Source organism: Diabrotica virgifera, chromosome 6 (genome assembly GCF_917563875.1).
Source record: "Diabrotica virgifera virgifera chromosome 6, PGI_DIABVI_V3a".
Taxonomy (NCBI): domain Eukaryota; kingdom Metazoa; phylum Arthropoda; class Insecta; order Coleoptera; family Chrysomelidae; genus Diabrotica; species Diabrotica virgifera.
Window position 1 is genome coordinate 202,006,238 of NC_065448.1, and position 72,089 is coordinate 202,078,326.

Genomic DNA, 72,089 nt, shown 5'->3' on the forward strand with positions numbered 1-72,089 from the left:
CTAGGATCTTTTAAAGTTTCAGGAATTGCACTTTCAGTTTTATTATTATTTATGTATTCTTTACATATTTATCAATCAGTTTATACCGTTCTACACCGTCTTCTGATTTCCAGTCTCCATTATCTAATCTCAGTCGTTCCAAAGGGATTCTTCAACTCCCCTCTCCCTGTATTCTTTAAATAATACCTACATTATTATTATTGAATAAAATGATGCAACGTTAACGTATCATTGGATTTTTTTAGATCTTAAAGTCGACTTTACACTACATGATTTATCATGTGATTTGTCATATGATTTTTCCCATGACGAGCCGCATGACAATGCTGATGACAAAACGAGCCGTATTAACAATGCAAAATCATATGACAAATCACACAGTGTAAACATGTAAATTTCACTCCATGACCAAATCATATGACAAATCACATGATAAATCATGTAATGTAAAGTCGACGTTGTGATCTTTCTGTCAATTTAAATTAAATAAGTAGGTAAATTGGATTTTACATTTGCCAAAGAAACATTTTAAATTATTCTATCTTTTGTTGCTACGTGTCTTAATATGTAGAGACCATTTTATTTGACATGTGGTTAATTTTGAGGTTATGTTTATCAGTCCTTTCCAAAAAGAAAACAGACCATCATGTCACATATTTTTGGGGCTGAAGACTCCAGTTCTGATGAAAACGACAAATTTAAATTAGACAATGAATATGCAAAAAAGTACGATGTCTGGAGAAAGAAAGAAGAATTAAACAGACGTAAGTAATAATTATATCATTGCTTTAACTTCATAATATTTATGATTACATTAAACCAAATTATGTGAATTGTAAGTTTATAAAGAGGTAATGCAGAATCCATATAATATACAGTTTTCAGACTCGCGAGAGCTATGAGTCATCATCAATAATTATGGTGGTAAAAAATCTAGCTGCTACTCTACAACAGTGTCACTGGCACTGGACATAACATTTCTGTAAATAATAGGTGCACCTTCTTTATCAACTTTTCTCTTTTCAGTGGTCTCTGTTTCTTACTCTTTTTGCCATCTCATTCCTGTCCATCATGTTTTCTTCATTTTCACCTATCTCTCTCTCTCTCTCTAGTTCAATGCCAGACAGTCAGTCCATCTCCTCCTCAGTTTTCCTTTACCTCCACGGGGCCCATATAAAAATTTTTGGGGAGGGGGCAGACGTGAAGATGTTGCACATTAAGTTTTGTATACTTTGGATAGCCATATATAATTTAAAGCAGCACCCGAAAAGCCAGGGAGGCTTGTCTAGACTTCCCTTTCTTTTTACTTCCAATAGCTCTATCCTTCATCACACATAGCCCTCATTTCTAGGTCTGATGTGACCAAAATACTAGATGTACCAAAAAGATTACAAAAGTGGTTCTTAAGCTAGCACTCCACTTGCGATTTGTAGTCACGGCAACAAAAAAAGTCGCTGTTGCAAAAATCTAGAGGGTGCCCATCCACTGTGATTTTTAAGTCACTGAATTACATCAGTTTTGCCATAGATGACATCAAAACCATTTGTGTCATCGCTCTTCTCGCCAGATGTGTACATATATGTATCTTGTTCCGAAATTTGCAGAATTGCTGAATTTATCTGAACTCATATAACTGAAGTCATAGACATAATATGTATATTAATAATAGTATAAACCGTGCTAGTATATATTACATCTATGACTCAACTGTCACTTCCACTAATGAGAAGTTAATCAAACTTATTTAGTGTAAACCAATCTAAATCTTAAGTTTTAGTAATTATTAATACCAAATAATAAAATAAAGTGACGGCTGATAATGTGATTATACGAGATTAAGTCACCTTTTCTTGATAAAAAAATGAGAAGGGAATGAATTTACATCAAGTGCTTGCTAAGCCAAAAAAAAAACAAATAAGAACAAATTACATGTATGAAAATATAAGTAAATAAATTTAATTTTAACTTACCTTTCATTTTTGAAAGGTTAGTTAAATCTTTTGCCCAGAGTTCGGTCCAGTTTGGCATCACAAGAATACAAACTTCACCCCACATTTTTTCTCTAATATTTCTGGCGCAGTACTCTTTGAATTGTTTACTATAAAGTGCTGGTGTTTTCTCAACTTCTTTAATTAACTTCTCTGAATCAATAATACCTACCCAAATTGCCCCCAAACATTTGCATCTTCCTCGACTGACATTTTAAAAACATTGAAAATTAATTACTGTATACGACACACCAGGCTTCACATCTAAACAATCGCAAGTGGATGCATGTCTTTGCTTGTCCGTATGATTCATTTTATAGAGAGACTATCTCATTGCGGCAAAAATAGGACAGGTCGTGTTTTGTTTATCGCTAGTCACAAATGGATTGACTTGTATTTGAAACAATGTGTTTTATCTTTGTGACAAAACAATCGTGAGACTACAAATCACAAGTGGAGTGCTAGCCTTGGTGTTTCTGTATAAAAGGTCTCTATAACGGTATTTTCTTATTTATGTCGTTACTCAATTGATACACTGTTGTCTTCTTCTATTTATATACATTACACTATTTTATTTCCAGTTAAAACAAAATATGGTGAAGATGTTTTGGACGAAGAAGAAGAATCTTCTAGTTCATCTGATGATGAAGAAGGCATTGAAATAACAAAGAATGTTGAAAGGGATTTCTTCAAGACACTGGCTTGTCTGAAAAATAAGGATCCCAGTATATATAAAAAGGATGTAACGTTTTTTAGTAAGAAAGAGACTGATGTTAAAGTCAAGAAAAAGGAAAAAGATAAACCTATGTTTTTAAAGGACTATGAAAGAAATCTAATTCTAGAAAAGGGGGGAGTACTAAGTGACGAAGAAGATGAAAATGATAGACCCAGGTAATAATATTGATGATAATATTGATAATAATGCTAAATTATGTGGTCATCATGTGGTTATTATATTGACAATCAACGGATCACTGACCCCGATTGGAGTCATGAGTATCTAGCATAGGACCACTCTGTATCTGATCAGAGTCATGTGATGTGAATGTGTTAAACAGGTTTACACAATATTCTAGTATCCATACTTTTCTAATTTAAGTAGTACTGTTATAACATATCGTAGCTTCTTTTTATACTATTTTTCAAATCCCACAGCTTTATTAGTATTAAAAAAACGTAAACATTGTTGATCACTCTCCTACATTCACATTACTCAAAATATTTTTATTTTACCTGAGTTTTTACTTATAACATATCATTTTAATCTTTAACAACAATGACCAAGTTTATCACAAAAATAACTTTTTTAGAACCCCTACTTACAATGAAGAGCAAAACCACATTAAAGAGAGTTTTAAAAATGTAATGGAAGACAGTGACAACGAAAATGAGGAACATTGGGGAGGTTTGTTTAAACAAAGGGAAAAATCTAAAGCGGAGGTAACACAAGAGGAGGAAGATTATAAGCAATGGCTAGTTGGACAGAAAAAGAGTTTGGATGATGAAAAAATGGAGAAAGACTTGAAACCACTTAAAGAGTACTGGAATAAACCTGACCTAGAAGATGGAGAGAAGTTTTTAAGGGATTACATATTAAATAAAAAGTATTGTTTTCATCTAATTTTTTTTTGCTATAGATTTTCTAACCAGATATATTTTCAGGTATTTACAGACAGATGATGATAACTACGTACCCACCTATGATGAAATCATTCATGATTCAGATAAGGATTTGTCTAATGATGAAGAAAATATTGAAAAACAAGATGAATTTGAACATAAGTATAATTTTAGATATGAAGAACCTGATCAAGAATTTGTGAGTATCCAGTATTTAAAAACTAAATTTCAAAACTCAATTAAATATAATATTAACTGAAAATTAGTCTCCTAGAGGGAAGGAAAGTCTCCTGCTACCGATACTCAAAAAGGGAGACTCGAAAAATCCTGAAAATTATAGAGGCATTAGTCTGATGAACAGCACATTAAAATTGTTGACGGCAGTCATAAAAGATAAAATCGAGGAAAAAGCGAATATGGCAGATGAACAGCAAGGCTTCCAGAAGAACCGCAGCACAATAGATGCAATTTTTATTATCAGGCAAATAGTAGAAAAGTCTATTGAATATGGAAAACCAGCATACATGTGCTTTGTAGATTTAAAAAGTGCTTTTGACAGGGTGAGGCGAAATGATATCTTAAATTTATTACAAGCTGAACAAATAGATCACCAGATAATAAGGCTAATTAAGGAAATTAACAAGAACAACAACACCAGAGTTATAATGTCAACAGGAGAAACAGAACGCATAGAACTAAAGGGAGGAATCCGCCAAGTAGACTCGCTCAGCCCATTGTTATTCAATATGATGATGAATCAAATAATTCACGAAGTCAGAAAACGACATGGATACCACATGGGAGCGCATAAAATCACGATACTATGCTATGCCGATGATGCAGTACTAATTGCTGATAACGAGGATGACCTACAAAGGCAGCTTCACACTTTCAATCTCACAGCAAATAAATTTAATATGAGAATATCGGTAGAAAAAACTAAATGTATAGTGATAAGTAAAGAGCCGCGTAGATGCAAGTTAGAAATAGACGGCAAAATTGTAGAACAAGTAATGAAATTCAATTACCTAGGAGTAGAGATCACTAGTGACAGGAATATAAGAACAGAGACCACAACACAAGCGACAAAAGCGGCAAGAGTAAGTGGTTGCCTCCGAGAAACCATATGGAGAAACAAATATCTGACCATGGAAAGCAAAATAAAAGTATACAAGACAACAGTAAGACCTATCCTAACATATGCAGCGGAGACAAGGACCGATACAAGAAAGACGAAACAACAAATCAACAATATCGAAATGAAAGTATTAAGATCAATAGCGGGCATATCATTAAGAGACAGACAAAGCAACAGAAGTATACGAGAACGTTGCAAAATTCAAAATATTAACAGGTGGATAAAAACAAGAAAGAGAAACTGGAACGAACATGTAAATCGAATGGAACCAGATAGATTAGCGAACATCTGTAAAAACAACAAGCCATATAGCAGAAGACCCGTTGGAAGGCCGCCGAAAAGGTCGAAAGACAATGTACAGTCAACAACAACTGAAACAGAATAAGAGGCAGACAAACAGGAGTAATCCTAGTCGCGCGAAGAAGAAGAAAAAGAAGAACTGAAAATTAAATTTTAAATATATTTTTGTCCTATTGGCAACACTGCAATTTTTTGTTGTCAAAATTTATCTAAATCCATGAACCATCTGATGAGTAGTAGGTTGACAAGTACAGCAGGTGTTCTGATAGCGGTATACATATAGGCTACGAACCCAATTTACCAATGATACCTTGTGGGGATTAGATTTTTGTAAAGCTTCTTGAAGGCGATGATACCATTTTATGGGTACCAGCTTTTTACTGCAGATCTACCAACTTCAAGAACTACAATAACAGCAACCTTCGCAGATGACACTGCAATACTCGCCTCACATCATGATCCAGTAACTGCCTCAAGAAACTTACAAGCCAGCCTTAATAATATCCAAGCATGGTTAAAAAAATGGAAAATTCGAGTTAATGAGACCAAATCAACCCATGTTACCTTTACACTAAGAAGAGGTATATGTCCAGCAGTGTTATTAAATAATCAAATGATTACTCAGAAAAATGAAGTCAAATATTTAGGTTTACATCTTGACAGAAGATTAACATGGAGAACACATATATTTACAAAACGAAAACAATTGGGTCTCAAACTAAGACAACTTTACTGGCTTATTGGCAGAAAATCACAATTAAATCTCACAAATAAGCTCTTAATATATAAAGCCGTACTGAAGCCAATATGGACGTATGGAATTCAATTATGGGGTTCTGCTAGTAATTCAAACCTAGAAATCCAACAAAGTTCTTCAAATTATAGTCAGTGCTCCGTGGTATGTTTCGAACAACATAATAGAAAAAGACCTACAAGTTCAATCCGTAAAAACTGAAGTCACAAAATACAGTGAAAAATACAAAAACAAAACTAGGGCTCACTCTAATCACTTAGTGCGCGAACTGTTTAATGACAACGATGAAGTGCGTCGACTAAAGCGTTTTAAGCCTACAGACTTATTAAACAGATTTAAATAAAATTAATTAACATTTACCACTACATTATTAACTTTGTTTGTTAATTATATGTTAAAGGAAGCCTCTCACTGGAGAAAATTCCTACATGTCATTTGTTCTTCTGATAATTGTCATAAAATTTACTTATTGTTACGAGTGATAACAGATTGTAAATTAAATGGAGCTTAAAAAAAATACCATTTTATGGGTATATTGGCCATACTTACTTTATCTGAGTATGTAGCTCTCTCTGTATATCTAGGAAAGATATCTTGCTGCACCGTCATTGGATTTTTTTGAGAATATTTCGATCACCCACTTACACTATACATCATACAGTTTCATAAGAATAATAATAATAGTCTCATGTTTTATACCGCTAACGTGACTTTGCGATTATAGCAGGTTAGTCTACTATCTCAAGGTGCCTATGGTATACAAGGAAAGTAACAGGACCAGTGCTACTTTTCAACCACTTATTATTTCCCCTGGTTTTACCCAAGGTACTTATTTTATTCAGACTGAGTAGACCTGGGGCCTATAGACATTTTTAAAAATGTTTAGATGTCTAGGAAGTCAGACATCCTACCGCCTAAGCCATCCGGCCCGCAAGAAGAAAACACAAGAAACTGTTTCGTAAGAAACAGAAAATAATAACAGGAAAATAAAATAATCAACAGAAAATATTTTCGAAGGCACAGAAAATATTTTATTGGGTCTATTGAATAAAAATAGCTATTTGTATAACAAGGGAGGAAAGTGCTACTTTTCCTCCCGAGAATGAAGTTTACTGCCCGACGCGTAGCGGAGGGCAGTAATCATTCAAGGGAGGAAAAGGCACTTTACTCCCATGTTATACATATGGTTTTTCCACCTTCCTCAAATAACAAGTCATTTTTTCATTTTTACTTAATTTATTTATGTAACTAACCAACAAAATTTATTAGAACTAAAACTAACAAGTACGTACAATATAACTGTCAACTGTCAAATATAAGTCAAATTAATAATGTAAACATTGTTAAATCAAAATAACAATTTACTGTTTTTTACCATTCTGCAAAATACAGAGTGTTTTATAAATAAACGTTAAAATGTATAGAAACTTACGTAATAGAAAATAGATATTGTACAGGGCGTCAATAAGTTACATTTCATGAATGAAATACCATGACGTCACTTTTACTTTTCCTCCCTAGGGAGGAAAAATATTTTCCTCCCTAGGGAGGAAAAGTACAACTTTGCTCCCTACAATCAGGTCCGGAAAAGTATACTTTCGGTAGAGGTAGGTGGAAAAAAGTATTTGCGTTTACTTACAAGTATTTAAGTATTTACTTAATACTAATTGAATAAAGTCATGTCTTGAATGCTTTATTCAATTACTATTAAGTAAATACTTAACTATGAGGAAGTAAAAGCAAAGACTTCTTTTTATTCAATAGACCCATTGTCATATGCATAAGGCTTTATTGCACTTGATATGAAATTGGCGTTCACAAGAGTATGCTAGGAATAAAAGTGGACCCAAAACAGATCCTTTAGGTACCCCACCCAAAACTGTTATCTCAACAGTGCAAGAATAAGAATAAGTAATTAAACTCTTATGTAGTCAGAGTAAACCAACTTGGAAAGTATACTCAAGACTCTTTTTTCTTACAGTATGTCAGTACACGACAATTAGACTGAAATCATTAGACCGAAAGCAGTAGACCGAACTCATTGGACCGAAAAGCACTTTACCGAAACCTCACTAGACCGAACAGCATTAGACCGAAATGGTACATAAATTAAAAAAGATTGCAGTAAATTATGTTAAGATTTTGTATATCTGTCTTTTTGTTTATTGTGTTTTTTTTTGTTTTATTTTATATATAGACTGTGTACAGTAGTACAGTACTGTACTGTACAGTCTGATATGAAATAATTTTCATCCGTTAAACAAATTAGTGAAGGTAAAAATAAATTAAGGGTAGAGTGACGTTAACACCATTTTAACTACAGTCGAACCCGCTTATTAGAATACCGCTTAAAAGAATATCCCGGCTTAAGGAATAGAAATTGGAGGACCCGAAACAATTTTACCAGCCACCAATGATCGGTTATTAGAATATCCCGGTTATAGGAATACTTCTGCTTGGCACGAAGGCTATTCCAATAAGCGGGTTCGACTGTATTTCTAATAACCATCCAAATAACATTTAGTTGTAATTACATTTGTCTTATCTCTTTTACTGCGACAAATAAAAAGAAATTAAGGGTAAATTTTATTTGCCTCTAATTTGAATTTAATGATTATGACAACAAGCATTATGGATAAAGGGTGAAAGGAGGTTGGTGTTACCCTTGCTCAGAGTACAATTCTGTTTGAGCACCCTGTATTATGTATCTAATGCTTTTCGGTCTCCTACTGTTCGGTCTAGTGAGGTTTCTGTAAAGTGCTTTTCGGTCTAATGAGTTCAGTCTACTGCTTTCGGTCTAATGATTTCGGTCTCTTTACCTTAAACCCAGTATGTCATGTGTTCATAAATGATTGGTTCTATTAGTCATTCTATTAATAGGTTTATCGTACATTACTTTGTTCTTATTCTTTATTCGTTAGTTATTACAAATATTATGAAAGTATGCAACAAGCAAAGATAGATTCATCTTTTCTACTGTACTCTCAGAGTCTGGTTCAAAAGTATTATATTTATATTCAAGTTCTTACAACAATTAATCAATGTTTCTTTTCAGATAAAGAGATATCCAAGAACAATGGAAAATTCACTGAGAAAAACTGATGATAGAAGAAAATTAAAGAGACAAGAGGTAAAGGAAAGAAAGAAAATAGAAAAGGAAGAAAAGATGCAAGAAGTGAAGAAGATGCAAGAATTAAAGTTGAAAGAAATTGAAGAAAAATTAGAAAAGCTTAAAGAAATTACTGGAAATGAAAGTTTAGGTTTTGCAGTAAGTATCATTGTAAGAATCTATAGTATAATATTTACAATGTTTTATCCCCTCGTGTTTATAACATCTTTTTAATAATATTATGTGACTAATGGTACATTGATTATAAGGTTTATAGGCTGTGGTCTAAAATTACGTCTTTAATTTAAATTTTCAACACATTCTGATACCATTTTAAGGCTCATTATCATCCTTCAGTCCTGATTTGTCCATTGTTGGACATAGGCCTCTTCCAGATATTTTCATCTTCTTCTCTACTACATCTACTATCCAATTGGTCACAATTCTTTTGAGGTCATCGGCCATTGCGTTGCGAGTCTTCCCCGGCATCGCTTGTCTGCCCATGGTCTCCATCTTCTTAAGGCTCATCACATGCAAATTCAATGCTTAGTCCTTTCCTTATGTAAAGGCCTCAAATGTTATGAGGATATTGGCGCGGACCACATTTCATCTAATAAACACATTTTTTTTTCATTTTTAACCATATTTATTGTTACTCTCATTTTAATGTAATAGGTACAAAATTAAGTAAGACTAAACAATGCTTGTTTTTAATGGTTAAAGATTGAAACAGTCTGCACACAAATATGTACTACCAAACATTGTACGTAATAATCTGTTGATCAAACTTTTTTAATTCCTTGAAGTTAGAACCCAAACTTTTATAGAAGTGTACCAAGTTAGCGCTTTCCTTAAATTCCGTTATGAGATCCCGTTTTGGTATTGGACTGCAAATCTAATATATTTATTTTCAAATTGATGGTACAACATCCATATAAACTGCAAAGGTCACAGCGCCTCTTGATGAACAATGCAATAAGATATCGAGGAAGCAGCTGATCCTGCGTAAACACTTTTATTTATGTTCCCTCTCATGTTCTTAGCCATTCATTAATAACGTTTTGTGTTTTGAGAACAATTTCCGTAGTGGAAATTGAAGTGTTAAAGTAAAATTGTGGCTTATTCCCAATAAAAATAGTAAATATCATTATAGTTAATAAGTTGGCAATGACAGCTTGAAACAAATTATGCATTAATTACCAGAGAACGGCAGTTCTCGCTAGTGGCGCACACCCACACCCCCCCTACACGCGACACTTTAATAAATACACGAAATTTTCGATTTTCTAAATCTGACGGAATTGAAAATTGTACCAACTCCCATCTTAAAATTCAGCAAAAGACTCACCCATTCATATATCAACCATCCATTTTGGTCCAAGGGTGTGGATTTTACGGCCCTTTCTATTTAGGGCCTGTTTTTCGTTCTCGTCCCCAAAACTCCCAAAAACTTCGAAAATTTAAGACCAACCTTTGCGGCTTCTAATAGTACTGATCATTACCTTTCTAACGCATGTCTTAATTTTGAAAATCGGTTATACCATTCAAAAGTTACCAAGCTCAGAAATATGACTTAATTTCTATTTAAAAAAGGGAAAATGTTTGTGGATATGTATGTATGTATGTGGCTGGAAAAGTTAAACCGATCTGATTTTTTTCTGTGTTTAAAGAGGGGGGTCAGGGCCGATTCAGAACCGGTGTGATTTGTGACCTTTGACCACCCATAAGCCAGCTTGAGGACTTGGTAGGTACAAAACGGCATATTTTTTGAGGGTATATATCTTCGGTTCAAGAAGAAACAGGAGAACCGGAAATACACCAAATCAATAGTGCTGAGTTAGGCTTTCAAATGGTGTCTAAGCCGTCAGGATCAGACATACACACCACTCAGTATCGCTGAAAAACTGAAAAACTAAACATTGAACATTTTGGTTTTTCGACAATTACTCAAAATTTCAACCTACGAATTCCGTCAATAACTGAGCGTTTGTAGAAGGACTCTAGACGAATCTGACAGTGTATACCTCATATCCGGTAAAATCCGAATTTTTAAGTTATAGGCTTCATAAACATGATCAAATCTATTTCCTATGGGCAAAACGGTTTTTCAAGCACAATAATTCCTGTAAAAGCTTCAGTTATCATACTTGACCTTAGATGCATCAGATACTACTTGTCAATACGTTTCAAACTCATGTTTACTGATCAAAATCGGTTAAGCCCTTTAGAAGTTATTAAGCTACAAAAGTATAATAAAATTAACGATTATTCCCGAAATGGTTTATGTAGTTGTAGTGATTACGACGTTAAATTTGATCTGGCAACGGGCAATCCGAGTTCATTAACCGGCCATCCCAATAATTTTTTTCAATCTATTTCGAATAGAAAAAAATCTAGTGTACATTCGATAGACACTAGATCATTTGGGAGATAATGCGACAAAGGCGACCATTTATAAAGCTTAACGGGTAATCGAGAAAAATTGCATTTAACTTCATACACTTAATTTATAAAAAAATATCCGAAGAAGAACCTCATGGTTGAAGTACTTGCGAGATTGGTATGGTGTTGATACAAGAATGCTATTTAGGGTGGCAGTGAATAAAATTAAGATAGCTATGATGGTAACCAACTTTCTGAAAGGACATGGTACATGAAGAAGAAAGTCATCAGAAACAAAAGTATATTATTTTTTATTTGTTTTGTGAGTAGATACAAGAATAAAAAACCGCTAAACGCCGTAAAAATGAGTGGCGCATACAAAATTCCAGCTAGAAAAGATCTGATATGAATATTACGTGGCGCAAAAATGTATTTTCATTTTGATGCAAATAAAATTTTAGTTTTATTTTAAAAGATTTTTCCATAATATTTGCTAAATTTGAAGTAAACGCGCCACAAAAGAGTTTCAAAATTCAAACTGTATCAAAGTTACTCCTTTGTGGCGCGTTTTACTTCAAATTTAGCAAATATTATGGAAAAATCTTTTAATAAAACTAAAATTTTATTTTGCGTAAAAACGAAAATACATTTTCGCGCCACATAATATTCATATCAGATCTTTTGTAGCTGGAATATTGTATGCGCCACTCATTTTTACAGCTTTTAGCGGTTTTTTATTCTTGTAACTATTATACTTTAGCTTTGGTTGTTATGTTTTAATTGGCGATTTATATTCCATCTTCTCAAGAATTCAAGTAATAATAATTTCACAAGGAAAAAGTTTTCCTGTAGTTGGCTGTATACCATGTAATACAAAAAACAGTAAAATCCTTTATCAAAGGTGTATAAAGATAAGGATATAAACACCGAATAGCGATAAAGGTATTTATTGATAGAACCGACACTAGGGTAATTCTACCCCGGGAGTACTTCCGAACACTGACTAATTACTGATACGCGATTAGCTAAAGACTGATGTAGACTGATGAATGCTCTTTTTCTAGGCCAGATATCTTGGTTTTATAGAAGCTTAAATTGGGTCATTGGTGACACGATGCCCGCGTGATTTGTATATTTAATTAAGGTAAATAATTCTACTTTTGTCAGCACTTTCGTGTCATTTCCAAATTATATTGTTGATAATTGACCAATTTGGATCTAAACTAATAATCTACGTGTGTGAATATAAAAACAAATAAATTCGTGCAATCTACTGGGTGATATAATTATTCTGTTCAATATCGGATATGAATTCTGAATATTTGTTATTGGACAAAAGGTATATATTTAAAATCCCTAAAAAGGGCTACATCACAATCACATAACTAGTTTTCGACTGGTTTACCAGTCATCATCAGTGTTTACGTGAAATTTACCTGCTAACCACCAAGATATAATTTACCGAAAATATGTGGGTCAAAGCCCTGTACAAGTAATCCGTAAAGGAAACATCGATTTAAAATGCTAACTTAAGCATGGATGTGTAAGGTATTTTACTAATACGCCCTAGGTAACGTCTGAACTTTTGTTTTGACTTGTTTACATGGTGAAAGTAAGTCTTAGTTTCAACATGTAAACAAGTCAAAACAAAAGCTCAGATGTTACCTGGGGTGTATTAGTAAAATACCTTACACATCCATGCTTAAGTTAGCATTTTAAACCGATGTTTCGTTTACGGATTACTTGTACAGGGCCTTGACCCACATATTTTTGGTAAATTATATCTTGGTGATTAGCATGTAATGATGATGACTGGTAAACCAGTCGAAAACTAGTTATGTGATTGTGATGTAGCCCTTTTTAGGGATTATAAATATAAAGCTTTTATAAAGGATTTTACTGTTTTTTTAATAATAATTTCTTTTGTAGGATGCCGATATAGATGGCGATTTCGACCCTGAAGAACATGACAGGAAGATGCAAGTTCTTTTTAATGATGAATTTTATAATGCTCCTGAAGATGAACAAAAACCAGAATTTCCCGATCTCGATGAAGAATTAGAAATTGGTAATTATGTATATCATATCTTATAATATGTATGAGGATCTGGCAATTGAATTGCGAGACAGATTTTTTTAACGACACCTATATAAAAAGAAAAGGCGTGGTTTAAATCTATATATTCGACCTTGGGTAAAAATTTCTAGCAGCTGCAATAAAGTGTCGTTGTAATCGTCAAATAACAAAAGTGAAACAATTCGCGAAAAAAAATGTTGGATAAAAAAATGAAAAAGTGTGACTTTAAAATTTTTGTCAAAACGAGAAGTTCCCGTTAGAAAGCAATAAAACTATGCGGAAGATTTACGGGGATAATTGTCTATCCCGCCTCGGAGTCTTTAAGTGATACGAATGTTTTAAGGAGCGGAGGAAGGATGTTGAAGATGATGAGCTCCTTGAGCGGCCTTTCACTTCAAATAGTGACTTGAATGTTGAAAACGTGACAGAATTAGTTTAAAAAGACCACATATTAAGTATTAGAGCCATTATGAACATGTGCATATTAATAAAGAAACTGTGAGACACATTTTGCACGAGGAATATTTTTTGTTCTAACACCCTGGGATGTATTAAAAATGACTCTCATGAGAGTCTTCTCAAGGGTCATAACTTATGATATCAGCGCATGTTGTTCTGATCCGTTTTTACAGCTTCGCTCTACGGATCTGAGGCCTGGATATTGAAGCAATTAGAGATTAAGAAATTAAAAGCTTTTGGTGTTATCGTAGAAGTGTTATATCTAAGAATATCATGGGAAGTCAAGATTAGCAATATTGAAGTCCTTGATAGGGTTAACAAGAGGGAAGAAATTATACAGACAAATGGAGCAAAAAGATGGAACCTTAAGAAGAAGAGTGAGTGTGTGTGTGTGTGTGTGTGAGAGAGAGAGAGAGAGAGAGCGTTCTATATCGACAACCGCAATACGGTATGTCATTTACACTGTATACTGAAATTCAGTGATTGTTCAATAAGTAAAGTCAACATTTTTTTTTCAGAAAACTGGGAACGCTATAATGGAGACAATGAAAACGCCAATGATTATGGACCCCACTGTGAAGATGAAGACTTTAATGTAAGAACTTAACCATGTATTATTTGTTGATTTGCTAATCATATCATTTTAGATGGATTGTGATTTTGATCCGCAAACATCCAAATCAAATAACGATGATGAACAAGTGCAAGGCAGAAAAAAGCGTAAAAGGAAATCCAAATTTGCTGTTGCAGTTAGCAAACCAAAACCGAAGTATGATCCAAATGACAAGAAATTTGAGAAATACTTTGAAGAATATTACAAGCTCGACTGTGAAGATATTATTGGTGATACTCCATGTAGATTCAAATATAGACAAGTTGCACCAAACGATTTTGGATTAACAACAGAGGAAGTAAGAACATTTATTTAATTAATAATTTTCTGTGTTATCGTGTTTCTCATTTAGACTAATTACCTCGTTATAAACCGATCTCGTTATATCAGACAACAATAATATTGTGCATACTTATGAATATTTAGTTTTCTAAGATTTCTATTAACTTCCTAGAGTGAAGCCATTCGGAGCAATATTCGCTCCGTGTGTGGCCATGGTGGGGATACACGAAACTATGCCAGCGCCCGTAGCGGCGAAATATGACAACTTTGGCGAATAATGATTGAATAATAATTTTTTCAATAGATATTTCGCTTGCCTTATTATTGCCGTTTTGATTTTTATGTTTTATATTTGTATTTTCATACTGACTTTATTTCCTTCCCCGATCTGGTGGTATATTCCTATCATCATCTATTTCCATTTTGTGTTACACACACCATAAAATTCGATCCAGTTCAATAGATCCAGCTAATGTTAAAATCTGGTAATAATAATTCACACTGGCTAATTGCTTTCGATGTACCGAAACACGAATTATTGTTAACATCGACAACTAAACTATAACGAAAAAGTGAAGAAAAACCCTTAAAATTGATATTGTCTTCAGAGAACTTCCATATACATATATCCGATTTTTAATTTGACGTTTATTTGACACTCGAACTTATTTAAATTTTATCAAAAATTGTTTTTTTTATGTAATTATGCTTATTTACAATCTACATCATTAAAAGAGTATTAAGTAAATTTGTTCCATGTTTTTGGGCATGAAGAAGAGACTTCCAATGATGTCTCTCTCATCTTATTCTATTTATGTTAAAGTTTTAAAATAGGTCCTGAGGCCAGGGTCTATCTAGTCTCCTTGTGACAGGGCCATTATGGAATAATTCCCTTACTAACTCATTGTCATGGTGAATGGTACGCTCGTTTTGTGATTCCGAGGCTCGATGGATTTCTTCTCTGATGAAAGGTATATTTAAGTCTTCGTGAAGTGTTTGATTAGTTACATACCATGGTGCATCCACTATTGATCTTAGAACTTTAGACTGAAATCTTTGGATGATATTCAGTGATGTTGACTTTGCACAGCCCCAGAGGTGTAGTCCGTAGTACCAAATACAAGAATCTACAGGTCGAGCAAGTCTCGTAAATTTCACGATTGCGAGCCACGCTTCACGCAACCGTGTTTGCGTACTTGTGTTTCAAGTTGCGTGGTCGTACGGAGTTATATTTACCAAATTTAAATATAATCGTTTTCAAAATTAAATCAATATGTCAATATGGCTACTGGGTGTAAAAGATAAATCTTATTCTATCTGTTCTTAATGAGTTTTAGATAATTTTAGTTGTATTTCTTTGTAATTTTGTGTTGTACAAAGATTAATTTAACATTTTCTCTGGAAGTATTAATTTAGAAAGATAATATGCTTCATTGGTGTTGTGTTTTGAAGTGTGAAATGTGATAAAGTCAAGATTAAAGTTCACTTTTAAACTGAACTAAATAAGGTATCTGAGAGACAACAATGGTTAAATGCAATACAATGTACAGGTTTTACTAGCGAAATGAAAATTTTCCTGTCCTGTCTGCTGTAATCATTTTATATCTGGTAAGTTACAATTACAACAGTAACGATTTTTGAAGATGTTAACATTTTAATCTTATAGGAAAACCAGCCGACTTAATAGATAATAACAATCTCCAGATTGGGTTCCTTCAATAAATATGGTCTATAAACACAATGAAATAAGTTCCCCAAAATCTAAAATGGAGTGGTATCAAAGGAGAATTAAAGAGAAAAATATTCATATTGAAATTATTTATAAGGCACTGGACTGTCTTAAATTCTACAATAATACTAGGTGGGTAAATGATTTTAGACATTTTTCATTAAGAGTAGATTAAGATTAAGTAGATTTTCATTCAGTAGATTTAAGACTTGTTTACACGGGTAGAGTAATGATGCAAGTACTTGATAGAGTAGAGTAACTCTACCTGTAAAAATGCTCAGCACAGTAGAATAGCTGGTAGAGTGTATAGTTGGAGTTAAAGTAGAGTGACTAGCAACCTATGGCAAAGTAACTACTCTATGACCACCACTACTGCCAAAATGTCTACTCGGCTGCACACTCTACCCATGGAACACGCTCAATTATGGCAGAATAGAGTAGGTAGGAGAGTACATGGGGGCGCTGTCATTCTGGCTGGAATTGTGTTTTGTGTAAATAGTGAAAATGAAGTTCACCGAAGATGAAACTTTAAAACTTGTAGAGCTATAATACGGCGAATACCAGTGTTTATGGAATTTAGGTAGTGTATACTACAGAAATAAAAGTTTGCAGCAAGCTGCGGAGGATGAAATCGTCGAAAGAATGGCAAAGGGGGCTTTGGAGTAAACAAGCTTAAGCAAAAAATTAAGAATTTAAGGTGCACTTATAATCAAGAGTGTTTAAAAATACAAAAATCGGTTTCACTATACTAGCATCAGTACTATACTTGTACTCTCCTCACGTGAATGGTATCAAGCCATTTTTGGTAGAGTACTACCACTACTCTACTCTCCTCAAAACTCTACCCATGTAAACAAGTCTTTAGAAACAGTGGAAAATGAGGTAGCTAGTAGAGTAGTAGTAGAGTAAAATATACTGGTTTAGCAAATTGCAATGTTTTAAGGTAATACAGTAGCGATAAACAGGTAGCCAAAACGTGTTCCAAGATTGTCACTGTAATTTTGAATATTTTTTCGAGGCATTTGGCACACGTATTCGTAAAATAATAAAGAATGGCGGTACAGAGCCCAATTTGAAAAATATATTAATATGTGGAAATTACTCTGTAATTATACAATATTTAAAAAATGAGCCTGTACCGCCATTAAGAAGAACAAAAAAATACACTTTCTTCAAATAAACTTTTTTATCCGATACCTAGATTTTGTGTAATTTTGGAACTACTAATGAAATAAAAAATTTTAGTAGTTCCAAAATAACACAAAATCGGATAAAAAAGTTGTATTTGAAAAAAGTGTATTTTTTTGTTCTTCTTAATGGCGGTACAAGCTCGTTTTTTTTTATATTGTATTTAATTACAGAGTAATTTCCACATATTAATATATTTTTCAAATTGGGCTCTGTACCGCCATTCTTTATTATATTACGAATATGTGTGCCAAATATCTTGAAAAAATATTCAAAATTACAGCCGCAATCTTGGAACACATTTTCGCTACCTGTTGATCTATACTGTTTCCTCTTAAGATAGTTTTAATAGTTATTTATGATATAAGTATTAAATTTTAAGACGCGCATGTGAAAGTTAACTTGAAAAAATAATTTTATTAATGTTTTGACTTCCACATCAGATGTCATTGTCAAAATACAAAATATTCATTATTATTAGGTTTGTTCTAGCAAACGGTCAAACTAGTCAAAAACCATCAGCAAACAGTTGGTCAGTAAAAGAACATAATACAGTCACCAGTGCGACCCCCTCTACTCGCACTGGTCCACTATTCGCTGATGGTTTCAAACTGATGCTAGAACAAACCTATTATTATTATACATATCATTATCTGTAAATAATATTTCTTCTGATTGTTAATTGTAAAGGATAGAAAAATTACCATTTATTTTATTTTTTTTAGAATCAGCTGAGAGAAGTGGTCTACAAAAAAACCAGGAAGGAAACGGAATATGTGGCTACGAAAGGCAAAAGAAAGGTTTACAAAGCAAATGTGACACATTTTTTTGAAATATTTAGGAATATCAGTAAATTGCATTAAAAAAATGTATGAAAAGATTTTGTTCAATAAAAATGTTTATATTTATCAAGGATGTATTATTTGGTATGGCCACATATCGTCAGTGATGTAATAATACATCCTATCTGTTTTTTCATGAGTTTTGTAAGAGAGACTAAAAACTTGTCTTAGGGTCACCTCCTGTTTTCATATGATATTTTTTGACTTGTTTTGTAGTAAATTAAACTATCTATGAACTACAAAACAAGTCAAAACTTACATATGAACACAGGAGGTGACCTTAAAACATGTTTTTCCATCTCTCATACAAAACTCATGAAAAAACAGATAGGAGGTATTGTCACATCAGCAAGGATGTACAGTGATGAGTGCCCTAATAACCGGCAAAATATTAAGTTGTGAGATAAAAAGAAATGAAACTAGTCGAGCTGGGAAATTTAGCGAAATTAACCTTTAAATTTACGTTATATTGATCCCACCTTTACACATATCGGAGGAGTATGTCAACTAAAACTGTCACTGTGACAGTGGTAGTTTCCAAACTCGTCTGATACGTCTGAAGGTGGTACACAATCAATACAATCTAAATGTATAAGTTAATATCGCTAAATTTCCCAGCTCGACTAGTTTCATGTCTTTTTATCTCACTACTTAATACATCTTTTGTGCTATTTTGCCGGTTATTAGAGCGCTCATCACTGTATTTCTGGTATATCCAGGGAATGTCTACAAAATATATTTTGAATGTCCAGAGAACATTCGTGGACATTCATGGAATGTTCCAATAAGACATTCAGGTAATGTTTAAAATGCTGACACAGGATTTTCCTGGGATGTTCTCAAGGAACATGTTTTCGGGGATATTCCAGGAATTTTTCAATGTCTGTGTACCTTCTATGGACCTATATGGAATATTTTGGTGTTATTACCGCCGCACTCCACTTGCGATTTGTAATCAGGAAGATTGAACACATTGTTTCAAATACAAGTCAATCCATTTGTGACTAAATAATCATGGATTGACTTCTATTTGAAAGAATGTGTTCAATCTTCACAACTACAAATCGCAAGTGGAGTCCGGCGCTTAGGGCTACTTCCTCTTCGGTATTATGTATTATACTACAGAAATCAGGAACTTTCCTTCTAAATATATGTATGCATCTTGGCCATCAAACATATTCTTCCAAACATTTTTTTAAGGGGTCTTGTGGGTAAAAAAAGTGACTTTTTAAAAAAATTATATCTCGAAAACTAAAATTTATTTTTATTTATAATTGGAACATGTAAAAGTATAGTACTTAAGGTAGTCTCAAAAAAAGTTTCAGCCAAAAATATTCATTTTTGTAGAGTTTAAGTTTTTTTGCGTTGGCAGCATAACTAAGTCCAGTCTCATCTGAACTCAAAAAGTTTCTTGTAGTTTATACCTCTGGCTAGAATATGAACGAAGGAATTAAAAAAAAATGAAATTTGAAGATTTTACATAAGTTTAAACACATTTTTGACCCCAATTTTTCTCATTTTTAAAGTAGTTTTTTTTATAAAACAAAAATGACCTCATCTAATAAAAAATCCTTTGTTGATTCACTAGCCAGAGGTATAAACTACAAGAAACTTTGATTTCAGATGAGACTGGACTTGTTATGCTGCTCACGGCAAAAAAGGGCTGTTGTGGAAAAATTGCAGTCAACTCTACAAAAATGAATATTTTTGGCTGAAATTTTTTTGAGAGTACTATACTTTTACATGTTTCAATTATAAATAAAAATAATTTTTAGTTTCCAAGATATAATTTTTTAAAAAGTCACTTTTTTTACCTGCAAGCATTGATTATAAATATTCCTCTGCAAGACAACAACTTAACAAATTGTTGATTTCAAATTGTAACAGTTGTTTTGCAAAGTATGCTGCCCTCTTGTATTTTCTGTGTTATCTTCATCATACAATTACTTCATCTAAAAACTTTCTGCGATATATTCGCAACAACAAAAACAAACAAAACAAAAAAAAATAAAACAAAAGTTTAACCACCTTCACACCACAGAATCAAGCAATCAAGTTACACAAATTTTCAAACACCTCACCTGACACAGCGTCTCAAGTACGATTGCGCGAATTGGTAAATATAACTCTGCACGACCACGCAACTCGAAACACAAGTACGCAAACACGGTTGCGTGAAGCGTGGCTCGCAATCGTGAAATTTACGAGACTTGCTCGACCTGTAGATTCTTGTGTACCAAATAGGTTTGAGTATTGCTTTGTACAGAAGAATTTTGTTTTGGATGTTGAGTTTTGATCTGCGTCCAAGGAGCCAATACATTTGCCGAAATTTTAAGTCTAGTTGTCTTCTTTTAGCCTGTATATGTTTTTTCCAAGTAAGACGTTGGTCAAGATGGAGGCCAAGGTATTTAGCGTCTGTTACTGTTGGTATTCGTACATGTTCCATTCTTACAGGTGGGCATGTGTTGTGGCGGTTTGTAAACGTTATTTGAGATGATTTTGTTTTATTTACTTTTGTTCGCCATTTTGTGTACCATTCACTGAGTATGTCCAGATGGTGTTGCAGGTCTTGTGAGGCTTGTATGTGATCTTCATTTACCGCTAATATTGCTACGTCATCAGCAAAGGAAGCGATCGTAGTATTATGAGACTCTGGTATATCGGCTGTGTAGAGTGAGAAAAGCAGCGGCCCGAGAACACTACTTTGCGGAACTCCGGAGTTAATAGGACAGAAGCTGGATTGTTGGTCTTTAAATTTTACTGAGAAATATTTATTTGATAAGTAGGATTTGATTAGGAGGAAATACTTACTACACCGAGAGAAAAAAATTCTTGACATAAAGAAACTTTATTAATATTTAAGAAAGATCGACTTGGCATATTGCCTAAGAAATATATCTTTGTATATAAGATATAATTTTCTAAAATATTTCAAATAAATTCTACTATAGCCAAAGAAATATATCTTAAACATGAATGAACTATCACTTTCTGGCAAACTTCAAACCCATTTATCAGAAAGAAATTACACTTGATGTTAATTAATTTTATTAGTCATAAAAATATGTTTTCTACTCATTAGAAAACTGTTCTTTCTGAGCAATAATATTTCTTAGTAAGGAATATTATTATTTTACTATTAATAATTTATTTATTTAATGTTAAGAAATATATTTCGCAGAGATAAACGTATATTTAGAGTTAAGTTAATATTTCTTGAAAATAAAGTGATATTACATACGGCGAAATAAATCATTGTGTTAAGGTAAAATCATTATTTATTAATAAAACAAGATATAAAACATTATTACATACAAATATTTTCTCCACCCTTAAACCACTGGCTTCTACACAACAATAAAAGGATGGAGAGGCAAATCCAACTTCCTCAAATGTTCCTTCTTTTGTTAATAGCACTTTGTATATCAGCAATTCACTAAAACAAAATCGTTATGTAGAAAGAGTAAACTTACTTTAATAAAAATTTTTTTATAAAGATATAGATATTTATTTTGACAAATTTAGGAAATACAAAAAAAACAAATACACGGCCCCAAGTAAGAACTATTAATACTAATAATAATCAATCATATTTAGTTCAAACATATGGCATTATTTAACCTACATCTATTTGTTTATTTTTTTCTTTTTGTTAATGAAATATTAATTATTTATCTGTATAATATTAAGTCACACAATAAACATTGTTAGCTAAAACAAGAGGGAAAATACAACCAATGTAAAGCATTGAAGCAGACATAATAATATGTAATTTTCTTAATTTTTATAATCTAAAAGAGACAGCATACCTAATCATTAAGAAATTTTATTACGGGAAAGTATTATTAGTTTACATCTAAGTCATCTAATACATATTAACTAATTCACGGTTTTCGGCAATAACATTTCTTAACCATAAACATATATTTCTTTTAGACTAACTGATTTCTTTATCTCAAATAAATTAACAGAAAAAATCCTCAGCGTTGCACCCGCCATGTTTGATATAGTATATTGTATATTTTTATAGAAGACGATACATTCAAGAAACCTATTATAGTTGATACATAAGTATACACATTTTTAAAAAGGTACTTACATGTATGAAGTTCTGGAAGGTCACGCAGTTGGTTAATAACTCCTTTCTTAATATTGTTCTGAAGCTATATATTATATCATTCTGTCCCAGCTTTAAATTGTGGCATATTTCCCAGTTAGAATAATAAGCTCCTTTATTTCAGAGTCGTCCATCATTATAAGGTACCTAAAAAGCATATAAAGATACTATTATATTTCTTTTTTAACCATTCGGATACGCAACAATATTATTATTACATCTTAAATTACTCAATTTACTTTTATTTAATACCTATATATGTACGTACCTTCAAAATATCCGTTAATTTTTAAAGTACACCAATAAATCCAACATCCATCTATATGAACATGAACATATCACGCCATCTTGACAAACACTGACGACTAAATCATAAATAGTAAATCTGCGCAATTCTTTTGTGGAAGAAAATCTCTTTGCAAGTAACATTTTGGCATTAATGACAAAGTTTTTATTTTATAACCTCAGTTACTACAGAGGGTATTTCTGAAGAATTATTTCTTGTGGTTTAAAATATTTATTTAATTGCAAGAAAATTTCTTGTTCACAAATATAAATATGCATTAACTTAACATTATATTTCTTATACTGCAAAATATTTGTAGTTTTCAATTTAAGAAATAAAAACTTTAGGATAAGAAAATTAAATGTAGCCATTAATGCATTTCTTAGTATTGAATAAATTATCTGTAAGAAATTATTGAGTTGTGTTTAAAAAACTCGTTTCTTTATATGTGAACCGGTATGTTTAAGTTAATAGGATATGTTAACTTTTAAGAAATATTGCTCAAAGAAATCGGTGTTTTAGGAGAAAAGAAATTGTTCTCTCGGTGTAGATAGTGCTAATTTTACTTTGTAAAGCAGACCTCTGTGCCAAACTTTGTCAAACGCTTGTGAGATATCTAGGAATACAGCGTTGCAGTATTTCTTTTCTTCGAGAGTTTTTGATATTTCATTTACTATTCGATGGACTTGTTGTGTAGCAGAGTGATTTTCCCGAAAACCAAACTGATGTTCTGGTAGTAATGTTAGGAATTCATGATCTGCGTATATTCTTTGTAGCAGCAATCTTTCAAAAACTTTGCTAACGATTGGGAGTAGGCTGATGGGTCGATAAGATGTTACTTCATTGGGCGCTTTGCCTGGCTTAAGGATCATTATGATTTCTGCAAATTTCCATATTTTTGGAAAGTATGATAAACTTAGCATGCGATTAAATATTACTGTTAGCATAATAATGGCCTTACGAGGAAGTTGTTTTAGTACTTGTGCCGAGATTAAGTCATAACCTGGAGCTTTTCGTGAGTTGAGTTTGGTTATTTCTTTCTTGACTTCTATAGGAGTAAAACTTTTGATTGGAAGGGACATTTGACATGCTGCGCTAATTAGTTCTTCCACTTCTTGTAAAATTGTAAATAAAATATTTCATTAACGTCAAATATGTCATATGTGTATCAAATGTTTAACGTCAAATTGTGTTCGCCAAAAATTTCAGACGACTACGCTAGGTGTCGTCAGTCATGCACGAAGCAAATAAGAAGCTAAATATTGTTTGAATGCCGCTTTTGAAAAAGAGTCGGTGGATAAACAGGAAGAGGTTGAGAGGCGGTGGAGTTTATTACATCACTGGCCTCGATAAGCACAGATTTTAGGCATTTCTGTATGCAGGCAGCTGGGGATTTATCTATAGCCATAACCGCGAAAAAACAGATAAAGAAACATGTTCTTCGCCAAATATGCCTCGTTATAGAGGGTTATAGTTCAATAGGAATTTCACGGGACACCTAATGTATCTCGATATAAGCGAAACCTCATAATACCCGTGTTCGTTATAGAGAGTATACTCTATATTGTTTCAGAGTATGCTATCCTGAGACATAGATTTACAACGATTGTTCTATTTTTCGGAGTTGTGTTATGTTACATATAGTGGAAAGTTTCTACGAAACATATCAAAGTCAAGTTATCGAACAGCCAATACGAAAGGTACAGAATGTAGGATTGGACGATATACCAGATATATCACGGGAGGAAATTCAACATGCTCTCAAACATATGGAAAGTAATAGAGCTACGGGAGAAGATGGTGTAGTCATTGAGGCAATTAAACTAGGAGATCCACTTTTGACGTCAAAAATCGAAGAACCTTTTAATCTCTGTCTGCATAATGAAAATATCCTAAATCAAGGGAAAAATTCGGTTACAATCCTCCTCATAAAAAAGAAGATAAATTATATCTTAAAACTATAGGCTCATTAGGCTACTTAACCACCTATAATAGTTCTTCACTCGAATACTGGCAAACATATTGGAAGTAAAACTCAATTTCTACCAGTCAGAAGAAAAAACAGGTTTTTGATCAGAAGACAGAACAAATGATCATTTGCAGTGCCTTAAAACTCTAGTCGAAAAGTCCATCGAATATAATAGACCCATGCTTCTTATTATTGTTCACATCCACAAAGTATTTGTCACAGTGAAAACATTGTTGACTTCCAAAAAGTATATGACACAGTGAAAACAGTCGCTATCTTAAGAACACTATCAGAAAGCAGAATAGACTTGTAAATGTTGAGCTTTACTGCACGTTTTAGGTTTTTATTTCCCAGATGTTTCTGAAGACCATGGAGAATTCTGTTTGCTATAGTTATGCGTCTATTTATTTTGTTAATGTTGTTCTGAAGCTATTTCCTTGTGGCATTTTTATGATTAATTATTTATATGGGAAATAAGCCACAATTAAAATGAAAAAAATTATTTTATTAACGTTTGAACAGAACAACTTAGAACGGGATCCTACAACATTCAACAGAAATAATACGAGGAAAATATCAATACCGTATATAAAAGGACTATCCGAGAAACTTAAAACAATAGGAAATAAATTCAACATTTCAACAACATTCAAAACAACAAACACATTGAGATCTATTCGATCTAAAACTAAACCTAACAATGATCAAGAGAGAACAAAGAATTGCATTTATAAAATACCTTGTGAATGCGAACAATTTTATTTAGGTGAGACATCAAGACCATTAGACGTTAGAATAAGTGAACATCAATCTTATATTAAAAATAGAGAATTTGAGAGATCTCAAATATGTCAACACGCATGGCATAATGAACATAGAGTTCAGTGGAGAGATTCAAGTATAGTCCTGAAAGAATCAGATAGTAAAAAGAGCAAAATCAAAGAAGCGGCTCTAATTATGCTAAATGAAACCAATTGTGTCGCAAATTCCTCGGTAGAATGCAGTAGGATGTGGTTACCCATACTGAAAGAGGAAGTCAATAGAAAGAAAATACCAAGATTAGTAAGTCAATAATATCGAGCTAGTACATATTTTATATTTTAGTATTACTTATATATCTAGTATTATTAATATTATTTATAATTTAAACATGTTACAAGTCAGAATTTGGTATTATTTTTTGAGAGTAAATTAATGTAAGACCAAATACTTACGATGTCGGGATAGTATCACAAGGTTTTTCCTGGTTTTCCCTTGTGATTTACTATGAAGTCTCTAACGCGAGAATTTTACTGTCGTTGCATTTGGTTGTCTTTTTAAAGACAGATCACATGCTATAATTTTTTATGACGGATATTCTTGAGTTGAGGTTGATTTCATGTAATCGAATGAACTATCTTTCAGTAAGTCGTCCCAGGAACGCAACTCATAAATATTGGCAATATCATTTTAAAGTCTTCTACTTTAAAATGTATAATATATGTCTGAATTGCCAATATAAATGAGTGAGATTAAATAAATTATTAGAAGAATTTTTTTGCTTAGCAACAACACTTTTGTTTATTTTAGTAATATTTTGTATTTTGACAACGGCACCCGATTTGGGCGTCGAAACGTTAATAAAATTATTTTTTTCATTTTAATTGTGGCTTATTTCCCATATAAATAATTAATTATGTATTTTGTCACTTGTTGTATTTGTTGTGTTTACTACCGATCCAGAATTGTGAATTCTTTGTCTTGCTCAAGGGTATAGTTGTTGATTTGGATTATCTATTGAATATTTTAAGGGTTTTTAGCAACCGATATATATTGGGTTTTTTCCTCATTTATAATAGGTCTGGATCCCGCGTATGAAAAAAAAGTTGATTAATAGCAAGCTGAAAATTTGTTAATAGCTTAAGGGTGTCTAGTCAGACAAACTTTGATATATGGGAACACTGAAACAGGGGAAGTTTTAATTGTGGGACAGGTTAAAAATTTGGAACGGTCAGACCACGAAAACGTCACATGTATTTTGTCCGACAGAACTTCCAATTGATTTGTTACCCGTTCATTAAACTCTCATGCAAAAATCAGACTGCTATTTATCACCAGTCATAATTCCTGTCATTTGACATGTTCTACGTGTTCCACTCATTAAAATGCCCATTTGGTGATAAATAGCAGTCTGGTTTTTGCATTAGAGTTTAATGAAAGGGTAACAAATCAATTGGAAGTTCTGTCGGACAAAATACATGTGACGTTTTCGTGGTATGACCGTTCCAAATTTTTAACCTGTTCCACAATTAAAACTTCCCCGTTCCAGTGTTCCCATATATCAAAGTTTGTCCGACTAGACATCCTTAAGCTATTAACAAATTTTCAGCTTGCTATTAATCAACTTTTTTTTATACGCGGGATCCATAGGCGTAACCAGGATGATCCTAAGGGGGGGTTACAACTACCTGAAAGGGGGGGGTTACAACTACTGGAAGGTCTCTGAGGGCTATGGTGTTAAGCGTATAGAGCTCAAAGTATATCCCAATGGGGGGGTTATAACCCCCAAAACCCCCCCCCCCCTGGTTACGCCTATGGCGGGATCCAGATTTATAAGTCCTAGTTCACCTGCCCCTTTAAAAACTTTGTAAAACACTGCACTATGTGTCTTACTTCTGCCCACTGTAACGATATCCTCAGCGAATGCCAGAATTTGTGTCTATCTATTGAACATAGTACATACGCACATCGGAAAAGTCTAGGGATATTTTTATAACATAATAAAATTAATAAAAATAAATTCATGTGGTCGTTTAACTTCGGTTGAATTTGTACAGTTGCTCATCTTGTACATTTTTGTGAGTAAAACAGTACGTCAAAAGTGATAACGAATATTTGACAACGTTTTCAACAGAAGAGAAAAAACCTATGGTTTGTATACTGCAGTAAATATTCTGGTATTTTCGATTTTGTTCGTGCTATAAAGTTATTGTTTGATTCATCATCATCATCAACCCGTACTCGTCCACTGCTGGCCATAGGTCTCCCTCAGCTCTTTCTATCTTTCTCTGTTTTGTGCGGCTTGCATCCAGTTGCCGACAATACGCTTCAGATCGTCAGCCCATCTGTTTGGTGGTCGTCCTCTGCTCCGTAGTGTTTCTTCTCGTGGCCTCCACTCGACAATACGTTTTGGCCATCGGTTGTCTGACAATCTGGCGACGTGTCCTGCCCAATTCCACTTGAGCGACGCGATTCTTTGGACGGTGTCCGTTGTTTTTGTTCTACGTCGTATTTCTTCGTTTGGGATTCGGTCCCTCAGGGAGACACCCAACATCTGGCGCTCCATAGCCCTCTGAGTTATGCGAATCTTGTTCACTACCTTTTTTGTGAGTGTTAATGTTTCCGCTCCATAAGTGAGTACAGGCAATACACACTGGTCAAAGATTTTCCTTTTCAGGCATATGGGTAAGTCAGATTTAAATACATAGCTCAGTTTACCAAACGCTGCCCAGGCTAATCCTATGCGACGTGGGAGCTCGCACGTCTGGTTATCTCTTCCCAACCGAATTTCATGTCCCAAGTACTTATAAGATGCAGTCTGCTCAATATCCATTCCATCAACAACAATATTACGATTTAGCACCAGATTAGTCATTATCGCTCCCAAGACGAAGAACTCCATGGTTTTGTACAGAAGTGAAGGAAAAATGTAAAGAGAAGAAAAAAGCCTACCTAAAATACATGTCAACTAAAACACAAGAGGCATACGATAATTATAAGACCATAAGAAACGAAACACATTCAGTAGTAAGAAGAATAAAAAACGATCACTGGGAACGTTTTTCGAAAGAAATGGAACATGATTTTTATGGTCTCCAAAAGGAAATATGGCGCTTTATAAGAGGTCAAAGAATGGAGGTAAAGGAACTAATAGAACCAAAACACATAGAAAAGGATACATGGATTGACTATCTAAAAAAGCTTTATGCAGAGGAAGAACAAATAATGCTAGAACCGGAAACACCAGAAATTACCACAGATGAAGATGTTAATATAAGTGCACAGGAAGTACGAAAAACACTCGAAAAGCTGAAGAACAGAAAAGCTGCAGGTAAGGATGGAATACCAAACGAACTACTGAAATATTGTGGAGCAGCAATGACAGAACAATTAACAACATTAATTAACAAAATCATAAAACACGGTAAAATACCGGAAGAATGGAGAACGAGCGAACTAATCCTACTATTCAAAAAAGGAGATAAAAAGCAGCCAGAGAACTACAGAGGTATCAACTTGTTAAATACTACCCTAAAACTTACAACTAAAATCTTACAAGACGTAATGAATCAGAGGATAAGTTTAGCAGATGAACAACAGGGTTTTCGTACTGGAAGATCGTGTACAGATGCAATATTCGTCATAAAGCAAATTACTGAGAAATCACTAGAGTATAATAGACCAGCATTTCTATGTCTGATTGACTTAAAGAAAGCATTTGACAGAGTAAGACTCAGGGATGTAATCCACCTTCTGTATAATAGAGAAATCCCTCTAGATATCATAAAAACTATTGAGAACATCTACCAAAATAACAAGATGGAAGTCAGAATAGATGGACAACTTACAGAACCTGTAGATATAGGCAGCGGAATAAGACAGGGAGACTCATTGAGTCCTCTGCTTTTCAATTTAATCATGGATGAAATCATCAAAAACGTCAACAAAGGAAGAGGATATAGAATGGGAAACAAAGAAGTAAAAATACTCTGCTACGCAGACGACGCAATATTGATAGCCCAAGATGAAGATAGTCTGCAAAGATTAGTCCACAGATTTAACATAAGAGCAAAAGAATTCAATATGACAATTTCATCTCAAAAAACTAAAACTTTAGTAATCAGTAAAGAACCAATCAGATGCAAAATAGAAATTGATGGTATCAGTATTGAACAAGTAATGGAAGTAAAATACCTTGGAATTACATTGTCAAGTTACGGAGACCTATACAAAGAAGTGAGAAATCAAGTACAAAAAGCAAATAGATTGGCAGGATGCCTTAATAACACTATATGGCGAAACCGACATATTAACACTGAGATGAAGTCAAGAATTTATAAAGCCAGTGTAAGACCAATAATGACATATGCATCAGAAACAAGACCCGCTTCAGCCACAACACAAAGACTACTGGAAACGGCAGAGATGAGAGTACTGAGAAGAATTACAGGAAATACACTGAGAGATCGAAAGAGGAACGAAGATATTAGAAGACAATGTAACGTACAGTGTATAAACGAATGGACACTAAATAGAAAAAAAGAATGGAACAACCATATAACCAGAATGGGGGAGACACGTGTGGTCAAAATAGCACGAGATAAATCACCAATCGGCAGAAGAAGTATCGGCCGACCGCGCAAAAGATGGAGCGACAACCTTCCATAGAGGTATCAATCCGCCAATGAACAAGCAGAATTGCTTATAAAGAGGAAGAAGAAGAAGAAGATTAGTCATTATTAGCGTCTTGTTGATATTAATGTTTAGTCCGACCTCTAAGGAAGCGTGATATAACTTGTTCAACAATATTATTGCATTATCCATACGATCGGCTATAAGGACGATGTCATCTGCGAATCTCAAATGACTGAGCTTCTCTCCATTTATATTAATACTATATTCGTTCAGATCTGCCTTCTTAAAAGTGTGTTCTAAAAGGGTTGTGAACAGCTTTGGTGAGATGGTGTCTCCTTGCCGTACTCCTCGCTGCATACAGAATTTATTAGTTTGTTGATCAGAGAGTCTTACGCTAGCCGTTGCATTGTGGTAGATATATTTTATCATGTTAGTGAAGCGATGGTCTATTTGGCATTCTGTCAATGTTTTTAACATTTTCTGCTAGTTTATGGTATCGAACGCTTTCTTGTAGTCCAAGAATATCAGTGCCAATGGTTTGTTGTATTCCGCCGACTTCTCTATTAAGTTTTTTTATTACCAGTAAGTGGTCGTTAGTGCTTGTTTGATTAGTGTATTGAAAATATTGTTTTTTTTTATCATGGAGCGACGTCATTTAACTTTGGATGAGATCAAAAGGCCTGTAGGCATTCTTTAAAGTGATAAGCGGGAAACTAATGTTGCTGAGCGCATGAGAGTCTCCCAAAGTGTTGTAAGTCGATTGTGGTGGCATTTTTGTGACACTGAAAGTCCAGCCGAACGCTTAATATCGATTTTTAGTGTTAACCGCTAGAAGACAACCAACAATTACAGCACCTGAATTGATTAGCGACTTTGAGATGTCCACATATCTCCAGAGGCAAACGCGCTTCAAAATTAGAGTGGTGTCAGGGATATCAAAATTGTGATGCAAATGATTGGGCTAGTTTAATTTATAATAAATATACATTTAATGGCACTTAAATGCATTCTCGTTATTTTTGACATTTCAACAAATTTTATTGTATGTTAAATATTATTAATCACTACAAACCCATCATTATTTATCCAAAACAACTAGAAGAAACTCTTTCTCTGTCTCTTTCTAAAAATATCCCTAGACTTTTCGGATATGTGTATTTTATATTAATCCATATTTTATTTTATTTTAAATTCCTTCCTTTTTTCAGATATTGCTAGCAAATGAAAGAGAATTAAATAAATGGTGTTCATTGAAAAAAGCAGTTCAGATCCGTTCGGACGAAGTGGAAAGGTACGAACAAATAGCATATCAAAAGAAAGGTCAAAATTTAAACCTCAAGAAAAAGATCCTTCCGAGCTTATTCGTAAATACCCCAGAAGACAATGCAACAAATTCTATACAAAAGATAAATGATAATGATAATAACGCAATAAATCAGTCAGAAGAACAAAATGAAACAATGAGTAAATCTAATAAAGACACTGCCGAGAAGAAAACGAAAAAACGGAAATTAAGTGCAACGGAACCAGCAGGTGAAGAAAATAAAACATCTGAAAATAGAACTGAATCCAATCAGAATACTGCTGAAAAGAAGAAAACGAAAAAACAGAAATTGAGTGCAACGGAACCAAGTGAAAAAAATAAAACATCTGAAAATAGAACTGAAGGCGACAAAAACGACGCACCTACTGAAAGTAAAGAAGTCCAAAAAGTGTCCGAAAATAAGTCGAATAAAAAGAAGAAGAAGAGGAAAAAGAAGAAATCCATTTTAGAAAATCAAACAGACACATCATCAGATAAGGCATTAAACAGTAACACGTCAAACGAAAAAGGAGCAAATAAAGTAAGTGGTAATAAAGCATTCAACAAAAACAAAAGGAAACATGGCGAAGGCCAAGAATTTGGAAAAAGGAAAAAGCCTAAGTTTTCAAAGGAGCAAAACAAAAGTCTTTCTATATCAGATGCCAGATTGTCAGCTTATGGAATTAATCCCAAGAAATTTAAAAATAAAATTAAGTATAAACAGTAAAAAATATAATATATGTATATACACTTATAGAATAAGTAAGAAATTGATACATAAAAATATATACTATAATTTTGTTCATTATTTTTTTGTTTTCTATACCAAAAAAGGAAATCCTATTAGGAGAATAGTCCCAATATTATTTTTAATTTAAATTGTAAATAAATGTACTTACGTGTTTTTATGATCCGTTAAAAGCTTCAAACCTTTTAAATCTATGAGCAAGGACGAAATATTTCCTGCTTTACTTCAAAAAGCCTTCATGCAAATACAGCCGCAACTACAGCGACTTTTCATAGCAAGTCTTGTGCTAGTCACATTCCAAAAACTTGGAGGGACGCAAAAGTGGTTTGTATACCAAAGTAGGGGAAACGTCCTACGGACGAACCGAAGTCTTATCGCCCTATATGATTCACGTCCCTTCTATTAAAAATAATGGCGAAACTAGTAGATTACTACATCATATGAAGCGAAACTCTAGCTAGGAAACCGTTTCACAAACATCAATTTGCATACCAGACAGGCAAATCCACTATAAATGCTCTGAATTTCCTAGTCGGGCCGGCGTAGCCGAGTGGTAGTGTGCTAGGCTAGCGTGCCGGTAGTCCGGAGTTCAAATCCTACCGCCGGCGCCGGCAAGAACAACTAGACATTTTTAAAATGTTTATAGGCCCCAGGTCGACTCAGCCTGAATAAAATGAGTACCTTGGGTAAAACCAGGGGTAATAATAGGCGGTTGAAGCATAGCACTGGCCATGTTACCTTGTATACCGTAGGCCCTAGATATAGCAGACTACCCTGCTATACTCCCAAAGCCACGTGAGCGGTATAAAACGGGAGACTATTATTATTAAGTATTGAAAAGACAATAGTGGCAAAATAAATAAGCTCTGCGCTTTCATTGATATAGAGGGAGCGTTCGATAATACCTCAGAATAGTATTAATTCATAAAAAGAACATTAGTAAAGAGGAGCATTGAACATTGAAGCCTCACTGATGCAACGGATTCAATCAATGCTAAACATCAGATTCATTACAGCTAGTATTGGGGGAGGGTCTGACTGTAACAGCAGTAAAGGGATGCCTCCAAGGGGGAGTACTATCGCCCTTGCCGTGGTCTCTGGTCGTGGATGACCTCCTTACTAAGGTGCATGATTCTGGTTTTACAACCCAAGGTTACGCAGATGACCTGATTATTAAATTAGGCAAGCATGACCATACTATAATCTTCTTCTTCTTCTTGTGCCACTCCTATCGGAGATTGGAAATCATCAAGGCTACCCTGACTTTGTTTACAGCTGACCTAAAAAGTTCATTAGTGGTGCAGCCAAACCACTCTCTCAAATTCCGCATCCACGACATTCTTCTACGGCCTGGATTCCGTTTTCCATATATTTCCGTTACTATAATCTAGTTTCATGTAAACTGCTCTAAATTAAATCAAGAGTTATAGTTCTCGAAGGAGGGCTTAAATGTCAACCCTAGCAAAACTACTTTGATACAATTCACAAGAAGACGTAAATACAATTAAGTCCCAATTATGATGAATAGTCACATTAGACCAGCGATACTCAACCTTTTTCTTTCTTGGGCTACATAGTAGCTATTGCCACAGCTTGCGGGCCGCAATCAAGATGAAGTAGTATACAGGGTGTTTCATTGGGAAACGGAAATACTTGAATGGTGAATAGAGGTAAATGAGGCGGTTCTAGGCATACCAAATTTATTGCTCCACCGACTTTATAACCGAGTTACAGGGTGTTTTATCGATTTTGCCCATTTCTTTCTAGACCCATAACTTTAGAACCACCTTATATATTTTTTGATATTTGGTACACATATGTCACAATTAGAACCCAAACCACCCAACTACCAATCACAAGAAAAATCCAGGTCCGGATTAAACAAAATTATAAATCCATTGTGACCTTGAAACAACATCCTGTATATTGAAATTTTTGAAAACCCGTTTGCACATTTGAAAAGAGCTTTAATGGAGTTAAAATTTTTTGGGCAGACAATTCAATGACTTTAATTTTGAAATTATGTCAAAATTTTTAAGAATTCGAACTTTCAAAACAAAAATTTTGATATAATTTCAAAATTAAAGTCATTAAATTATCTGCGCAAAAAATTGAAGCGAGCAATTAAACTTAGTTTTTTTGTGCTCTTTTCAAATGTGCAGACGAATTATGAAAATTTGAATATACTGGGTGTTGTTTCAAGGTCACAATTATTTTAAATTTTTTTTGTTAATCCGGACCTGAATTTTTCTTGTGATTACTAAATGGGTCGTTGCAATGTAGTAAATAAGTATTGATTATTTTTAAAATGAGTATTTGTTCATTAACTTTAATAATTTATTATTAAAAGATAATTATACCTTGTTTTTAATCAGAGTTCTTAAAAATTTCAATATAATTTAAAATTAAAGTTATTAAATTGTCTGCTTCGCGTCCAAACACGCCTCAAACACTATCATATAATTTGAAAAACATGAAATTTGACAAATAATTTGATCACAGGACTCTTTAGTTAGCCTTCGGGCCGCATAAAAAACGCTAGAGGGCCGCATGCGGCCCGCAGGTTGAGTATCACTGCATTAGACTATTCCAAAGATGTAAAATATCTGGGGGTAACCCTAGATCAAAAACTTACATGGAATAGTCATTTTGAAAAAATCTTATCCGGAGCCTTGGTGAGAATATAGATCTGCCGGATATTTACCGGTCATATAAACCGATTATTATGCCGGTGGTCACATACGCATCACTCGTATGGTGGTCAAAGTGCAGCGGCTGGCTTGTCGAAGAATCACAGGGGCAATGTCAACTTGCCCCACTGCAGCTCTAGATGCGATGCTGAACCTTCCTCCCTTCCAGTTCTGCACAAGGAGGAAAGCAGTAACCACCGCCTTTAAGCTGCGACAGATACAAATATTGAAACATGGTGATTTAGTGTGTCACCTAAAAATCTTGGAAGAAATTCCATTGGGTTCTAAGGACAGGCAGACAGATGTCATGCCAGTCAAATTCGACTTCGAAAATTCCTTTGAAGTGGTTATAAAAAACCACCAAATGGTCGAAGTTGAACCAAAACTGGAAGAAGGTTCACTCGTACGGTATACGGATGGATCTAAGATAGATGAAAGGACAGGGGTGGGAATTTCAGGCTATCCAAATCTCTTGGAAACACCCCAACTATCTTTCAGGTAGAAATAAATACATACTAAATACCAATAAGACATGCAGTGCGTGTAAACGAAGATTATAGTTTTTAAAGCTGTTCAAAACCTATCTATTCGTTCCATAGTAACGGTATATACAGGGTGTCCCGAAAAGATTGGTCATAAATTATACCACAGATTCTGGGGTCAAAAATATGTTGATTGAACCTCACTTACCTATATCTAATAGTGCACACAAAAAAAGTTACAGCCCTTTGAAGTTACAAAATTAAAATCGATTTTTTTCATATATTGAAAACTCTTAGAGATTTTTTATTTAAAATGGACATGTGGCATTCTTATGGCAGCAACATCTTAAAAAAAAATTAAAGTGAAATTTGTGAACCCCATAAAAATTGTATGGGGGTTTTGTTCCTTTAAACCCCCCCAAACTTTTGTGTGCGTTCCAATTAAATTATTATTGTGGCACCATTAGTTAAACACAATGTTTTTAAAACTTTTTTGCCTCTTAGTACTTTTTCGATACGCCAGTGTTTATCGACATATTTTGAATATTTGTCGAATCCACCACATATTTGTATATGGTTAAGTACGATTATAGAGACCTGTTAATAATCTGAAAATTTATTTATAATTTACATTTTTAGGTATATTTTGAAAAAGAAGTCACATCTCGATAAAAGGTGACTTGTCAAAAAAAGACTAAGAAGCAAAAAAGTTTTAAAAACCCTGTGTTTAACTAATGGTACCACAATAATAGTTTAATTGGAACGTACACAAACATTTGGGGGGTTTAAAGGAACAAAACCCCCATAAAATTTTTATGTAAATATATTAAAAAAGAAGCCGCATCTCGATAAAAAGTGGCTGATCGAAAAAATACTAAGAGGCAAAAAAGTTTTAAAAACATTGTGTTTAACTAATGGTACCACAATAATGAATTAATTGGAACGTATACAAAAGTATGCGGGGGTTTAAGGGAACAAAACCCCCATAAAATTTTTATGGGGTGGACAAACTTCACTATAATTTTGTTTTAAGATTGTCCTGCCATAAGAATGATACATGTCCATTTTCAATAAAAAATCAATAGTTTTCGATATATTGAAAAAAATGTAGTGCCCAAGAATGTCTCAACCGAGACATTCGTAGAGCAAAAGTCTTTATTTTATCAGACCGCCAAGCTGCCTTAAAGACTCTAGAGTCATTTACTTGTGAGTCAAAGTTGATTTGGGACTGTAAACAATCTCTCAAGAAGCTGGCGGAACACAACAAAGTAATTTTTATGTGGGTGTCAGATCACAAAGGAATTGCAGAAAATGAGGAAGTTGATAGCCTCGCAAAAGAAGGTGTTAATACCCCATTTCAAGGTCCAGAACCCCTCTGTGGACTATCGAAAAGCCACATCAGAGAGCAACTCCGGACCTGGGAACTCAATCAACTACAACTATATTTGTCTAACATACCATGGCAAAGACAAGCAAAAACACTCATAAAAGTGTCGCCTACCGCAATAAACCGCCTTCGAGTAAAAAAGATAGAAAAATGGTCACTGGCCTTCTCAGTGTTCACACTGTCGTTTCTGTGACAACGAAAAAGAAACGGCAGAACATACACTATGCAACTGCGTAAAACTTTGTTTATAAATATGGAATTAAGCCACAATAATAATTGTTGGTGAACATTAAAATTACATTTCTTAAATAACTACTGTTTAACGTTTCGATTTCCACCCCGGAAATCGTCCTCAGAAAATTAGGTTTGAAAGCTCTTAACACTGTTATGCAAACTATAACGATCGGATGGACAAGATGTCATGGAGGCTGAACCAGAAGGATCAGGACGATATTATCCTTAGACGGAATAAGGAATGACCGAAGATGGAAAGGTCCAATCGTTTACATTGACGAAACAAAGGCCACGTTGCTCAGTCGGAAGAGATGTGGGCGTGGTTCTTTGGGTTGGGCTTCTGTTGCCGTAAGACGTTAGATGAATAAAGAATGACATGCGAATAGGGCTAATGAAACGCCAATAGATAAAAGATGGATAGATAACACTAACTGATGGTTTGACACTTGGACTCTAAGAAAACGGAAATACTGAATACATCAAACTAAAAGTCAGGCGCCAGGAGTTTTGACCGCTAAACTCTCAAAGGAAAAATTAACGAAACATAACACAACAATAGAAAAATTAGCAACACTGCTACGACAAAACACCAATGTTCTAGTCTTGAGCTGTAAATAATAATTAAATAAAATGCAACATCGTACACTTTAATAAAACATTTATTAAAATACTAAGATATTCTCAATAAGGTAATACTCAATATTTACATAATATACACAGAGAAATAACTATAAAATGGTTGACCAAAAAAAGAAAATTTCAAATACATTGACTTCAACACAACACAGGCCGATAATAAACCACGTAGAATAGATGACTATAAATTCTAATGACTGTACTTACTATACAGAAAAACTGAATAATTCCTCCAAAAAAATTAAAAATAGATAATCGACGCTCATATTTCGACATCTATTCGACAATAAAAAAAGCTTTTTTTGTTTCTATAATACTTAATATTATAGTAATTGCACAAAAAATTAAATAATTAAAATGTCTTTAGTTTAAATGATCACCCATTTTAAAATAAAAATTACTCAATAATGACAACAAATTAACTATACAGGGTGATTGAATAGTAGGGTAAAACTCAATAGCTCCGGTATATTAATAGATACCAATAAAAGTTAATAACAAAAATTTTAGCCACCTTTGAGCTTCACATTACAAAATTAGTTAGAATGTTACAGGGTGTTCGATAACACAGTGGCAGACCTAACTTATGTTTTTTTTTAATGGAACACCCTATATTTTATTTTATATTCGAAATCCTGTTAACTTCTCCATCACAAAAATATAAAGGTTTGTAATGTTATACAGGGTATTTACAAAGTTATAACCAATTTTGTATGAAAATCGTAACAAGTTCAACTCCCTGTATAAATAAAAATAAGCACAACAGCAATGGTTTATTAATGCCATATTTTTTATTTATTGTCAAAATTTTTAAGAATTATTGATATTGCTATTTTTCTTTATATCAAATACAGGGTGAGTCAAAACGCAAGTACATTATTTTCTCAGTAATGTTAAATGGAACACCTTGTATTTTATATCATTATTGAAAAGTAACATTAACGTACTTTCATTTTTATATAACATGCCCTATGCCCAAATTTATTAGTTTTGGAGATATTTTTATTTTTCAGAGCAAATTGTTTTAGGTGTTTAAATTTATCTAAATTTTAAGTAAGCCATGACTGAATTGACAATTGAAGATTACCGATTATTAATCCGGTAATCAATGTAACACTGTAGCAAATAGAAATAAAAATAATTTATTAGTAATATATTTTACAAACAAAAACACCACTACATGCAACATTTTTGAAACAATTAAAAACTATCTTTTTATGTAAATCCAACAAATAAACAAAGAAAATTAGTAATAAATTTTACAAAAAAACACACAAACACAAAATACAATATTTTATGAAGACAATTAAACACTACTTTTGTATGTAAATGTAACAAATAAAGAACGAAACATAATTTATCAGTAATACATTTTGCAAAAAAACATGTTTTATAAAATATACTTTTTTATAAACATACTTTTAATAAAATATTTTTAATATTTAATTACATAAGGTGTTCAAAATTATCTCCTAACACATTTATGTACGCCTAAAAACGATCATTGAATGAGCTACTTACTCTACGGAGCATTTGCAAATTAACACATCGAAATACACTTTGTATTCTATTTTTCATCTCATCCCTTGTTGTTGGAGGTATTTTATAAACTTCATTATTAACGTAACCCCAAAAAAATCAGTCCAGTTTATTAAATTCTGGTTATTTGGGTGGCCACGCTACTAATCCATTGAAAAATGAAAATATCTCGAAATGTTATCTAAAAATTAAAGTACGGTAATGGTACTTTTCAATAGTGATATAAAATACAGGGTTCCATTTAAAATTACTGAGAAAATAATGTACTTGCGTTTTGACTCTCCCTGTATTTGATATAAAGAAAATTAGCAATATCGACCATTCTTGAAAATTTTGACAATACGTTAAAAAATATGGCATTAATAAACCATTGTTGTTTTGCTTATTTTTATTTATACAGGGAGTTGAACTTGTTACGATTTGCATATAAAATTGGTTATAACTTTGTAAATACCCTGTATAACATAACAAACCTTTATATTTTTGTGATCAAGAAGTTAACAGGATTTCGAATTTAAAATAAAATATAGGGTGTTCCATTTAAAAAACACCCTGTAACATTCTAACTAATTTTGTATTGTGAAGCTCAAAGGTGGCTAAAATTTTTGTTATTAACTTTTATTGCTATCTATTACTATAGCGGAGCTATTGAGCTTTACCCTACTAATCAATCACCCGGTATTAAAAGGATGGCCTTTTTAGAATGTCAATGCACTTTTTCAGTAAAATAAACACAAAACAGGTGTCTTATCTAGACCGCACGCGACAAAAATGGCATATTCTTCACAGTAAGCAGATAATAATTAGCAGCTTACTATAAATGAGACATCTGGCCAGCGAAAAGGGAAGAACACGGAACATAGCGGACTAGCCCCTCAAATATGGGCAGTACTGTTGAATTGGCCCCAAAGGATAGGGCCGGGCGGTAGAAATGGCTCTCAAAGAAGACTATTAGGTGCAGGGGCGTAACAGAGGCCCCCGCAGCGTGAAACTTGCGGGGGGCCCCGATCGAGTAGGGGCCCCATCTTGTCGTCTGATATTATGTAAAAATCTGTTATAGGTATATGATTTTACTTTGTGGGTTTAAATTTAAAAACGTAAATTTCTAAATAGGCATATTCGGCAAGTGAATCATCTCATATCTAGAAAAATATTTTCCGGTCTCACTAACTTTTATGGGTGGCGACAATAAACTATAATGCTTTGTACGTGACTATTCAAAGATTTGAAAATTGCAATTTGCCTAATTTTAGAACAATATTTCTAAATCTAGAAATGGGTTTTCTCTTTAATCTTTACCTACGTTTTAGTATTTCGATACGATTATCCAGAGGCGTAACAGAGGCGCCTTGCAGGATGAAGCTTACGGGGGGCCCCAATATGTCAAGTGCCCCATCTTGTTGTCTAATATATGTAAAAATGTGTATAATTATATTATTTGCATACATACATTTTTTTAAGAAGTGCAGTATTGAAAATGAAGTTGTCCATCCGAATTAATAAAATTGTAGATATATTCGCTGATAGTAGATAGTGCACGAAGAAAGTTGTTCATCTCATAGAATAATACTTATGTAACCATTTAGTAATCTTTGTTCTATTTTATTCTATACCAATAAAGATGAAAAATGCAAGTCGTCATAAACAATGCATGATTACACCAATGCTCAGTAAATGAGAGTTTTGGAGTGAAATTATCAGCGTCGCGACGGACGTATTTGCTTGACAATTTGGATTTAGGTTCTAGTTACACTCCACTTCAAAGTTGGATTTATGCCGTTGGTTGCTTTTACTTCGGGGGTGACACCCCTCCTTGGGGTGAAAAACATACGTTTAAAATAATCCCGGAAATGTATAAATTGACTAATTATAAGCAACTTTTGTTCTATAGAGTTTCTTTTTCTATGTTAATACTTTTCAAGTAATTTGCGAGTAAAAATGTTTATTTTTCAACAACAAAAAACAATGTTTTCAGACGGGTTTTTCGTAAATAACTCAAAAAAAGTATTTATCGAATTAAATATTAGATATCGAAGAAATATTTGTAGCAAAAATGTAGCTTATAAGATATAAAAAATGGTGTACTTATTCATGAAGTCTATCGACACAATAAAAGCACAGTTGAAACTCATGAAAAATTATTCTTATTCGTCCAATTCCAAATCGAATATTTCAACCTGAAATAACCAAAACATGAAGCAATTTTCGGGGAAAACTAATTAAAACTTTTTTTTAAATGTTTCAAAAAAGCTTTATTTTTATTTTTTTATAAGTTTCTAGCATCAAAACTATACGAATTACGCTCAAAATAAAGTTGGCCCCTTTTTGTTAAAAAAAAATCGTCAAAATCTGCCCCTATTTCGCACCCCAAATAAAATTTATTATAACGCTTTACCATTTACTTTAAATATTTATTGTTTATATGATCTGTAAGTTTGACTGGTTCGAAGTTCTTATTTTTGAAAAAAATTTGATTTCATAGTAAAAACAGTTTTTTTATTTTGGAAAATGCCTTTTTTCGAAATAACTTAAAAAGTATGAGTGATACGAAAAATCTCAAAGAGTAAAGAAATGTAGGTCATGCTTTTATAAATATTTTGGATTTTTTTTGTTTTTCTGTAAGACAAAAATTGGTTAAGATATCGCTTTTTAAAATTTGCATATACTCGTGATTAGTGAATCGTTCAAGCCCTTTAACTAGAACCCTTTTAAAAATAAGCACTTTGAAACGGTGAAACTTACAGGTCATATAAAAAAAATAGGTAGGTAATTTGTAAGGCGATAATGATTAGTTTCATTTGGGGTGCTAAATAGGGGGAGATTTTCACAAATTTTTTTTACCAAAAAATGGGATTAACTGTATTTTTAGCGTAACTGGCTTAGTTTTGATGCTACAAACTTTTGTAAAAAATAAAGCTTATTTTAGACACTTAAAAAAAGTTCTGAGTTTCCCTGAAAAGTATTTCATTTTTTGGTTATTTCACGTTGAAATATTCGATTTAGTATTTGACGAATAAGAAAAACTTTTCAAGAGCTACAACTTTTCTTGTACTGAGTCGATAGACTTCATTTTTGTTAACAATATTCTTTTCGATCGAATACTTACTCTTTGAACTATTTGCGAAACATCGACTAAAAACGTTGTTTCTTTATTGAACAATAAACATTTTTACCCATAAATAACTCGAAAAGTCTTGAGTTGACCACTTCGGTGGTGACACTGAAAATTACACGGTATCGTCATATTTTACGTTGATTTACTGGTCTGTAACACATAATTATAGGTATTTGTTACACATGTCGCATTTAGTAATTTTTTAAAGGGGGCCCCATTTCCAATTCTGCAGGAGGGCCCCGACGGAGTTTGTTACGCCACTGATTAGGTGGTACGGTAGAATTGACCGTGCCGTAAAAACTCTTTAATAGAAAGAAAAAGTATTTCTTTAATAACGTCGGAACAATAGAATGAAAGGTTATTTCGACTTACTTATATTCACTTATGAGTTCACTAAATACTGATCACAATAAATTAACGTCAGAATGCATCTTGCACGGCTAACAAACTAAAACAGGGCTTGTTTGAGATGTATGCCCCAATTTATACACGTTGTGTGGGAACGACGCTAAATTAAGATCTATAAGAAAATGAAGAGATATTCCCACAAAATCCTCGACACTTGAGACTTCTTCAGCGATAAGGTTTAAAAAAACAGTGTCTTGAAGTGTGTTATAGGTGCGAAGGAAATTTATTATGGTTTTGGGAACCCAATTTGGTGTGAATTTACATCATTTCCAACTCGCATTTTATTCTACATGCAGAAAAATGTAAACGTTACAAAACGACTAAAATTCCTAGAAGCTTCTATTATAGGACATGTTCTATTTCGTCAAATTTCTTTATTTTCTTTTTATTCACGGCAAAATTGGATGTCAAATTGTGCTTTGTGCACGTCAAATTTAACCTTGAAGAACTTCGTGAATTTCTTCATGAATTTAATGTTGGTGTAAAGCGGTTCTTAGATTTTTCAGTGTCCTCACAAAATATTTTTTTGTTTCCAAATCTTTTAGTATTATCACGTTTAAAATTAGCTCAATAAACAGGTATTCAAAACAAAAATAAAGCTTACATAATACATATATTACTTTAATATATGAAATATAAATACAAGAAAAAATATACTTAATTATAAAGTTGTATATTATACAACATATTTATAGATATTTAGACAGATGTTTCATCATCTGCAGAAGCTAGAATGGATAGAGAGGTCGGTCTTGAGTCAAGACGTTCTGAAACACTAAGTATTTCATCTTCGGCATTGTAATGGGAATGTATATTTCTTCTCTCAGCTGCATGTCTTCTTTGGGGTGTACGATTTGGTGATGATTTTCTGCTTGTATTATATGACTTAAGAAGTTTGGCTCTAAAAAATTTATTAATTAATACATTACACACATTACTACACAATACATTACACATGAATACATTTTTGAGTCTTCACTATTTTATTGAATATTGAAGATATTATCCAATACACAATAAAGCATAAAGAAAAGAAATTTAATTTGAAAAAAATTGAATGCAACCAAACTGAAAGAGAAGGAAGTACAAAGTTGCTGTAAGTGAAAGTGTGATTTGAAGTACAATAATTAAGAAACCAATGAAAAAAAAAAACACATTGAATCCAAAAATGCAATTTTTCGAGAAAACTGTAAAAAAACTACTGTTGTTTCTGTTTAAGCTTTTTTTTGTTTTGCCTTTAGGCTAATATTTCAGCAGCTAAAATGCTGATGATTTTATTTGTTTGCAAACAAAATGTGTTACCAATAGAACAGACTGTAAAGTAATTTTAACAATGGATAACTTTATTCAAATAATTTTGATAAAAGTAGACTTAACCCGTTTTGCTTTTAAGCCCCTCAAATAAGTACATATCGACGGTTAAATACCGAAACCTCATAAGACAAAAACTACAACTTTTCCTTTTCAGGAGAGTGAAAAAACTTCGCTTCGTTTTTTCTAGCTTTTTTATTTTTTGTTTTTGTATTCTTTCAATGATGACATATATGTAAACATCAGTGTCCGAGAGCCCAGGATTGATATGTTCTCTGTTAAGTCAGGTTGTATGATGTTAACTATATGTATATACAGTGCTAGTCAAAAGTCTGTACCCCCCCTCGTATCTTTTGAACGGTTATACCTACAATAGTGAAATTTGGAGGGAGGAAATAAACGGACGTAAGCTTCTTAACTAGTTATGACAGGTGACGTAATAGTGACAGATGACGTTACAGAGCCACTGTGACCGATAATTTTAAATAGGACCTTATGGCAAGTGATATCTCGTTTGAAAGGTATTTAAAATACCTATTCACTCATACTAATTTTTTTGGGTTTAGGTTGATTTTGATTTTGGTGAATAAATTAAATAAATATAATATTGTAGTTTCGAATTTAATTAATAAAAATTCAAATGTCCGCTTATGCATTTTTTGTCAAAAGAGTTGACGTTTTTTAATTCTCTAGTAGTTTTTACGTCAACGTCAACCTGTTTGACAAGTAATCATAGGCGGAATTTTGAATTTTTATTAATTAAATGCGAAACTACAATTTTATATTTATTTTATTTGTTCATCAAAATTAGCTTAAACTCAAACAAAATTAGTATGACTGAATAGGTATTTTCAATACCTTTCAACCGAGGTATCACTTGCCATAAGGTCCCATTTAAAATTATCGGTCACAGTGGCTCTGTAACGTCATCTGTCACTATTACGTCACCTGTCATGACTAGTTAAGAAGCTTACATCCGTTTATTTCCTCCCTCTAAATTTCACTATTATAGGTATAACCGTTCAAAAGATACGAGGGGGGGTACGGACTTTTGACTAGCACTGTAGAATAGTTTAGAGGTACATAGTGAATTGTAATCCTCCATAGATACTAGGAGGTGGAAGTGGAGTTAGATATGGAGACCCAATCTCTCCAAAATTATTTACCCCTGCATTAGATGATGCAGAAGATAAATGCAGAAGAAGTTAAATTGGGAACAATTTAAAAATGAATTTAAATAAAACAAAGGTGATGACAGATCAAAATATCTCAATCAACTTAGATGGAAGTGAGATCAAAAGTGTTAAGAGTATTAGGTCACAGAATCAAACGGCAGAGATAGCTAGAAGAATTTGAATGACTTAGGTAGCAGTAGAAAGCAAAAACATCTTTTGCACCTTTTGTTGCAAAACAAAATGATACCAATAAATCTAAAGAAGATGGTTTTCAACAGTTTAATTCTACCAGTTATGACATATGGAATGGAGACTGTAACACTTGACAGAGTTATTAGCCAATAGATTAAGAACAACACAAAGAGCTATATTAGGAGTTTCTCTGAGAGAACATTATGCAAAATGAGGTTGTGTGAAGCAGGATGAAGGCGGAAGATGTAATTGGAAGGATTGCACAAATCAAATGGAACTATGTAGGACACTTGAAACAGCAAAACAACGAAAAATGGATGAGAAATATTATATATGTTGGAGACCAAATGAGCACAGGCGTAGTAGAGGAATGCCACAACAACGATGGCTAGATAACATCAAAGCAAAAGTGGTAGAAACTGACAGCACAAAACAGAGAAGAGTGGTGAACTCATGGGGAGGCCTTTGTCCAGGCTGAAGAAGAATTATAATATACTCAAATTCTGAACAACTTTTCAACAACTTACAACAGTAGAACTTTCAATGAACGCCGCGAAAAATATTATTTTCGATTACATGATTGTGAAAATTATAATCCCTAAAAAAGTGTTAGCAAACAAATTTATTTTTTGAGGAATTTATTTATTGAAAATTTGAAACAAAAAACATAATTTCTGTTTGTGGGTCCACGAAAATTATATTTACTAAAAAGTTCTCCGAAATAATTGTTTTAGTCGGCAGAAACAGAAACATAAAGGGAAATAATTGTTTTCGTCGGCATCTATTAAGAACTAAATCTTTTCGTTATAAATATTTTGGGAGTTAAAATCTTCGCGGACACGCATATAAAAAAAATTGTATCGCCAACACTTATCAAAGAGTTATTATTTTCACTGGAAATGTATTAGGAATCATATTAATCATAGGTACCAGTGATATATTTTTATAGTGTTTGTTCAAAAGGAGTTATGAATTCTCTTTATACAAAGTTATCAGTGCATATATTATAACAAAATTAATGTATTCTTTGAAAAATTATATAAATAATTATTTCAGTCATATTTCATTTTCCTTTAAAGGTTTTTGTACCTTTTATTGGTTATTATACATATTTTGGACAGTTTCTGTGGAATGTTTGGAGTTTTATTTTATGGCAAATAGGTCCATAACATACTTACGCATCAATTAACTTTAACAGTAGTCTATTATATTGTTGATATTCTTCATCTCCAAAATGATTGGGGTCATGTCTGGCATGTTCATACATATCACAAAATTCATGTATCAGTCTTTGTCCACTACCGTTTAATGGAGCTGCTAACGTAGTTAAAAGGTATGCTCTTAAGTTTTCACTAGGATGTCTGAACAGACAGTTGTCTTGCTTTGTAATTTCATGTTCTAAAAACGGTTTTTTATGAACAATATTACTAATAATTTTGTATTAAAGATTACCTAAAATCTTTACGTCATCCACAGCTTTTAATCTATAGTAGTGTGCTGGAATTTGTTGCCCTGGACAAACTATGTACCTTGGATCAGACTTTGTAATCAGCTCTGGCTCACATTCTATTTTCTTAATTAAATCTATTCTACGCTCAATTTCTCGTTTAAGAACCTACAAGGAATCATTATAGTACAAAGTATTCTTAATTATTCAACTTATGCTTTTGACTCGGAGAAACTTTTGAACAATGGGGAAACATGAAAGAAGCAATCTTGAACACAGGTAAGATAACCCTAAAGAAAACCAAGAGAAAACACAAAACAAAAGAATGGTATGATGAAGAATGTCAAGAAGTAGCAGACGCAATAGACAAGAATACAGCGGTTTAAGAAAAATCATTAAAAAAAATGTAGAACCAAAAAAAATAAAATATACCTAGAAGAAACTGAAAGAAATAGAAAAAGAATTCAAAAAAAATAAGATCTCTCTACCAGGAAGCAAAAAAAAATGGAAAGAGGATGTGTAAAAACACCCATACATGAGAGATGATAAAGGGATATTACTAAATGAACCAGAAAAAATAATGAGAAATTGACAAAACTATTTCACAGCACTGCTAAATAAGAGCGAAGTAAAAAAAGATGCAAACCATGAAATTAAAGATGATCAGATAATAGAAATACACACAGAGCAAGAAATAGAAAACGAAAAAAGAGTGAAAAATGAAAGCCACGGTAAAATTAGAAAGGAAAAGAGTACAAAAAGAATATGACCTATATGACCTGATAAAAAGAATATGGGAAGTAGAAAAATGCCAGCAGAGTGGACCAAAGCAAGAATATGACCTATACATAAAAAAGGTGATAAAATGCTATGCGAAAACTATAGAGGCATTGCACTACTAGAAGTAGTTTACAAAATCTTGGCAGAAAGTATAAGAAAAAGGCTAAATCAATATTCAGAAAACATATTGGGAAAATACCATGCAGGTTTTAGAAGCAACACATCAACGGCAGACCAAATATTTGCCTTCCAAAAAAAGAAATACAGACTACTTGTTACAAATGTATATGCTTTGTTCATTGACTTTAAGCAGACCCATGACAGCAGATGTACGAACTGATGAAAGAATTCAATCTGATATTAGAAATAATAATCAGGAAAAGCAGAATAAACATGCAAGAAACGATATTTAAAAATGGTCACCAATGCATAGCATTTGCAAATGATCTGACACTATTAGCCACAAGCAAAAAAGAACTACAAAAGTTAATGAAAAATATAATTAAAGAAGCTAAATAATTTAGTCTTAAAATAAATGAAGAGAGACAAAGTATATGATAATGGGAGAAATATATGGAGAAAAACATACCTACTTCTTGTTTAAAAGACTCAAAGAAATTAATTACCTGGGAGTCAAATAGATGAAAAAGGCCATGAGGAGTAGAAGATAAAGAATAGCTAGGGGAAATAAAAAGTATGAAGCATTATGAACATTGATGGAATCAAAATACGTCTCCAGAAAAACAACAATCCAAATGTACAAGCCTCAGACCCACAGTAATGTACTCATGCAAAACATTGGGTGCTGAAAAAGTCAGAAACAGACCTTCTAGATTCTAGAAGGATGGGAGAGGAAACTGCAAAGAGCAATATATGGAGGTGTGAAAATAGAAGTTCAGTGGAAAAGAAACAATAAACAATTAAAAGAACTGTATAAAGAGCCAATGATAACGAAAACAATCAAAGCACAGAGAATATGAAATTTGGGGCACATCTAAAGAATGGGAAAATAATGTGAAAAATGGTACTCTCACAAAGACCAATACAGAAGAGAAGGAAAGACAGGCCAAGAAAAAGATGAAAGGACAGTGTGTACGAAGACCTGTAACAGGTCTTTCTACACACTGAAAAAGAAAAACACTGTAATTAACACTGAGAGATGGAAAGAACTAGCATTGGACAGAAGAAAATGAGGGAAGTGGTGAAGGAGTGTATCAAAAGATTGAAGTGAAATAAAATGAAATCAGGAATATAAACCTTTTAGCACTGTTGAACTTTGCTTAATATGTAAATAAAAATAATAGATACCTTTGACCCATCATGTCCTATTGGTATATGTGGTCCTCTTCTTGATCGAAGTGCGAATCGCTGAATTTGTCGCTTTGCAAATATGAATAATAAAAGTACAGTAAGAGTCCCCATCCCGATTATTATAACAAAAGTAACTCCAGACAACTCCTCTGACATGTTCTTTGATCTTGTCAACTTTTCTGCTACAGCTTCCATTTGAATGATAATAGAGACACTTACGTAACTAAATCATATTTCACATACAAGCTTTTTATTTTTAAGAACTCAATTTGAATATTAACAACAAATCGTATATTTTTAGTTTTTAAAAAATTGTTTTTAACTTTTTGACATTTATCAAATTCTTCTTTAACGTAGTTAGTAACTGCTGAACTGCTACTCTGCTTGTCATTTTTTTGGTCTCAACTTTCTGAATTTTTGGCACGACGTATTTTAGACTGGTGTAGTCAGTCGTACGTATATTTTAACATATATGATATTATTATATTATATATTATTATATAAATATATACGTTAATAAATAAATCAATAAATGAATCAATTATGATTAATAATAAATCTTATGACATCAACGACAAGTGACACACTCATTTAAAACGAAAAATTTGGTTTTGTCAGTGTCAGTTGCGTCAGATGTCGCTGTCATTGTCGCTTAATTTTAATTTTGGGTTTTTGTAGTCGCCATATTTTGTTACTGTAGTCTGTAGTCGGCAAGTGAAATTTTAAAATAATATGTAAATCATACATAAAGTATATTATTTACATTAAGAAGTTTGTTCCCGCCGTAAGTAACTATTGAAATAAAATGGCAGTGGGTTCAACAAAAGTCGTCCAAGTGACGAATATAGCTCCCCAAGCTACAAAAGATCAGATGCAGATATTATTTGGATACTTGGGTAAAATAGAAGATATTCGCTTATATCCTACCATCAGAGATGTTTCCTGTCCTGTTCAGTCACGTATTTGTTACATCAAATTTGTTGATAGTACAACTGTAGGAATTGCTCAACATATGACAAACACTGTTTTTATAGACAGAGCTTTGATTGTGATTCCTATATCAAGTGGAGAAATTCCAGATGAATATTATGCTCTTGAGATGACTAAAAATGGGACAATAGTACCAGGTCTAACTCCAACTGATCCAAAATTGCCCCCTCATGTTATCAATACAATTCATAGGACAGAGCAAGAAGAAGTAATAATTACCTCAGATCCTCATTTGCATGTTAACGGTTTGCCTCCGTATCCACCATTACCTTCAAGTTACGATACTGCAAAAATTGAAGAAACACGCAGAACAGTCTTAATGCTGAATTACCAGCCTTTGTTAACTAATGATGATATAATCGACTTTTTTAATTCAGCTGGAGAAGTTAAATATCTTAGGGCGTGTAAAGGTGACTCGGATGATAACCAACATATGCTTATTGAGTTTTCCGATCAAGCAAGCATAGTAAATGCATTAAAATTGAATGGCCAAGAATATAAGGGACAAATAATAATAGTAGAACATGCAACTCAACCAATAACCAAACCACAAGCAAAAAGTAATGAGGCAGCCCAAAAGGAAATTGAAGAGGCAATGTCTAGATTTAAGGAAGCGCAAAATATGATTAATGCATCTATTGAACCAGTCATTGGCATGCTTACAAAAGATAAAAGGAGTTTACGTAGATCAAGGTCTAGATCAAGAAGTAGAAGAAAGAGGTCCAGGTCTAGATCTAGAAGAAGATCAAGGTCCAGAAGGCGAAGGTCTTCATCTAGATCGAGAAGATCAAGGTAAGTGCAAGAAACAACAAGAATAGAATAGAATAGAAATTTGCTTTATTGTCATGATATAAATGATATAAATCGTCTATATAAATAAAAATAATGAAGAGAAACAAAAAAAAAACAGTAACAATCTATTGCAAAATTTAAAAAAAATTTGCAAATTGCATAATCTACCTTAAGAAATTTAATAAGTTAAGTTAACGACGTTCTACACCTTCGGCAAAGAATTAAGGATTTGCATGAAATTTTAGTATGTTATAGTTTACTTCAAAAAAATAAGACTTGATTTTTTAAAAATTGTTTTACCATGCCGTTTAATTACTATTAAGGGTAAGTTTTAACATGGGCTCTTATGGGAATTCTTAAAAAGTTAATAACTTTTGACCTAAATTTACAATTTTTAATTATTTGTGCTTAAATTAAAGGTTTTTTGTAAGGAATAACATATTAAAAAATGAGGATTGTTTGCCGTACCATTTATTTTTAATTTACATATTAAAAAATATGTCATTTATTTTTAATTTATTTATAATTAATTCCGTAATTTATTATAATTTATTTTTATAAAGTATTCAATACTGAAACATATAATTTGAGTATATAAATGCATTGTTACCAACTTTCGCTTGCATATAAGTTTCCCCCTTTCCTCTGAGAGGCATACCACGCAACGAAGGTGTAGAATGTCGTTAAGCTGCTGCATATGACACTCAAATATAGATTATGATTATACTTATAAATAAGAATACTGTACTTTCTTGGTTATTGGTTAAGAAACTCTGCTGTTGAATAATATGGTCTTTCAGATAAATAGGCTTTAGTCATTTTACGGAACTTGGGGAAAGATGTTGCAGATTTAAGTTGTAGAGGGAGATGGCTGTAAAGTTTTTTTGCAGAATATAATATAGATTTCTTTACTAACTCACTGGACGGGATCGGTAAATATATGTCAAAGGTAGAATTTCTGGTGGAATAGTCATGTCTTGCTGGAAAGACATGTAGATGTTTACGAATTAATCAAACTGTTTCTAAAATATATTATAGAAGGTAGTGTTAGAATCCTGTGATCTTTGAAGTAGCTTCTGCAATGTGTTGTTCTTCTGAGGCCAAACAGATATCTTATTGCTCTTTTTTGTAATTTAAAGTAGACTTTTAATGGTCTATAATTTTAATTTTTGTAGCCGAAATGTCATCTACTTTAAAATGTATAAAATACGTCTGAATTGTCAATAATATGATAGTCATATAAAATTAAATTAGAAGAATTTTTTACCAGGCAGCAAAAACAAAATTTGGGTGCCACTATCATAATATGTAGTCTACTGTCGCGTTTCTGCTATAGCTTGCAGTTTACCTGTGTGGCTAAACAACACTCTAATATTTCCTCAGAGGGGTGAGGACACAATAATGAAAGGCAGCAAATTGTTTGTAGGCAAAATGTTTATTGCTAAGTAGTAATAAACATTTTCAGAAATGAACAATAAACTTATTTCTTTACTATTATTTAAATATCACCATAATTTTCTTGGTTAGGGTGCCTACATGACTTTTTTGATCTAGAATCATTGACCGCCCTTCTATCTTAAAAGTGCATGAATTTTTTCTTTAACACTTTGACTGCCACGCCAATTTCACCAGAAGGGTGTGCCACACTAATTGTTTTATGTAAATGTAAAATTGTTTATCTACATTGGTACCTTAGGTACTGTTTAAATAATTTAATTATATTTTTTGTACTTTGACTAGTATAAGAAAAATATATCTGGTGCCTGAAAAAGCATTTTTTTTATTCTATACCACATACAGTCGGGATCACATCAATCACTTGTTTTGTATTTGCTGTCTTTTTCTATAAATAAACAAACGTTTGTTATAGAAAAAGACAGCAAATACAAAATAAGTGATTGATGTGATCGTTCATGGGTATTCTTTCATTTTGCTGACTGTATATGAATACACATGGCCAAATGCTCTTTACTGACTGTGTACATGTAGATATCACTTGGAGGTTTGAGCTCAGCCACTGTGTGTATTCAGGTATACACATGGCAGTCAAAGTGTTAATAATGTTAGGCTGTATCGTTTTGTAAATAATTATGTTACATATATATCTTTTTGTAAATAGTTGTGATTAATTTTTTTTTAAATTAGTAGTCCTCTTTCATTTTACATTTATTTTCCTCTAAATATTCATTAGGTAAAAAATCAATGGGAAAATCCCAATAGTTGGCTGTATACCATAGTTTAAAAAACCAATACAGAAGTAAAAACTTCGAGATGTATTCTGGTATAAAATCGTTTATTTAAAACTATAAAATGTCATGGATTGCAGAACGTTTTCGTTCTAAACAGAACATCTTCAGTGCATCCTGCTGAGTATTTTGAAACTAGCACACTGTAAATAGTGAACCATGGCACCCTTTTAGCATGTGTTCCACTTTATCTATCAACATCGACTTGTAGTCATAACATTTTAATATATTACATTATGTAAACCATATACGATGATGTTAACACTATTTACAGTGTGCTAGTTTCAAAATACTCGGCAGGATGCACTGAAGATGTTCTGTTTAGAACGAAAACGTTCTGCAATCCATGACATTTTATAGTTTTAAATAAACGATTTTATACCAGAATACATCTCGAAGTTTTTACTTCTGTATTGGTTTATTCATTAGGTACTTGTGAATAAATATTTTTTTTTCTACAAGAGTTGTCATGCACTCCTTTATTTTGTGCAAATCCTTTAGGAAATTTCAGATTGCGATTGGTACACCAGACACTATAATAGCGCTATGTGCATAGGTATACCACATCCTCGGGTTAGACTGCACACTTAGTGTTGGAAATTTCTCGAGAATGAAAAATCAAATAATATTCTCGAGAATATTCTCGATATGGAGAATTTTCTGAGAATGAATCCTACGACGCACTTAGGGATATTGTTGAAGATGAAATAGGATATTAAAAATTATGAAATATACAAAATTATGAGACTAAACAACAGTGTTCTTTATACAGGGTGTCCAGAAACTCTACCGACAAACGAAGACAGGAGATTCCTCAGATAATTTTAGGACAATTTAACCCAATTCACCTAGTCCGAAAATGCTTCTTAAGGGAGCTAGAGCTCTTTGAAGATGGCGTCATGAAATTGGTTTTTCTTAAATACCTCCAGAACGCTTCTATTTAGAAAAACGAAAATTGGTATGCCTATTTACTTTTCAGAGATGAATCGATTTCATCCATTGCAAATTTCTAGTACCGGTCATAGGCGTGCGTTTTGGGTAGAGCAACAGGTATTTTATCGCATAACTTTTTTGTCCTTAACTTTTATGCATTTTTGACACCGGATTAATAAATTGTGAGGTATTCTAGTACTAAAAGGTACTCTTGACTTAAGTCGGTAGGACACACCGTTTTCTAGAAAAATCGATTTGAAAGTTTTTCGTTTTTGGAATTTGAAAAAAAAAAATGAAAGAACTTTTTAACAAAAAATGAAGTATTTTACCAACATAAAGTAAGGGTAACTTTTAGTACTCGAATACCTCATATTTTAATAATCTAGTGTCAAAAATGCTAAAAAATTCAAGACAAAAAGTTATGCTATAAAATATCCATTGACCTACCCAAAACGGACGCCTGTGACCAGTATTAAAAATTCGCAATTAATGAAATCGATTTATCTCTGGAATATAAATAAATGTACCAGTTTTCGTCTTTCTAAACAGTTTTTTTTTTGAAATTTTTTTTCTAATTCAAAAAGCGAAAAGTTTTCAAATTGATTTTTCTAGAAAACGGTGTGTCCTACCGATTTAAAACAGGAGTACCTTTTAGTACTAAAATACTTCATAATTTGATAATCCAGTATCAGAAATGCATAAAAGTTAAAGATATAAAAGTTATGCGATAAAATAACCGTTGCCCTACCCAAAACGGACGCCTATGATCCGTACTAGAAATTTGCAATGGATGGATTAGATTTATATCTTGAAGATAAATACGCGTACCAATTTTTGTTTTTCTAAATAGAAGCGTTCTGGAGGTATTTAAGAAAAACTAATTACAAGACGCCATCTTCAAAGAGCTCTAGCTCCCTTAGGAAACATTTTCGGACTAAGTGAATTGGGTTAAATTATCTTAAAATTATCTGAAGAATCTCCTGTCTTCGTTTGTCGGTAGAGTTTCTGGACACCCTGTATATAAACAAAATACAAAAACAACAGAGAACACAAAATTTATTTGATAAGAAAATGAAAGTTTCTTCTTAACAACAAATAATGCAAGTAATGGATGTGGTGATTTAATCAGAAAAACATGAGGCCTCAGGTTCAGAATCAATTTCTATCATTAGCTCATCCTGGTCATCTATATTCTGCATTTCAATGTACTGATGAAAAGTTGTGGGATTTTATTTTTCACGAGTCGTCGGCCGAGTCATGGATTGGTCTACATTTAAAGGGGCATTTAGACGGGCTAGTTTTTGAAGCAATATGTTGCCGAAAATATATATTTGGTATGTTTCTGGCAACATTACGGCCATCTAATGAAAATATCGCCGTTTGGCTGAGCCATGTGGTTGAAATCTTACTGGTATTTGAACACTATTGCAGTGGCTGATGCGTTGCCGATAAAGCCTAACTGCTGAGGAAAATTTTGCATGTTGCTCTGTATTTCCTCTTTATTTCCTGTACTCTGTTGAAATTTAATTTTGTTTTGTCAAAACATACATAGAAAAGATGAATATGTGGTCAAATGAAATCACAATAAGGTTTATTAATGCAGTACATTTACGTCCAGAGTTGTGGAACTTGGCATACTTCTGGAACTATTAGACAAATGGAAGAGTAGTGCACCCTGCATAAATAAATTAAACTAAAACTGTTAGTAAAAAAGAAAAATGAAAAACGGAAAATGTGGATACATCTTTTCTAAGTAAACGCGAAACAATGAGTAATTTAAATATGGAAATAATGCTAGACATTTATTTGTTTAAGAATTTTACAAGAATGTCAAAAAGTGATTTCGAACTATTAATAAGTATAATTGGGCCAAAAATGGAGCAGAAAGATCAAACATGAGAAACACAATACCAATTTCAACAGTTGAGATTGGTATTGTGTTTCTCATGTTTGGATCTTTCTTCTCTATTCTTGGCCCTATCATATTTATTAATAGTTCGAAATCATTTTTTGACATTCTTGTAAAATTCTTAAACAAATAAATGTCGAGCATTATTTCCGTAGTTAAATTACTCATTGTTTCGCTTTTACTTAGAAAAGACGTATCCACATTTTCCGTTTTTCATTTTTCTTGTTATGTATTGTCTTAGCACGATTAAGGACGAAGCAACTCTCAAGAGAATATTCTCTTCTTACATCACTATGCACACTATAGTAGCACCAAAATTTGTTTGGTTTATTCATGTTTTGTCCTAAAAGAATATTAAATTTATTCAAATATATTTGTTTCCAAAGTTCCAGTTCCAAAGAGTAAGAAGTCTGAATTTTAGTAATTCAGAGTTAAGTATTGGAAAGTGACAAGGGGACAGTCTCGGCCCAGTTTTATTCATATTAGTAATATCGCACCCTCAGTGCAAGACTGCAGTAAGTCAAAATAAGTAAGTTTCGAGATAAAGACGATTTTGTTTATTTTCGTGCTAATATCGGTGAAATAAGACACAAATTTTAAGAAAAATTAACATTTAATTATGATTTTGCATGCTTTTCAGCCTATATTACATTAACCAAAAATAGAAATTTAAATAAAATAATATTAATGCAAAAAAAATTAGGAATTTCAAAGTTACAACACTTTTGCACGGAAAAAATTGTTAATCACTACACATTTAGTATTAGAATTTCAAAGTTACAACAGTTTTGCATGGAGAAAATTGTAAAAAGCGTAGACACATTTACTTTTACGGTAAAACCTGTGTCACCGGCCACCTGCCAACAACGGCCAGTTTAAAAATTACCCAAACCCATTATGTATATCTAGACTACAAAAACTGGCATTGCCGGCCACCTTTCTATATCGGCCAATAGTTCTTTCATTTTTAGTGGCCGTTGCTGACAGGTTTTACCGTAGTTGTCGTCCTCTTCTCGTACATCATCTTGTGCCAAAATATTTTTATAAAAACTATGGTGGGCTTCTGGTATCATACCCGAATGGCATAAGTATACCAAATATTTCTTTTTGGCCATTTGAATTTTTGGCTGTTCTTTGGCAAGTTTTCTGAGAATAGATATTTTTGACCTCTCAGTATTGTCAATACACAAGTTTTAAGATAACTGTTTTTCCTTTTAAAATCATATGGAAAATAAATATAATATCACACAAAGGACATAAAATTTACATGAATAGATTGGTCTCGAAAATCTTTGTTTATTGTCTCAGCCGTTAATGGATTACGTAGACGCTCTGTATATTAAAATTAAACACCACAGATATAGATATTAAAATAACAAATATCTTACTTTTTTCATTGCTTGTTATCGAATCCGTTGCAATGTTCCGTGCAAAACTGTTGTAACTCTGTTACATTAAAGTTACAACAGTTTTGCACGGAACTTATGGTCAAAAACGCAAAATAGTTAAACTGTTGTTGTTGTAATATTTAGCCCATTAAGCATTTGAAAGTTACTAAAGTTTTACAGGGGATAGATATGCATGTTTACAATCGAATTCCATGGTTACTTCATTTTCATAAAATTTTGAGTTAATGCAGTCTTGCACTGAGGGTGCGATATATAAAGTAATGAACAGTGCTAAAAGAAGGTCAAGGCAATTACAGTCAACAATAGAGTATAGGAATTTAGTACCAGTGAAAATGGAGGAATTACTATATATTCAGATGGCCTAGTAATAATAGCAGATGATAAAGAGAAAATGCAAAAATTAATCGATATCTGGGTGGAAGAAATAAAAAATTTGAAAATGGAGGTAAATGTAAAGAAAAACGAAGATCATGATAGTAACCCAAAAGAAAAGGGAAGAAATAAACCAAACGATATTTAGGTGCAAAAACAAAATAATAGAAAGTCTCGACATTTGAATACCTGGGAGTATTAATACCAGAGGATGAAAAGCTAGACCAAGAAATCATACAGGACGAAAAAAGCAAATAAGATCTACTATGCACCAAATAAAAAAAGATTTGGAAAGGAAGAAATAGATAAAGAAATAAAACGGAAGGTACACAATGCAATATCTGTACCAACTTTAATATATCGATGGCTTAAAGCACACTTATTATATGCCCACTTTTTTCAATAATTGAGTTATGCACTGTACCTTCATGACCACCTAACATTCTATCATCCTGCACAGACATTGTATTTCCTAACGCGTTTGGTGTGGTATAAATCACATTTCAAACTTTGCGCTGTAATGCTTTGCTATGAGAGCTTAAACATTCAAAAGAGACAAAAGAAAAACATTTTCTCAAAAAGTACCTGCACGGACATACAATAAGTGTACTTTAAGCCATCGATATACAAGTGAGACATGGGTAAACAATGCAAAAATAGACAGTACAATAAACGCAGTGGAGATGAAGTCGTTGAGAAAAATAGCAGGAAAAACGAAATTGGACAGAATAAAAAATGAGGATATTAGACAAAGACTGAAACAGGAATCGATAATAACAAAGATCCAAAAAAGAAAAATAAAATGGTATGGACACATTAACAGAATGGACCAGGGAAGACTACCAAAGTAGGTGATGGAATCAAAAAGATATGGTAAAAGAATGAAAGGGAGGCCAAGGAAAAGATGGATCTATCAGATTATAGAAATTGGACAGGAAAAAGGAAAAACACATCAACAAATGAAAGAGTTAGCAAAATTAAATCTAATCGAATGGGATCGAATTGAATGAAACCGAATATAATCGAATATATTATAAGAATTATTCACTTCTGTTGGCACTCCGCAAGTGACACGCTTTAATTTTTTTTGTGATAGTTTGTATGCAACTGCAACAGATATTATCAAATGCGATAAGGCGAAGATAATAACTGTCCATTGCTCACTGTTTGTTAGACCATCACTTATAAACCATTACAACTACATATTACAAAACTCCAGCGTCGAAAGTTTGTAGTCCTTGATATATAGTTATTAACACATAATATATGAATATGTATATATATGCCATTTAATCATTTATTTAATAGATTTATTTTTTTTTAGGTCACGGGACCGTAGAAAAAGGTCAAGATCACGAGGTAGACGACATTCTAGGTCTCGAGATCGACGGTCAAGATCGAGAAGATCAAGATCTCCGAGAAGATCCCGATCGAGGTCTAGAAGAAGATCACGGCATCGATCCAAAGATAGATCCAGAGGAAAGTCCCGAGATCGCGATAGAAAATCAAGAGACCGCTCTAGAGATAGAAAAAGGAGCAATGAAAGAGAGGATAAGGATAAAGATAAAGAAAGAGAAAAGAAATCCAAGGATATAGAATCACCAGAAAAGGAAAAAACGCCCAAAGAAGCAAAAGAAAGGAAAAGTGACAAAGAAGGCAGTGCTGAGGAAAAACGAAAATCTAGATCTAGAAGTAAAAGTAAGAGAAGGTCTAGGTCTAGAGATCGTCGAAGGGATCGAAGAAGAAGTAGATCCAGGGGAAGTAGAAGAAGGACGCCATCTCCAAGAGGTCCAAGAAGAAGGAGCAGAAGTAGAAGTCGAGACAGGGACAAGAGAAGAGATAAAAAATCTGATAAAAGAGATAAGGACCGAAGAGTAAGAGATAAAAGGTCTAGATCCAGAGATAAAGAAAAAGAAAGGAAGTCTAGGTCTAGATCGCGAGATAGTAGATCTACTAGGTCCCATTCTAAGGTTCCAAGGAATTATGATGAAGAGGAAAAAGGTTTTGACACTGAAAAAGACAAACCGAAAGAAATAGAAAGTGAGAATATAGAAAAAGGATCCCCTGAAAAATCTGATAATATGGATATTTCAAATTCCCCATAAACATATATTTTATCTAAACCTACACATTGCTACAATATTAACAAACTCTAGTTTTAATTTTTTTAGTTTATTGTGTAAGTGGTGAACATAAATTAGGAAATTGAAGATTGTGTTTTATTTTGCTACCTATATAGTGCAGTCACTGAAGGTTTTCACCTCCGATTTTGTTGAACCTTCATAGATTTTCATGAAAATTGGTGAATAGTTAGAAAAGACCTCAAGAAACAAAGGTGACATGGTACCAATTTGCGCTTTTACACTGAGGGGGTGCCCCCACTTTTCAGGGATGGAAATTATTTTATTAAAAATACCCCCAGGAATCGATATAGGGTCCAATTTTAAGTAAAATTTGTTATATAAAGTTATTCAAATAAATTAATAGTTTTTGAGTTATTAAATATCAAATATTTTCATTTTTCGTGAAAAAAAAATGCATTTTTTAACACGGTTTTTCCGTAAATAACTTAAAAACAGTAATATTTTTCAGAAAAGTTGTTATTACCAAAATTGAAGCTAATAAAAAATCAAATAAACACTTTATTATAAAAACCTTTTAGTATATATGTTACAGTTCAAGTTGATTATCCAGTTGGAGTTGACTTTTACTAGTTCGAGTCAACTCTAACGGCTGGTTTCAGTAAAAGTTGATTATAAATATAAAATGAAGATTTATATTCAACATTTACTAGTAAAAGTAGACTCCAACTAGTTAAAGTATACTCTTCCCAATGCCATTTAATAAAAGTTGATTCTGATTCACACAAACAGCCGATTCTAGAAATTAAATGTTACTGAATATGTTCAAATTAGTCTAGACTGTATCGTCGCCCCCGTTAGGTAAATTACTCCGATTCGACTTTTTTGCACAAACTTACTCAAAAAGAGGTCCTTATAACAAATCTACTGGGTGCCAGGCAGTACCTTGATCGATAAATTGTTTAAACAATTTTTTTAGACAAATTCACAAAAATCATTTTTTCACTTCGAACAATTTTTTTTTAGATCATTTGGGTTATTCTGAGCAAAAAAAGGTATTTTGTGACTTTTCTCTAAAATTGATTGTTGTACTGTAAAGAGTTATACGCGATTTAAAATTTGAAAAATGCGAAAATAACCATTTTCAAAGCTTAATAACTCGGTTAAAATCCATTATTATGAAAGTCAGAAAGTGACCAAATCAAAGTTTATAGCCCCCTCTACAAGATCCAGCAGAAATTTTTGTCACTATTTTATTACTAAGCTTTATCTTTAATTATTAACAATGAGCGCTAAGTGCGTATTAGGCGGCCGTCAATGGTGAGTGCTAAAGAGATGCACCATTCCGGCCGTCCAATGGTGAATCTCACTTGCACTCACATTGACGGCCGCCTCAATACACGCTTAGCGCTCATTGTTGATAATTAAAAATAATATCTTATTAATGAAATAATGACAAAAATTTCTTCAGGATCTTGTAGAGGTAGCTTTAATCTTTGATTTTTTTTAGTTTTTGACTTTCATAATATATAATATCGTATGGCATTTTTGCCTTTCGGACAGTTCCGGCGCCAATTACACCTTTAACCATGTTTCAAGTAACTAGTGTCGATGTACACTAGCCCAGTGGGACCGACGGCGTAACGTGCTCTCCGAGACACGGTGAGACGGCTCGTGCCATTATTGGAAATGAAAATGGTTTGTCTTTGGCAGGGCTCGAACTCACGTGCACTGGCGTATGAGGCCAGCGATTATGCCGTTACTCCACGGCCGCTCGCTCGACTTTCACAATAATTATCTTTAACCGAGTTATTAAACCTTGAAAATGATTATTTTGGTGTTTTTAAAATTTCAAGTCGCTAATAACTCGACAACAGTCAATTTTAAAGAAAAAAAAGGCCCAAACGATCTAAAAAAAATTTGTACGAAGTGAAAAAATTATTTTTGCGAATTTGTTTAAAATCATTGTTTATCGCCAAACGTCACTAAAATCATTCATTATTGTACTCATTTGCCCTCATTTTCGGCAGTAAAGTAACACTTTGTTGTATTGAAAGAAGAATGTTACTTTACCTGCCGCGATTATTAATCAAATTAACCGAGATTGAATGTAAGTGGTCAATGGTAGCAATCGATTATTTATTTGAGTGAAATTAAAATTTAGTTACTTTAATTATTAAAAATATTGTACAAAATTTATCTTATTATTAATAAAATTTATGTCAAAAAGTAAAATTCTGTAGTGTTTCGCAATTATATTCATACAAAATAAATCAAAACTTTACAGATTTAGTAATTAGGTAGGTATACAATATTGATAACTATCGATTAAACGTCAAAACCGGCCATCATGCAAAAGTCATCTGTCATTACTGTCATACGAATTTTTTATTTCGTCTAAAATTAAAAAAATTTCCTCAAAGTTGTAAGTGTTAATGTTTTTTATGATTGACGATACAATTTTGTACGCACCACCTCAATACTCTTTATCGAACGCGTCTGTTGCTCGCTTCGCTTCTTCTGCTCGAATATCAGACTCGTTCGATAAAGAGCCATTTTACGGACTTGGTACATAAATAACTATTAAGTAAACAATTTTTCGACCACGGTACTGCCTGGTACCATCTGTCCGACAGCGAGTATAACTCCTCGTTAATTATAACAGGTAGAATGATAAATAAGGTGTCAAATGAAAGATTAATATCCAACGATGGTACTAAAAGTGACAAATTTAACCTAGGCTGTCTGTCCGTCCGTCCGCGAATATAACTCCTCCGTCATTATAACAGGTAGATTGACAAATATTCTTCTTCTTCTTTTTGTATAGACATTACTTTGTCTGTTTTTTCAATGTGCCTCTAGTAAGTTGTTGTTCCATCGTTTTCGTGGTCTTCCCACTAAACGTCTTACTATTGGGGAACCGTCTCTCGCTGTCTGACTACCCTATTTGTTGTCATCCGACTTATGTGGTCATTCTATTCTATTCTTCTGTTTATTACCCAGTTATTAATGTTATCCACCTTGCATCTCCGTCGTATATCTGTACTTCTAGCTCTGTCTCATAGAGTCTTACTATCGATTTTTCGAAGGGTTTTCACCTCGACTGTTTCGAGCAATCTTTTTGTCCTCTCTGTGTCGGGTTGTGTTTCTGCCGCATATGTCATTATTGGTCTGATGACTGTTTTGTAAATTCTGCCTTTCATTTCTTTTCCGATATGACAAATGAGGTGTCAAATGAAAGCTTATAATCCAAGGATGGTAATATTCATTTTCTTCTTTCATCCATTAAATCCAATATTTCCTCTATCATCCATCTTTGCTTCCGTGGTCGCTGTTTTGTGAGCATTTCAGTTGCCGTTGCAAGGGCGTGTCTGATTTCCTCCCGAAGGCGAAAGTTAAAGATGTTTAATTATATGAAAGTGGGCTAAAAGACAGTGTAAAAAAGTAAAACCCATTCAAAATACATTGTTACTTCAGACACACTTTAAACCCTTCATGCACTGCTATCTATATTTATAATTTTCACACAATAAAACCTTTACATTTACATAATATGAGATAGAATAGATAAAAATTATTTTTGTGAATTTGGTTAACAAAAAATGGTTAAACAGTTTTTCGACCGCGGTACCGCGTGACACCCTGTGTATTTGTTATAAGGATTGTTATACGGATGTACATATTTCTTTGAGTAAGTTTGGCCAAAAAATCGAATCAGAATAATTTACCTAACGGGGGCGACGTTACAGACTATACTAATAAGTAGTTGAAACGGTCAAAACAAAGAAACGCACCCTCATCGTAAATGCACTTGAGATTCTCGTATAATCAACATTTACTGAATCGATCCAGGAAGAGTCAACTCCAACTAGTAAAAGTTGATTTAAATTTTTAAAATCAACTTTTACTGCTCGTTTCAGTTGGAGTTGACTCCAACTAGTATATATATAACTGAGAATCAACTTGAACTGTAACATATACACAAAGTCAGTTATAGGTAATTGAAACTATATTTTTTTCGGCGAGTACCCAAATCTAAGTTTCAAGCTTAAAAGACAGGAAACGATGCATTTTATTAAATATAGCTACTAAACATATTTTAAAGTGCTTAGAATTACCTATCAAAAAAGCTATAGAAGAGGTCGACAGCATTAACGTTAAGCACGTTATGATGAAAATAAGAGGACCCTTTTGAATTTTTTAGGAAAAAATGAAAAATAAAACATACGTCATTTCAACAAAAATTAAAATTGATAGTACAGTACAACCTCGTTTAACCTGACTAACTGGGACCGAGAGCGATCCGGTAAATCGAAAATCCGGATAGTCCGGAAATATAATAGGGTTAATAAAACTACATGTAAAATGATAACTTACTATTCGCGGTGTGCAAGTACTTGGAAGGGAAACGAGAAACGACCGTGCGCGAGTCGCGGAGAATATTGCAACTATCTTAAATAATTCATATTGTCAATTGAAATTGTCAAATTGACGTATATTTCATACCTTCTGTCATTGAAGCAGAAAAATTATATATTGCTTCACAATATTGATATGATATGCAATTATTATATAAAGGTAAATTTAATTAATTGTATTTTGCTTGCAGTACTGCATTTTAATAACTAATTTTATTTACTACATACAATTGTTTACGTTTGCATAGCATAACCTGCATCTTATTTTTTCTTCTTATTATTTTTTTGGACTATGGCCTTGACAATTATCCAGCAACCAGGACTAATATAAATGGCCAATATAATTAAAAGTGCGAATAAAAGTACAGAGCGTAGAAATAGAGGTCGCTTTGCCGAACTTGCACGGTCCCAATATTTACGCCCTATTCGCGGTGTGCAAGTACTTGGAAGAGAAACGACCGTGCGCGAGTCGCGGAGAAATATTGCAACCATAGATATAACAGAATAGATTAGGCCAGTTCGAAAAATAGCGGAACAGTTCGGGTCGGTGGTCTATCTCTCTCTCTACCGGCGCTTAGCTTTCTCTCTCTAGCATATGATGACCGCCGCCTGTGCGTCACTGTCGTTCCGTTATTCCCACCTCTTGGTAGATACACTCGTACGACAGACAAAGATAGCTAGACCACCGTACTTGATATCGGCGTTACACCCCGATGCATTGAGTGGCATATGACTAGCCTGATCTTTTCTGTTATATCTATGATTGCAACTATCTTAAATAATTCATATTGTCAATTGAAATTGTCAAATTGACGTATATTTCATACCTTCTGTCATTGAAGCAGAAAAATTATATACCTATTGCTCCACAATATTGATATGATACGCAATTATTATATAAAGGTAAATTTAATAATTAATTGTATTTTGCTTGCAGTACTGCATTTTAATAACTAATTTTATTTACTACATACAATTGTTTACGTTTGCATAACATAACCTGCATCTTATTTTTTCTTCTTATTATTTTTTTGGACTATGGCCTTGACAATTATCCAGCAACCAGGACTAATATAATTGGCAAATATAATTAAAAGTGCGAATAAAAGTACAGAGCGTAGAAATAGAGGTCGCTTTACGGAACTTGCACGGTCCCAATATGATTTACGCGAGCATTAGTCTTTATTTACAAAAATGTCATTGATCTTCCTTTGTTTTAATTCTGTATGAAGTTTCAATGCATGCAATGACGATAATGCGTTATGCACATACGATTATCAAAATTATTTTTTTTTATTTTTTCATTCCGGATTGATCCGGATAATCCGGATGAACGAGGTCCGGATTAACGAGGTTGTACTGTAATCCCTATAAAACTTTATTTATTTTAACATGTGCAATGACCTCAAAAATGTTGACTTCTTTAAAATGCATAGTTTTGAAAAAATATATGATTTAAAAAAATCATAATTTTTCAAATTTTCGTAAATTTCATTTTCTTTTGATAATAACTCCAAAAATACTTGATATACGTAAGAAATGATACACAAATAAATTTTAGTTTTTTGTTTGCTTAACCCATTAATGGCCAAAGTATCAAAAACGAAACATATTTCTTTAATTATTTTTTTTCTACGATTTTCATATGATGATTATTATATTTTATGTATCGGTCTTTTATATAGATAGTTTATTGACGTGTTTGTTATCTTAATGGTCTAAATTACCTAAAAAAGCCACAAAAAATAGAGATATCAATTTTTATTTAGAAGTGAAAATACACAAATTAATTCTTTGACAAGGTTATCAAAACCAAACTTCCAATATAATGGGTTACCACGACGACGATATTGGTTTCCATGACGACGATTCAAAACCATTGTAAGTCTCGTAAGTCTACTGATCTGACTTTTAAATATTATGTCAAAATAATTTCATTTCATCGAATTATCGCGATAATTTCATTAAAACATCAACACAATAAGATAAATTTGAAATAAATTAGTAAATAATATCTAAATATTAGTTTATTGCATGTATTATAATATATTATAATGCCATATTACAAGGTATTTTATTTTCCCGCACGACGTGCGGGAAAATTTACTTTCACGCACGCCGTGCGGGAAAGTGCAACTTTCGGAAACGAAATGCGTGCGTGAAAGTGGCTCTTTTAGCACGGCCGTAGAAAAAAGCTTAGTTTTGTTTTTTTAGTTTCTAGTATAAAAATTAAGCAAGTTAAACTCAAAATAATTTGAGCAAAATTTTTTTGGCAAAAACTCTTGAAGATAAACCCCTAGTTTGTACTTATGTATTATTTATATGCTCTTTAAGTTTCACCGGTTCTCAGTGCGTTTATTTCAAAACATTGGGATTTAAAGTAAAACAATTTTTTTTTTTAAATTTTAAAGATAAAGTCTTTTTTCAAAATAATTTAAAATTTACTAGTGTTACCAAAATTCTTCAAGAGTAAAAAAATGTACTAGGTTTTGCTTTCAGAATATTTTAGATTTTTGTTTTTTTTTTGGAAGATAAAAACTATTTAAGATAAGGCTGTTCAAAATTTGCATACACTCGTGATTAGTGACTTGTTAAAGCCCTTTCTACTGCAGCCCTTTTATAAATAAGCACTTTCTAACGATAAAACTTACAGATCATATATAAACAATACGTAAGTAAAGTAGCTTTTGAAGCGGTAACGATTAATTTCATTTGGGATGCTATTTAGGTGATTTTCACCAGTTTTTTACCCAAAAAAAGGATCAACTTTTTTTTAAGCGTATCTTGCTTACTTTTTATGCTAGAAACTTTATTAAATAACAAAAATAAAGCTATTTTAAACACTTGACTTCATACGTACACAATTTTTTTAACTTATTTTTTAAGTTATTTGCGTAAAACTGTCTAAAAACGTGTTTTTTTTTTGTTGAAAAATGAACATATTCACTCGCAAATAACTCTAAATCTAAAAGTATTGACTTAGTGAAAAAACTCTATTAAACAAAAGTTGCTTAGAATTAGTCAGTTTGTTTACTTCTGGACGTCTTTTGACCGTGTATTTTTCACCCCCGAGAAGGGGTGGACTCAGTCGCAGAAGAAAAGCACACATCGGCACAATATCACTTTTTTCTTTGACATGTTAGCTATGTGTATGCCAAATTTCATATCAATCCAAACTCTTATTTAAAATCCAAGGTTCTTTAAAATCCGGAGGCTTTGCAATATTTTACCGTGAGTGAATGGACTATAAGGCTCACCGGTGGATAGAAATTAAAAAAAAAACGAACATTTCTTGGATCTTACCAAAATAATTAACAGCTTCTAAGCAAAATTTGCTTGTAAAATTGATTACCAAATTGAGGGAATGATTAGAACATGGAATATAAAATGCCGTTGGAGATAATACTGCTTAATTTTGGCTTGAAGTTGGTTGAATTTTCCTGACATATTTTTCCTGACAATTTGACAGAAGACAAAACAAAAAACTGAGTTTGATTGGAAATCATAAATTAACCATTCTCTTTTTCTTTGTCTCCGTTAGCCCTATATGATTTATTTAACATTTTACATTTTTTTTAATTACTGCTTAAATAATTCAATATTAATTAATGCATTTGAGCGAGCCCCATCAAGTGTGCGGGCCCTAGGCCCTAGGCGGCCGCCTAGTCCGCCTAATGGTTAATCCGGCGCTGATCGTGAGGAGTGAGCCTTATAACTTGTTGCAATTAATAATCAAGGAAGAATACAGGCTAGAAGAAAACATCTCCTGGTTAAACAATTTGAGAGCCTGGTTTAACTGCACTTCTGCTGATCTCTTTAGAGCAGCGGTATCAAAAGTGCGAATTGCCATGATGGTTGCCGACCTTCTTAGAGGAGATGACACATGAAGAAGAAGAAGAGGAGAGGTCAAAGTTCAGAAATCAAGACAGATTATGCAAAAGGATAGACATAGAGATCAAACTAGCAATTAGAATAGCTAAGGATACACGCCTAAAAAAACTTAATTAAAACTATATAATCGCTTTATTGCTTTTTTTTCATTAACTAAAGTGAGAGCTACTTCCTTGATTTTCTCTTTTTCATATCTGTTTCAGGGCCGGCGATAACGGACCTGACAAGGGATAGATTGCAGGAGAGCGCCCCTGTTTGGGAAGAGTCAAAATTAGCTTTTTATAGCGTCATAATGCCCTAATCTGGGTTTGTTATTTTTGCATATCACAGCATAGAATTCCTACCATGTAGTAATATGATTTATTGGTCAAAGATTGGTCATATTTTTCAAAAAACTACTAAACAACTTTACACTTATTGGGAATGATTTGACCACATAAAATACAGAAGATGTTCCATTACCCAGGGCATCCAAAGTAACGTTCAGTACAAAGCCTCCCATTAGTTATGTAGGTACTGCTATGGGGAGGGGTACCTAGTGGTATAGCTGGGGGGTCAGGTAGGTAGGTATCACTCCACTAAGGAGTGTGACTGCGGTCATCGTTGGACATGTGGATCCCGTCTAAGAGCTAGCAACGTTTTCGAGAAACTATTTTAAGATAGCTGATTCTTTCATATATTGTTCCCTATGCTTCCTCGAACACCGTACCGGCCATCTGGCTGCTGATACAGGTTGCGTTCATTACTGCGCAGCACACCTGTATAGGTAGGTAAATACAAAATCAGGGTAATTGATTAGTGTGATAAAGCTTAGTAGTTCCGCTATAGTAATAGATAGCAATAAAAGTTAATAACAAAACTTGTTGTAGCCAATTTTGAGCTTCACATTACAAAATTAGTTAGAATGTTACAGTGTGTTCGATATCATAGTGGCAGACCAAACTTATGTTTTTTTTTAAATGGAACACCCTATATTTTATTTTATATTCGAAATCCTGTTAACTTCTCCATCACAAAAATATAAAGGTTTGTTATGTTATACAGGGTATTTACAAAGTTATAACCAATGTTCTACGAAAATCGTAATAAGTTAAGCTCCCTGTATAAATAATAATAAGCACAACAGCAATGGTTTATTGGTGCCCTATTTTTTGTTGATTGTCAAAATTTATAAAAATGGTTGATTTTGCTAATTTTCTTTATATCGAATACTGGATGAGTCAAAACGCAAGTACATTATTTTCTCAGTAATTTTAAATAGAACACCTTAATTAATAACTTGCTCTGAAAAATGAAAATATCTCGAAAACTAACAAATTTAGGCATAGGGAATATTATATAAAAATTAAAGTAAGGTAATGATACTTTTCGATGGTGATATAAAATACAGGGTGTTTCATTTAAAGTTTCTGAGAAAAGAATGTACTTGCGTTTTGACTCACCTTGTATTCGATATAAGGAAAATTAGCAATATCAACCATTTTTATAAATTTTGACAATCAACAAAAAAATATGGCATCAATAAACCATTGGTGTTGTGCTTATTTTTATTTATACAGGGAGCTGAACTTGTTACGTTTTTCATAAAAAATTGGTTATAACTTTGTCAAAGCCCTATATAACATAACAAACCATTATATTTTTGTGATGGGAAAGTTAAGAGAATTTCGAATATAAAATAATATATAGGGTGTTCCATTAAAAAAAACATAAGTTTGGTTTGCCACTATGTTATCGAACACCCTGTAACATTCTAACTAATTTCGTAATGTAAAGCTGAAAGTTGGCTACAATTTTTGTACAAGTACAAAATGCTACAAGTAATGGCAAAAAAATTTTTCGTCTTACAATATGTAATTTTAAATTCGATATGTTTACCTGTACAAATGTGCTGCGCAGTAATGAACGCAACCTGTATCAGCAGCCAGATGGCCGGTACGGTGTTCGAGGAAGCATAGGGAACAATATATTAAAGAACCAGTTGTCTTAAAATAATTTTCTAGGCTCTTGGTCTATACCTACATATTACTTTCAAGTTCTAAAAATCTCGAGTAACTCATCCACCAAAATTTTAAATTTAAACCGCATTTCGAATAAATGGTGAATGCACCAATTTGATTGTCAGGCATGGAGACTATCGCTAACAGATAAAACGAACAATTCTTTTGTGATAAGAAAAGAAATCAGTTCAATTGTTAATAGTGCTAAAATAATAATTGTTAAGACTAATTATCAAAATAACACTAAGTTAAGAAGTTAATTAGAATAAAAAAGTGTGAGTTATGTCCACCACATTTACACAGACGTACTAAACTGGAAAACAATGTTTCCAATCGGGAAAGGAATCAAAATGCTTCTCAGCATTTTACGTTACCATCTTTCTATTCTGGCCGCTTCTTTTTAACTTAATTGATCACCCAAGTCTCGCACGCATATCTAGTACTGGGTAACTATACTGAGTAGGTATACGAGTAGACTAATACTAATAGTAGTATACTAATAGTAGGTATAGTATCTACTAATAGAAATGGGTTGAAGGTCGAAGGCAATATGCATGGTTCATTAACATAAGAAACTGGTACAGCATAGGTACCTCATGGTACAATAAACTTACTGGGAGTTTATTGTACCATGTAGGAGGTACCTAATGTTAGTACGATAATAAGAAGAGCGGAATAAGGACCTCTATACATTCGACAACCAGCTTGAACGCCTACACGCTGCATCGCGTTCGGAACTCACAGTTCCAGTTTGTTGGTCAGTTCTTGATGCAGAATCTCTCCTATTGAGTCATGCCGTTTTCTATAATCAATTAAACAATAACAAATATCCAAGTCCGACCAACGCAACGCCTGGCAGCCCCTGGTAAAAATGTTGGATAGTTTCTTGGGCTTTATCTCCATATCGGCATTTATCGTTTTGAACCTGATGGTCTTTGACGATGTATTTCAGGTATTTTTAGTTGAAGGAAACTGATCGTGAATGGCGAGTAGGAAACTCTCCGTTTCTGGAAATATCTTATCTGGTGTCAATCAATCGACGCTGTATTGTCGACACAGTCTTGGCTGACTTTCTTTCGGTAGTTTAGTTATCCAGAGGTTTTCTCGTAAATATGCAATTTTTCTTCCTTATTATTATTATGTTTATTTTTTGCTTTGTTATGTATTATTATCCCTGAATTATATATATATATATATATATATATATATATATATATATATATATATATATTGTTATATTTCTATTTGATATAAAAATTAAAATTTGATAATTATAAACAAAATTCACTTTAATATAAAATATTTTTAATTTTCTCAACCTCGGGCATATAAATTTAGAACAACCTGTATACAACAAATTGTTATATTTAATTTTAAGAAGTGATTAGAATAAGCGTACGAAACTCGGAACAATGTGCTTAGATAAACAAAGTGAATGACGCGTACCATTATCGTTCTTCTCGGAAGGTTTCGATCATTAGCCGATGCTAAATAAGACTTAGTAGAAGTAGATAATAGATCATTAAATTTTGTAATGAGTAGAAAGTAATTTTAGAATGGGAATTAACTATTTTTCTTTTGAAATCCATTAAGCATATTTAGAAAGTTTAAAAATTGGTTTTGAGGAATACTGCGAATGAGAGTTGGTGGTGGAAGTTTGATTTGTGAATCTGGAAGGGATATTTAGAAAGTAGGGGAATGAATGACAAATAGAGATCAGAATGTTTTGAGCTGTCGAGAAGTGAAGTCGAGTAGTAGACGGTAGTGTTCGAGGAGTGAGAAAGCCGGTGTGGTTCCGTGAGTGTGGAGTATCTATCGTGGAACGAGAAGTAGGCCAGGTCGAGAGTAAAAGAACCTCCTTGAGCCCAGAGTGTCCCGGTAGCTGATAGCAGTTTCGAAAAAGGTAGAACACAGCATCACGACAAAAGCAGGAACGAGAGCTATTCGAGCTAGTTTTTCAAAGGAGAACATCACTGGAAGCCAGGACGAGGTTTGATCGCAGCCAAGGATAGCAGGAAAGGGTCTTGTGTGAGGACATTTTCA

At 33.0% G+C, this 72,089-nt stretch overlaps 3 protein-coding genes and 1 long non-coding RNA gene across 4 annotated transcripts; 3 read left to right on the forward strand and 1 right to left on the reverse strand.

Moving 5' to 3' along the window:
- The first annotated feature begins 288 nt into the window (after window positions 1-288).
- LOC126886671 (protein KRI1 homolog) lies at window positions 289-32,355 on the forward strand. Its single transcript, XM_050653657.1, has 9 exons — window positions 289-764; window positions 2,570-2,879; window positions 3,299-3,592; window positions 3,651-3,807; window positions 8,856-9,068; window positions 13,221-13,359; window positions 14,346-14,422; window positions 14,475-14,738; window positions 31,456-32,355. The coding sequence occupies exons 1-9, from the start codon at window positions 647-649 to the stop codon at window positions 32,275-32,277; spliced, it is 2,394 nt and encodes a 797-aa protein (XP_050509614.1). The 5' UTR covers window positions 289-646; the 3' UTR covers window positions 32,278-32,355.
- LOC126886678 (uncharacterized) lies at window positions 14,745-18,547 on the forward strand. The gene is made up of 3 exons (XR_007698751.1): window positions 14,745-16,330; window positions 16,389-16,583; window positions 18,365-18,547. It is a non-coding gene; the product is annotated as an uncharacterized LOC126886678 (long non-coding RNA).
- Window positions 32,356-43,383: 11,028 nt separating the features above from the next.
- Window positions 43,384-49,460, reverse strand: LOC126886675 (protein C1orf43 homolog). Its single transcript, XM_050653662.1, has 4 exons — window positions 49,003-49,460; window positions 46,920-47,082; window positions 46,646-46,865; window positions 43,384-43,690 (listed from the first exon to the last, which is right to left on the reverse strand). The coding sequence occupies exons 1-4, from the start codon at window positions 49,198-49,200 to the stop codon at window positions 43,489-43,491; spliced, it is 783 nt and encodes a 260-aa protein (XP_050509619.1). The 5' UTR covers window positions 49,201-49,460; the 3' UTR covers window positions 43,384-43,488.
- A 199-nt stretch (window positions 49,461-49,659) lies between these two features.
- On the forward strand, window positions 49,660-59,866 carry LOC126886672 (probable splicing factor, arginine/serine-rich 7). The gene is made up of 2 exons (XM_050653658.1): window positions 49,660-50,787; window positions 58,981-59,866. Exons 1-2 carry the CDS (start codon window positions 49,811-49,813, stop codon window positions 59,759-59,761), a joined length of 1,758 nt encoding a protein of 585 aa, XP_050509615.1. The 5' UTR covers window positions 49,660-49,810; the 3' UTR covers window positions 59,762-59,866.
- The last annotated feature ends 12,223 nt before the right edge of the window (window positions 59,867-72,089 follow it).

Coding starts and splice junctions, on each gene's coding strand:
- LOC126886671 (XM_050653657.1), top strand. CDS start 647: ATGTCACATATTTTTGGGGCTGAAGACTCCAGTTCTGATGAAAACGAC. Junction 3,808..8,855: donor AAGAACCTGATCAAGAATTT/GTGAGTATCCAG, acceptor GTTTCTTTTCAG/ATAAAGAGATATCCAAGAAC. Junction 9,069..13,220: donor ATGAAAGTTTAGGTTTTGCA/GTAAGTATCATT, acceptor TTTCTTTTGTAG/GATGCCGATATAGATGGCGA.
- LOC126886672 (XM_050653658.1), top strand. CDS start 49,811: ATGGCAGTGGGTTCAACAAAAGTCGTCCAAGTGACGAATATAGCTCCC. Junction 50,788..58,980: donor TCTAGATCGAGAAGATCAAG/GTAAGTGCAAGA, acceptor ATTTTTTTTTAG/GTCACGGGACCGTAGAAAAA.
- LOC126886675 (XM_050653662.1), bottom strand. CDS start 49,200: ATGGAAGCTGTAGCAGAAAAGTTGACAAGATCAAAGAACATGTCAGAG. Junction 46,866..46,919: donor GGATGACGTAAAGATTTTAG/GTAATCTTTAAT, acceptor AACCGTTTTTAG/AACATGAAATTACAAAGCAA. Junction 43,691..46,645: donor CTGTTAAAGTTAATTGATGC/GTAAGTATGTTA, acceptor TAAATTTTTTAG/AGCCAAACTTCTTAAGTCAT.